A 72,089-nucleotide genomic window follows, 5' to 3' on the forward strand; every position below is an offset into this window, starting at 1 on the left:
GCCCCCAAAAATCCATATCGGTCGGGCTCTAGTTGAAATGCTGCTGTCAATTAACAATCGTGGGAGGGGCGTCCGACCGTGTGACGTGACACGGTCAGACGGCTCGAAGGAGATAAAAAAAAAACACTGGATGGATTTATATATTTACCATCATTATATGATGGTTGTGTACAGGCACTGCCAACACCCATTTCAGTACAATCAACTTGTAAAAGTGCATGTACCATTACATGACTCCTTTAAAGTGGGTGTGCCACTGCAAATGGTTTGAGCTAAATGTGGACTGAAGTCAATGGCATGATGAGAAATATGAGCATCTTTTGAGTCTACTTGATAATGCCCCTTGCATTTTCTTCAGCTGTCTTTGGAGGTCTTGGTCAGCGAGAGGTCAAAATATATTGATTTTGTTTCTGATTCACAAACTCTCGATTTTATTTTAATTTGATTTACGGTTCAATTGGATTTGAATCAGATTCACAAGCTCTCGATTTGATTCATTTCCAGTTCACTAGCTCTCGATTCGATTTGATTCCAGTTCACAAACTCGATTTGATTTTAATCTGATTTACAAGCTCCGAATTTAATTGGATTCCAATTCACAAGCTAGCTATACTAGCACTTAAGCACTTACACTTTAATCCATGGAATTGTGCTGTCCATTATGTCCCTTTTTCTTCTGTGTTTATATTTGCTTCTGTTTTTGTTGATGTGTTTTGTAATTTGTGATGTTTTGTATGATGTTTGTTTTATGAAACAACTCTGCACTGTGCCCAAGCAAAATTTCGCCTCGGGGACAATAAGGTGAACTCATAAAGTTAACTCAAGCTCTTGATTCTGATTCACAAGCTCTCTATTTGATTTGTTTCAGTTTGAATCTGGTTCACAAGTGCTCAAATTTATTTGATTTGGATATTTTATTCAGAAAGTTAATTTTGCTCTCTCTACTTATGCTCTAAATTATACAAGTCAGTGAATCAGACTGATTCAAACCGGTCTTTTTTTCAGCTCCATCAGATAAGGCATCACACCCAAGAACATTCTGTTTCCATTCATTGTCACTGTTAGGGACTATTTTTCTAGCAGAAGGATGGCATTTAATGATTTAACTTTAAATAAGTGACATATTAAAGGGATAGTTCACCCAAAAAATTAAAATTCCCTCATGTCGTTTCAAACCCGTAAGACTTTTGTTAATCTTCGGAACACAAATTAAAGCTGCCGTCGGCAACAATTTTTTTATTATATTCAGTGAAATTGACACTATAATCAGACAGAACAACATAAATAAAGTGGTTTTAGAAAAAAACCTGAGCTTCTAACTCCACCTGGAGCGTGTTATTTGTTTTTGCAAAAATCCACAGCTCCCGGTTCATCATGTCCAATCAGCGCAGGGGGGGTGTGAGATCTGACTGTCAATCACAGATCGGGCACACGCCACCCCTCTCGCGCACGTTACAATCACATGCACACGCCTGAAGTTCGCGCAGTAACGAAGAGTGATGGCGGATGTATCTCGCTTTCAAAACACTAACAAATCAAGTAAGCTCATTTAGAGTATAAATGACGTTAGCAATTGCAATCTATCGGTAGATTAGCCAGGACAGCATGCCTCCAAATAATCCATGGTGTTGATGGATGCTGATGAGACGGGCGCATTCACAGATAACCTGGTGCACACGCACTGACGAGCACAAACTCGGTGGGAGGGTATCCGTTGATAGTGGGGGAGGGGCATGAGAGTTGTAAACATTCAAAAATTTGCCTAAGTCCACTCAATCTGCCAGACTTGCCGACTGCAGCTTTAAAGGGTTAGTTCGCCCATTTAAGACATGAAGTTGTATGCAATCCTTACCAGCACTATAGTGCATACACACTGACCCACTCTGTTGTCACCTCCCTGGTCAGAGTTCTGGCCGCTGGAAGTTTTTCAATAAAGTACTCCCGGTTATTTTCCGGTGCCACAAAACTGTGCGTTTTTACGTGAAAAAATTATTTGCGTTTCAAAGCTTGATTAATTTACCACACAAAAAACACGCCGGTCAAAATTCATACCTCAGTTTTAATCGGCACTATTTTCTATCCATTTCTATCAATCCGCGCTGCTGTCAACGTCAACAGTGCGCACGTTCCGATCAGCTGTTGATAGCGCGACTCGCTGACAACATGTCTGACTGCGAAACTTCTGATGATGAAATCAATTTTAGCACAATGCCAGACGGATCAGATGATGAAAGTAATTTTAGCACAACGACAATGTTATTGATTGCAACACAAAACCTCAATTGTGTGTGTGTTCAATCAAATAGTTTTCCCAGCAAATTGTACCAATATCCCTATAGCTGTTTTTATACTAGACATCTTTTCACGTGTTTTATAATGGAGTCTAAACGTCAGCTTATTTACCGTACAGTTTAGACATGGGATCATAAAGTTAGTAAATAGAGCTTACCCGTGGTAGCCTACTGGTACAGCAAAACTCTTTAATTTTCCTTTTCCTTGATTCGGGATGTAATCGTCTTCGCTGAAGTGAGCACTACACACACGAAAATCCTTTATTTTGGATATTTTAGCTCCTGCAGAGTAGCCGATGGCAACCAGCCAAATCAACAACACGTGCTTGCACCCCCTGCTGGTGTGGTCAACTAACAGCAGATGGAGATTGGAAATTATATTCGAAACAGGAAAACGATGGAATCTGAACTTTGATCCCGGCACATCCTTGTGGTCACAGCCTGGGAATTTACAAGTTCGCACCATTGTTAATTTAATACTTTTTATGTCGTTGTCAATCGATTGTGTAAACACTATGGAACAGCTGATCGGAACGTGCGCACTGTTGACGTTGACAGCAGCGCGGATTGATAGAAATGGATAGAAAATAGTGCCGAATAAAACTGAGGTATGAATTTTGACCGGCGTGTTTTTTGTGTGGTAAATTAATCAAGCTTTGAAACGCAAATAATTTTTTCACGTAAAAACGCACAGTTTTGTGGCACCGGAAAATAACCGGGAGTACTTTATTGAAAAACTTCCAGCGGCCAGAACTCTGACCAGGGAGGTGACAACAGAGTGGGTCAGTGTGTATGCACTATAGTGCTGGTAAGGATTGCATACAACTTCATGTCTTAAATGGGCGAACTAACCCTTTAAGATATTTTTGATGAAATCTGATTGCTTTCTGTCCCTCCATTGACAGCTACGCAACTAGGCCTACCACTTTAACGCTTCAAAAGGTTCATTCAGAGATCGTAAAACTAATCCATATGAATTGAGCAGTTCAGTCCAAATTTCCTGAGGAGACTTGATCGCTTCATGATGAACAGATTTGATTTAGGCTTTTATTCACATATAAACCTTCATCAACTCACACATCAGTTGTGATAAACGGAAGCTCAAGCATGTTCGATTGACGTGCAAGAACCAATGAGGTTCATTCTCATGTTACGCAGCACGTTTGAGATTCTGCAAGAACCAATGACGTTCAGTTGAGCTTCTGTTTATGTTCGCTGATCAATATTAAATGTGAATGAAAGCCTAAATTAAATCTGTTCATCATATAAAGCGATTGTGTCTCTTCAGAAAATTTGGACTAAACCACTCATTTCATAAGGATTTAGTTTTACTAAATTCCGCTCCGTTGTGCCCCTTAACTCTGTTTTAAAAAACGCCCCTTAGCTGTTAAATTCACTGTAAACCACAGCTTAATGGGGTTTATTGCTGTATTCTATGGAAGAAAATGCAGGTTTGGAAAAACAATGCGAGTAACTGATGACAGAATTGCCATTTTTCAGTGAACTGTTACTTTTATTTATGGTTTGCAGCTGTGACAGTTATGTACAAGCCTGCCAACTACTTTCATATTATTTTTGTATTGGAAAGAAAAATATGTTTCATCTAAAAGCAGTCCTCACCCACGCACAGCATACCTTAGAGATTCTTGACTGCACGTAAGTCACTGCTTTATAAAAAAAAACCTGCCAAATACGTAATGAAAAATGAAATACTCCATAATTCTAGATCTATTTACTATACCTCATTTTTGCCTCATTTATTAGACACAGTAGCAAATTATTTTTAGAATTATAACAAAATGAAATATAACGGTAGTTAAAATGAGTCATGATCAGTGCCCTTATCTAACTCTTGTGTCTCCGTATGCAGAGTGGATTCCTGGATGGTGAATATGTACATTTGTAATACCACAAGCTGCTGTGGCATGTGTGCGGTTGCTCAACAGCAGTCAGAGGGTTAGGGCTGGGCTTCAGTGATTCAGTTCAGCCCCTTAATCCAACAACAATCATCTCCTGTCCATACAGATAAGCATTTATTGAAACGACACATTAAAAGCAGGAACTGGAATAGCATCGAAAGGGTGGTAGTCAAGTCACCTTTATTTATAGAGCTGTTTATGCAATACAGATTTTATATATGTATATAAAGCACCTTTAACACAACTCATGTTTGACCTAAAAAGCTGTAAAATACACGTAAAGTCAGATAAAATAGAAAGACAATACAAAAAATGCAGTAGATAAGTTATACCTGGTTAAAAGCTATTGAAAATAATACTTAAAACTCGGTAAAGAGGAAGCCATTCTAACAGAAATTGGTAAGTTGTTCCAGAGACTAGGACCAGCAACAGCGAAAGCTCGATCACCTGAAACCTAGTTCTGGGAATGAAGAGGAGACCAAGATTGCTAGATCTCAAGGACCTGTTTGGTTTGTGGGTGGAGATCACTTCTGAAAAATATGAAGGTGATTGATTATGTAGTGAACCGAATATTGGAATTTTAAAAACAATTCTAAATTGAATCGATAGCCTGTGTTGCAAGGTCAGAATGGGCATAAAGTCATCAAACTTTCGTCTGCCTGTCAACAACCTGGTGGTTTTGAACCATCTGGAGATGCATTAGAGAGGACTGACTTACTCCATAGTAATAAGAGTTGTAATAGTCTAGGCTAGATACAATAAATAAATAAATGACTTGTTCAAAATTTCAATGGTGATAAAGGTGATAAATTAAAGGTGATATAGATTTTTGGTCATACCGTCCAGTAGTAGCAAGGCAGCATTTGTTGTCCCGAAGAGTCCAGAATCCAAAAGAGGAGAATAAAGCCAGAGGAATGGGTGACAAAGAGAATGGACCCAGACCGTTTTGACATAATCATACTGTATGACATCATCACTGGCAAATAGATTTTTAATGCTAAAGAGATTTTTTAACTTGTATCATACAATTTTAATGTATAACATTTATAAAACCACACTCAATATTGACATCATAAAGCAAAGTCACAAAGTGGTTTGAGTCTGAGTTTGTAGCAGGAAAGTGTGTAGGAGAAGATTAAAAATCAGTATGAGGGGGATTTCGATGCACTGCATGATGTGCATGCTCTAAAGATGGAACATTAAAGGGGACATATCATGCTAAATCCATTTTTTTAGCCCTTAAATGCATTTTGTTGTATATTTGGAGTGTTTAGAAGTACAGAAAAGTTTAAATTATTCTCTTCAGGTGCTTCGTTGATATCTTTATATTCTGTTTTGGTCATATTTTTCAACCTGTTCCGATTTTTCTGTTCTCTATGACGTGTTTTGAACTATTACGTCACAGTATTTGCAGCGGAACTGCCAAATAAGGACATCGACTTCCGGCCCACCACTTAGAGCAATCCGCCATTTTTATTTCTCGCTGCAATTTTGTAGTCCAAGCTAAAGGATGCAGAACTTACGAGAGGGTAAGTTAAAATGTTCGGTTGTTGGATGTAACCCACACGCTTCATTACACCGTCTAATGTAGATGAACTGCCGTGCTTGTGTTGTGACAGGGCGCATGTTTAACTGAAAGAACGAGCAGAGAGAGAGAGAGAGAGAGAGACCCGGTCGCGCGCGCGCACTCTCTTTCTTCGGAGCCAGGCGAAAGTGTAAACAAGACTTCACCGTCTCCAAACTAGGCGCTGTCTTGCTCTCTCTCCCTCGCACATATTAATCAAAATAAATCAACACGGTGGTAAAAGGTCGGAAGACCAAAGTTTCATGTGTAAATAATACAGTAACACACCATTGCAATACATCCATATGAAGACGTTGTACTGCAGGTTCGTCGTCTTCATTTTCATCTCGCTCCGGCTCCGACTCTGGCTAGAACATGTAAGGCTGGCTGGACAAGTCTTCCGTTGTTGACATTTTGTTAATAACGTGTGAATAAAACGTTTCTGTGCCGCTAGATAATCGTATCTCTGCTATCAAACTACAAAAATGGCCGAACGGGGTGGAGTTGAACCGAGTGTCACCCTGTCTATGGTGTCACCGGGGGCGGGGTATGAAGTGTCTCAATTGTATTTAAAGAGACCGCACCAAAACGAATTGCTCTCAGATGCACATCAGAAAAGGGGTAGAAAAGGGTAGAGTTCTCAACGGGCCTGAAAATTACAACCCGACCCGACCCGGCCCGTGGCTTTTAAAGCCCGGACCCGATGTAACCCGACACATCAACATGAATTATCTGCCCGAACCCGACCCGCGGCCCGACGCCACCCTTTTGATCGGTGAGTGATGTATGTAGAATGACTGCTGCGCTTGACGCAGAGAGAGAGAGAGCCCCGGCCGCGCGCGCGCGCGCACTCTCACGTCTCACACATTCCGCCCATCCAGCTGACATAAACCACATTTCAATAAACGAAAAAAAACTATCCAGTGATTAAATGTTTTCTGTATTGACGCAAATCTTGTGCGATGTCCTAAACTGCCGAGATAATCACACGTGTCGCGCCGCCCCTGAGCAACGGTGATTTCACCTGCAGCAAGTTTACTTTTCACCAACTCCATCTTCTTCTCCGGGCTAAAGGCGTGCACGCAGCGGCGTCAGGTCTGCCCTCGCGTCGCGATGCACGTTGCACGCAGCGGAAAGACTTTCTTTACAGTGAACAGCAGCGATGAATAATAAATGTTTTTTTTTCTTTCACTGTACAATTCAAAAGATTAAGCCCGAGGTCCGACCCGACCCGAGTCATTTGCAAATATTTTCGACCCGAACCCGCGGGTTCCGTCGGGTTTGTCGGCCCGACCCGACCCGACCCGTTGAGAACTCTAGAAAAGGGGCCTGTGGAGCTATAATAATGAGGAATTCAGACCCAAGCATTGCAGTTCCGCTTTATATAGACTACAAATGTATGATTTATATGTAAAAAGGAACGATTTAAAAGCATGATATGTACCCTTTAAGACAAAACACTTCTGTAGGGTCAGTGAGTAGATTAAGTAAATTGTGTGAACAGCATAATTAAAAACCAAGACATAATCAAACACTGTGGCGGTTCTGTGTACTGTTTGTGTGTATCATAATTACATTAATGGCATTTGGGTCTTACAAAGCCATTCAGTTTGGTTTTTGTTTGAGATGGAGTTTCAGTGGGCTGACATTTTGCAGTTTTTCCCTGGCTCTTGGTTGCCCTCTGTTGGATAAAAGATATAAAATCATTTATGTCAATCACAGAATATTACTTATTAAATGTGTTTATTAAGGCAAGAATCAGTATAAGTATTGCTCAAACTATTTGACCTAGCCCCTATAACCCTAAGTATTATAATTTGGCACATAACTTTTCCTTACCGCTGGTGCTGCAGACATGACTGATACCTGCTGAAATCATGCTGCTTGTGCGATCAGAAAGATGATTTTTTTCCTGGTGAATGATAAAAAAATTCCATAGTCTTATCACACTTAGAATATCACAGGCCTGAAATACTTTTGATTTGGGTCAGTTAGCAACACCCAGAACTGCCTAGTAACCATACAGGAGCGACCACGTAACAACATGCATTAAAAAAGCCACTCAGAACACCTTAATGTCTTGAAAGCAATGTGGCTCGTTTTGCATTGCTCACAATAATTCCAAAAAACTAAACAAAAATCAATAAGAGTAGCCCACTGTTTAATAGATTGTTATTTTTTCACTTCTGACCCCTGTTTCCCTCAGGCCATACGATTCCTGCATTCCTGTCTGCCACTGCTGTCTGTCTTCCTATCTCACACACACACACACTCTCGTGCAGCCTCATCTTGTTCCCAGAAGGGAATGTGTGAGGACTCTAGGGAGTGTGCCCAGAGCCACTTAGCCCACACTTGACCGTCTGGTATCTCTCTCTCACACACACATACAGCAGTCTCTCTTTCTCCTCTGTTGTTATTCTTTTGTGAACCATTCTTCTCCAGTGTTATTCCTCCTCCTATCGTTTCACTGCTTGACTGCGCAAGAAAGTGAGATAAAGTAAATAACAGACTATTAAACGGATCTTTAAAGGGATAGTTCACCCCAAAATATACATTCTGTCATCATTTACTCACCATTTAGTTGTTCTAAACCTGTATGAGTTTCTTTCTTTTGTTGTACACAAAAGAAGATCTTTTGAAGAATGTGGCTATAACCAAACCATTTCTGGTCCCTATTGACTTACATAGTACGAAAAAAAGAGAACCCCCTAAAATATAAAAGCAGCTATATAATTTCATATTCGTTTATACCATGAGAGACAGTTTACACCTGGTCACTTTATGTGTTTTTACTGATAGGCCATTTGGCCACATAAATGTCTCCGCTAAACGAATATAAATCCGATTTTCAATTCCCATGCTATATCCAAATTTAACGGAGTTCACATCAACAAAAGCAACAGATATGAGCTGCGTGTTATTTATCATCAGCTAATTTCAAGATCAAAGACTGCATAAGAGAGAGAGCGGCATAAGCACTAAGATCATTTAGTCTCACTACTTATAATAAAGATGATTGTGTGTTGTTGAGCGTCTGCGACTTACTTTCCGGTTCATTTGCGGTAGTTTGCGCGTTGGCTTGCTGAAGAGATATTCCACTACTCATCTTTGGCGATGCGTGTTCAGTGGCGCTGTCATATCTGACTATAACATGTCATATAGCCTAAAACACACTCTCACACATTTATTTTTTAACATTGTGGGACGAGTCAAATTTACATGTGCGGTTTCAACAACCAGTAATGTAATGTAATGTAATGCGTCTCAGAACACACCCTGAAGTGATCAGATTTAAACCCGTGTCGAAAGCATTTCAGAGGGCATTTACACCGGATCTTTCCATGATCAGATATCTATCCAATCTGAGCATAAAGTGACCAAGAGCCTGATGTATAAACGTTGCGTACGCACACAAAAAGGCATTGAAATGTGCGTACGCAATTTTCCACGCACATATCGGGATTTATAAAAAAATTAACTAGGCGTAGCGTAAATATGTTCGCACCGTACGGACACTCTACACTGTTTTACCTCTGATATACACATTTAGATTAAATATGCTACTCTCATTAATGGAGTTAAGCACTGAAATTTCGTGAAATCATTATTCAGAAATTACAAAAAAAAATTATATAAATTTAAATATAAATGTTTGTAGTGGATGCGCTGCTTTTGAGCACTTTTCCTGTGGAATGCTGTGTTTTAATGTTTACCTACAGCAAAGATTGCTTGGCGCATGATAATTATGTTTTAATTTGTGTTCTAAATAGCAGATGTTCTGACTGGGCTTTATAAAGGGAAATTTGCACAGGTTCTGGTGTACTCATGGGTTTATAAATCTGAAAACCTTTGTGCATGTACACGCAAAATCTGGCTTTTGTGCATACAAACACTTTTAGGGCGAAATCTACAGAAAGTTTTATACATGAGGCCCTAGGTGTAAACAGGGTCATAGTAAGTGTAGTATTGTAAAGATAACCTTATTTTGTCATGCTGAAACTGAGGTCAATTTTCTTTCTTATTGTGACATATGGGTTATCGTAAAAAAAAAAATACCAGTGTGATGTTTGTTGTTTTCACCGCAAGGTCTAGTAGTTATGACATTTTGATTACGTAAACATGACTATTATGTCAAACAAACAAAACATGTTTAAAAATAAAATATATGGAACTATGGATCACTGGTTTACAATAAGATCTATAATATACATTTAGAAAATAGATGGGAATTTTCATTTAATGCTGACTTTAAATAATTGCCATTTGGACAGTAGTCAAAATAAATAAATAAAATATCAACTGAAAATCTAAATTTATTTGTATAGCATGTTTTAAAAATATTAAAAATATTGCTTCAAATAAATTGAAAACCTCTGCTTTAAAGGCAACATAAAATAATGCTTACAATGCATTTAACTTCTAAAATGTGACATGATATGTAAGATGGAACTTACCTTATAGTATCAGAAAGTTATTACATTTGGATTTTTTTGTATTACTATAATAATGTAGATATTTTTCTAAAGTATTTCTGTAGAACATGTAAAAACAACAGAAATTTAACAAAGTGCTTTTCAGGTAAAAATAAACATCGGTGGGAATTTCTCCCAGCACTTGAACGGATTGTGTCATTGGGAACAGGCAGCTGGACGGGTTGCTTCTACAGCTGCGAGTGTGTGTGTGTGTGTGTATGATCTATGGCGCCTTGAAGGTAAACGCACATGGTCATTTTCTCACATGTTCATGGTTGAGGAGGGGGGCGGGGGTCTGAAGACTGTACATACTCCCGCTGTTTGGAGGAGAGGAGGGGAGGGCGTACAGTGAGGAGGTGAAGTGTAGAGAAAGAGAAGCATACAGCTGAAGCCTGCGGTGGAGAGGAGCGGCTCTGGAACGGGCTCCTCTAGAAGACTGATAGAATAAATCACGCTGAATGTTCAACGGGAAACTCCGATATGGTTTTTGGATCTTACCCATGACCACAGCTGCCTGCCGATGCCTAGAGGTACCAGAAACCAACTGCATCTTCAATTTACTCTGAAGCCCAAATGGCTCATTTTTTAACTTTATGATATGCATTATGTTTTTACTATTCTGTCATGCTTAAAAAAGTTAGTTTTTTCTTTTTGCAAGTGCACAGAGGAAATGTTATTGCTCAAATCATGCTCTTTTATGTCAATTATGTTTTATTTAAGCATCGACTTTGTCTCTGATGCTGCTTATTCTAAAATCACTTGGGTTATTTTACCAGGAGCAAAATCTGATACTTAAACAAAAGTATCCATTTGCTCACCATTATGGCTGCCTAGAAGAAATAACTGGGATATTTAAGGATTTCCTTTGTGATTTTTCTGTCTTATGACTGAGTTTGAATATGGAGGACATTGTCCATACTAATGGAACTTCGGAGTCATGTTTAGTTAAACAAGAAACATCCTTATGATCCCAGTGGATGGATGTCAAATCACTTTAGCATGTGTGGGAAAATGGCATTGGTCCATAAGTATTTGTGTGTGTTAACTGAATGCTCTGATGAGCAATACAGGAACTGTCTGGAGAAACCCCATGGGAGAGGTGTGTGTGTGTGTGTGTGTGTGTGTGTGTGTGTGTGTGTGTGTGTGTGTGTGTGTGTGTGTGTGTGTGTGTGTGTGTGTGTGTGTGTGTGTTAGAAATAGCTGAGATGAAGAGTAAAAAGAGACTGCATGTTTGTGGGAGAGTTTGCATTACAAAGCTCAGAAAGGATCATAGTCTTACTTCCTTGGTGGTCTGAGAGTCAAGTACACAGAGTTTAACACACACTCATAGACAGCACATCTAGCTGCCCGTTGACACAATTGATAGTTTCCGAATCCGAACAGACTTAACTTTTGCATTTTCATCATCCTGAATGTTTAATTCAGGAATACATCACATCATGGAAGTAAAATGTGTTGCAATTCATGTTGACTGTAAATTAAATGGCATTAGAGCTTCTTTTTTACCTCTGTCTAGCCTATTCACCAGGTACATTTTTTTTAAATCTGTGTTTAGTGATTATGATTGAACATTTGTACTATGAATCCATTAAGTTTTTGTTAGTCTTGAAAGTGTTTTTCCATAGGCAGCATTGACTGATGTCTGTACTGTAGAGGTATTGTATGGGCTTCTCAGATCTCATAGCCTAATGGGAATACTGTCAGACATTTATGATTCAGATACAGCTTTGAATGTGCTGTAGCACTCTCATTCATGATAGCATAACAGCTGAACAGTATCACAAAGATTGAGATTACACACAGTCACACACATACTCTGCATGGTCTTAATAGTGTGTTGAGAATGTATGTTACAAGAGATTTCATTGGTTGGAGCAATGGGTTTGAATACTGCTTGCAACATTTCACTTGTTCATCATTCAATTTCACATTTTCATCATATTTTTTTATTTTATATATTTGTTCACTTAAATCATTCATTACTTTGAAAAAGTATCTAATGTTTTCTTAAATAAGAAATGCTTCCTTTTTTACTATTTGAAAAAAAAGCACATTTACAAAAAGTTTGATAACAATACCTAATTTAGCGTCCATATTAACACACAGTAACATTCTGTTTATTATAAGCATGTTATATATCTTATATATACACTACCGTTCAAAAGTTTGGGGTCAGTGAGAATTTTATTTTTATTTTTTGGAGGAAAGAAATCAATACTTTTATTTATCAAGGACAGTAAAGACATTTATAATGTTACAAAAGATTCTATTTCAAACAAATGCTGTTCTTTTGAACTTCCTATTCATCAAAGAATCCCAAAAAAAAAACTACGACTGACAGACCAACAACTGTTTCAACATTGATAATAATAAATGTTTCTTGAGCATCAAATCCTCATATTATACTGATTTGTGAAGGACCATTTGACACTGAAGACACTGACACTGGTGATGCTGAAAATTCAGCTTTGATCACAGGAAAAAATTACACTTTACTATATATTCACACAGAAAACAGCTGATTTACACTGGAATAATATTTAATACTATAACTGATTTTTGTTGTATTTTTAATCAAATAAGCGCAGCCATGGTTAGCAGAAGAGAATTCTTTTAAAAGTATTTAAAATCGTACCGACCCCAAACTTTTGAACGGTAGTGTGTATATATATATAGCTTAAAGGATTAGTTCACTTCAAAATGAAAATTCTGTTATCATTTACTCACCCTCAAGTTGTTTCAAACCTGTATGAATTTTGCTTTCTTCCGCTGAACACAAAATAAGATATTTTGAAGAATGTCGGTAACCAAACAGTTGATGGACCCCTTTGTGTTTAGCAGAAGAAAGAAAAATTCATACAGGTTTGAAACAACTTGAGGGTGAGTAAATTATGAGAGAATTTTCATTTTAAAGTGAACTAATCCTTTAAGCTTTTTCAAGTCGAGTGGATTCTGATTGGCTGTGGCTTGGTCAATATTTTTATTGTTCATCAGCTGAAAAATGTCATTCTGAAAGTGATTCAAATTATATTTGTGCTAATGTTTTGAGAACATTATTAAAGACCAGATAACCTTTGAACAAATTCTTAACTTGGTTCTTAACTTTGAGAGAACCTTGCCAGAATGTTAGCCAATTTACCTGGGAAAGCCGGAATAAAACCATAACTAAAGGAGTAAGTGTGGGAAGAAAAAACCCCCCAGAAAGAATGCAAAGAGCTGAGAGAGTCATTTGTGGGCCGAGGTGACTTTTAAGGACACAGGACCTGTGTTCTTATATAATCAGAGATCTTGCCTGCTCAATCAAAACAAGAATGCCTTTGATTGTGCCCTGCGGCCTGTGGCATCCAGGCTCTGCGTGGCATCCGTGCCTGCTGCTCTCTCTCATGGCGCGCTGCCTGTTGTCACGTCGAGGTGACCAGGAATGCCTGGGTCAATAGGGGCTGCGTGTCCTGGCTGCTGGGATTAGATGCCATAGCAGCGTAACATGCAGAGGTGATTGCTGTGTGTTTGTTTCTGTGACATTTTTTTTTAGCAGAACCTCTCTATGGTTTATTATGTTGAGTTGTGTGACTTTCGCTGACTCATGTTCTGTATGCTGCTTTGCTTTAGATTTATTGTTGTGGGCACCTTTTGTGTTGGTTCGGTCCTTTGGTTCATGGCGGGGGATATTAGATATTAACGGTATGTGTTAATTAAACTCTTGACTTCACAGCAGTTCTTTATTCCCACGCCGTGGACTCAGATCTACCCAAATTCCCCTCTGAGAGTCTCTTTAAAGTTCCGCAAAACAAGCCCAGTGGTTGGGCTCCGTTTGAGGGCTTCATTAGAAGTTGGTGTTACTACTGATCTGGGTTTTTTTGTTATATTGAAGGTAAGCAGGAAGTTGGGATTAACTATTTGTAAATCATTATAAAAGAGCACTTTTAGGGGTGTAACGTTATATCGATATTGCAATATTAAAATGCAACGATATCAGTGATGGGAACGACATGTACCACAGTATAGAGGTAGTTTTATCCAAGACTCAGATAAGGTATAGTTCACCCAAATATGAAAATTCTGTCGTCATGTAATCACCCTCATGTTGTTTCAAATTTGATTTATTTCCATCTTCCAAACATAATTTAAGATATTTTTTCTAAAACCTGAGAGATTTCTGGATTTCTGAAATCCCCTAAAATCTCTCTCCCATTCCACTCAAAGTGACAACACACCCCTCATTTAAATCGCCATTTCGCATGTTTATTTTTTGTAGTATGATGATTCAAAGTGTTTTAGATGGTTTCTTCTTATGTAAGTGAATTAATAGAAGGAGAGACAGGACATAGTGAGCAACGCAAGAGTCTATGCGTGCAGCTTGTGTGTGTAAGAGATCCAACGAATACCTGCATTGAAAGCGCGAAGGTACTGCGTGAGAAAAAAATGAACGTTTACTGAGTAATATAATGTATTGAATATAATGTATAATAATCCAATGGGGAAATATTTGTGGGTCCTGAAAATGCCAAATGTCTGATTTTACCAGTAAAAAAGGCATACATTATTTTAAATATATGTAGCCAGTGACCGAGTGCAAGCAAACTCTTTGTTTTGGCTTAAAGTATTGCAATGGTATCATATAGTGAGTTCAGTATCGTGAATTGTATCGAATCATGACACGAGTGAATTGTTACACCCCTACTTTTTATGCATTTCATATAATGTTTAAACATAAAATGGTTTGCAACCCATTTTACTTCTATAATTGGACATACAAGATTTAAAAGAAGTCTCTTATGCTCACCAATGCTGCATTTATTTGATTAAATATATAGTAAAATTGGGAAAAATGATTACAATTTAAAATAACTTTAAATATGTTAGAAATGTAAATTATTCCTGTTATGGCAAAGCTGAATTTTTAGCATCATTACTTCTGTCTTCAGTGTCACATGATCCTTCAGAAATCAATGTAATATGCTCATTTGGTGCTCAAGAAACATTTCTTATCTTGCCATTATTATCAATGTTGGAAACAGTTGTGCTGTGTAATAGTTTGTGGAAACCATGATACATTTTTTCCCAAATTATTTTATGAATATAAAGTTCAGCATAACATTTATTCTTATTGAATTTTAAAACAATGTAAAAGTCTTTACTGTCACTTTTGATCAATGTAATGTGTCTTTGCTAATAAAAGTATTAATTTCTTTTGAAAAACTAGCTTTAACTAACCCCAAATGTTTAAACAGTATTGTGTTTCCATGCAAAACAGTTTTTTTAGCAAGACAAAATTTTGGATAAGTGTTGATCAATCCATCAGGAATTATTTAATTGTGGAAAAGTGGGCATTATCATGTAGTTTGAGGGGAGGGGTTGAAAAATATGAAGGATTGCAGATGTCAGCTGAAAAGAAAAGTATTTTTTAGAGATGGAAAAGTTCGATTTTAATGTATGATTAAAAAAAATCCATTTGTTTGTTTAATTTTCTAAATGCAGGGACATGCTTAAGAAATTAAATCAGGTAAATTATGACTTCATGTTGACTTGATAATGTACATTCAACAGCAATATGACATCCTCTTGATTCACAATTTTCACCACACTTCAGTAGATGTTTAAGACCATCACTAACGATCATAAAAACTCATATAATAACATGTTTTATGCACGCTAATATCCATAATTACACACCATTACACTTTAAATTCCTCCGCCACTTGCATGGACCTGTCTGTTGATAATCAACTCCTTGTGTGATTTAAAATCCCAAAGCTTTTTTTTAACTCTGTCGACGTGAACAAACAAACAAACCATTAAAACGGAACAAACATCCACAGTGGTGACACGGGGGTCTTTTCCTGCCTATGACAGTATGGTTGGCTCCCCCCGCTGAGCGTTGTTTCTTGATGCCAGTGTTTGCACTCAGTAAAAGGGCCCCATCGTGTCTTTCTCTAATTGCTTCCATGTGTGAGTGTGAATCTGAGCGCTGCCGCTGAACTAGTATTGCACAAACATGTAACATACAAGGGATTAGTATGTGTAAGTTTCATTAGAGATGCTTTAAATAGTAAGTTTAATATATGTTGAAATTTATGTTCAACATATATTTATGATATATTGTTCAATAGTTGCTGAATGGTAGTTGATTCGTTACTTTATGTGGGCATGTTAATGTGCTCAAGGTTGTGATGTCATAACTATATCAATTTCTGAATGAGCAGTTTCAAGAATGAGCTCTGTGTTGCGATTGTTAGCATATATCTCCATAGCATCCTCTGTTCAAAGAGCAAAACTAAAAAATTCCATAATGTGTCCTTTTACTGCATTCTTTAGAGGAGCAGAGGAAATGACATTTATGACACACTGCTGTGAAGAGAATTTGTCTCTCAGACTTGGACTTGTGTTTGTCAGTGGTATTATTGTATATCAGTAATTCATACCCCTCAGGAGAGAGCTAACCACTGGGGATTGTGCTGTAGACCCAAGTGTGAGGAATTCCTGTCCTGCTGCCAGGAACGGGCCGAACTGTCGAATGACAATGTCAGATTGGAAACATAAGAATAAAAAAACGTCAGACAGGGATTTATGTGTCAGCATATTGTTTTTGTACAAATGTAATTGGTGACACATCCACATGCTTCAAAACCGATTTTGTGGCTAGTTTTTGTTCTCTTTGACTAAATCATATGTGATGATTAGACGTTAGCGGAACAGCTTCTGTCAGTAAATGTTGGCATTATCTGCCGGCTCGACTTAACACACACATAGAACATCTTTCATCATCTCAGCTGCCTGGTGTTTTTTTCCACGTTGTGATGAATGGAGTAACACATAGAGAGAGAATGAATAGCTTTCCAGAGCCCTTTATTGACCACTGAAAATATTTCATAGAAGTCGGGGCCATGGCGCACCATGTGCTCCAGATTTATTGAGTTGTTGTGCCTATTCCCTCCTCCCTCTCCCAATAATTTCCTATCTTTCTCCACTATATCTATAAAGTTTTTTTTAAGAAAGTGTGAGTGGTGTTTGCTCATTGCCTCCATTATGCTAGAATGTTGTGAGTGGTTGCCAGTTTGTTGCTATATGATTGCTAATGTGTTCTGGGTGCTATGCAGTTGTTAGAGTATTCAGAGTGGTTCCTGAGAGATTGAGCACATCAACCAGAGGGAGGATGTTCATAAGCGAGTGAGAGAGGACAAAAGAAAAAGTTCAGCAGGCTGCTATCTGAGACATAACTGGAACGTATGCTGACTGAACCAGATTTTGGACTTTTAGAGACCTTGGAGGAAAGGGGTGCTCAGATCTGAGGGACACATGTTTTTTCTGCATGACGAAGTGATGAGAACAACCAGTAAGTGTGTGAAATGTTAGACTTTATCTACACATGGATGGAAGGCGCCGTATGTATCAAGGGTTATGTGTTCAGTGTTGTGTTCTGAGAGAGATTTCTGCAGACTGTGAGTGGTTTCTATTCAGCTAATGTGTAATTTAGCACAAGTATGTCGAGAATCTTGTGAGAAAAAGATGTAATTGTCGGATTGTGGTGAGGTCATTTCCTGACCGGTCCATTTTGCTGGCTTATTTTGAGAGACGCTTTGTTTTTACTCTCTTATTTCATCTCTTGTGGATCATTCTCAAAAGCCAAGTTTCTTCCCAGATTTTGCGCTGTTTTGTTTTTGACAGAGTGATTGTGAAAAAAAAGTGCACAATTTGCTCTCAAGCCAGTTTCCATTCAATTGACCTTTTACCAATAAAATGGTGTGCGTAATGACGTCATCCCTAAACAATGCATTGTCGCATAAGTTTTGATGTATCGCAAAAAAATCTGCTCTTGAGACGTTTCCATAAATAATTTTGCGCACTGTATATGGCAAATTATACCGTATCTTTTGCATCTCAAATATTGTAAAAAGAGATTTTGTGAAATTTTCTAGTTTACGCCTTACTATTTTCACAAATAATATGATCAAATTAGGAAATATTAGGAAATATCAGAAGACGATGGCGAAGTCGAGCAGCTTGTCTGACAAGACTGCATTCAACAGCCTTCATTTAACCCTCATGTGGTGTTCGGGTCAATTTGACCCGGAGAAGATTTTCTTTTTCCCGAAAATACTAGTTAATGTTATCGCTTTGGACTGAAACTTAGTGACTTTGTTCCCAAACGGTTTAACTAAATCTCAGGGTTTTTTTGAAAATTTTCTTATTTTTTTGTGGGAGTTTTGTTACATTGTTACACTTGTGGTGTTCCCGGTCAAAAATGACCGGCCTATAGAAAATAGCTTATAAGTCACTCATTATACCATATTTTCACCCAATCTTGGATTCAATCTTTTTGTGAACTTGTTCTCTTTCAATTAGGACTGGTTTTATATTTCTGTTTGCATCTGATTAATCGGGGGCCTCATTTATCTGAAAGTAGGCATCTCATTTTTTGAGTAAACAACAAATAATTTATGAGTAAATTTGGAAATATGAAAAAAAAAAATGAAAAAAATGGCTACTGTTGATCACATTAGTCTACTCTAATGTTTCACCAGGAATTTTGTTTTGAAACTTTTGTTTTGTAAAAAATATGGCACATAGTCACACTTGTGGTGTTCCCGGTCAAAAATGACCGGCCTATAAAAAATAGCTTATAAATCACTCATTATACCATATTTTCACCCAATCTTGGATTCAATCTTTTTGTCAACTTGTTCTCTTTCAATTAGGACTGGTTTTATATTTCTGTTTGCATCTGATTAATCGTGGGCCTCATTTATCTGAGAGTGAGCATCTAATTTTTTTAGTAAAAAACAAATAATTTATGAGTAAATTTGGAAATATGAAAAAAAATATGAAAAAAATGGCTACTGTTAATCACACTAGTCTACTCTAATGTTTCACCGGGAATTTTGTTTTGAAACTTTTGTTTTGTAAAAAATATGGCACATAGTCACACTTGAGATGTTCCCGGTCAAAAATGACCGGCCTATAAAAAATAGCTTATAAATCACTTATAATACCATATTTTCACCCAATCTTGGATTCAATCTTTTTGTCAACTTGTTCTCTTTCAATTAGGACTGGTTTTATATTTCTGTTTGCATCTGATTAATCGTGGGCCTCATTTATCTGAGAGTAGGCATGGTCAAAAATGGTCACAATGGCCGACCATTGAAAGTGAATGGGAGAGACTGAAAATAACAGAACAATTTAGTTTTCAGGAGCATGTTCATTATTTTCATGTACACATATGAGCATGTGTGCTTGCAAACATCGAGCCTTTGGACCTGTGCATGTATCGATACATTTATACACACGCTACCCAGACACACACGTTAAAACACACAAACTTTTTTGAGTATTACACACATTCTTTTCCACAGAGAGAAATTTGATTCTACCCTAACCTGCATCTAATATACATTTATCCATCTGACATTACCACACACACACACACACACACACACACACACACGCACACACACGCACACACACACACACACACACAAACTGGCCGTGACTGCAGTGACCCGGCTTCAAAAGAATCTTTCTTTCATGGTCTTGTTTCATCACAGCTTCCAGACAAAATATTATGACATTTTGTTTTGGAACTGTGAGGTTCTCACACAGAACTAGACAATATTTACAAATATACATCATGTGATAGCACAGGCATATATAAAATGCCTCACAGCACCTTGCTTGTCATTCATTTGTGGCAGCACAATGGCAAAACAGCTCTGCACATGATGTTATTCATCAGATTTTTTACTCAGAAACTAGTGAGGAGGAGGAAATGCAGGATGCATCTTGCAGTGAAGATGTTTCTGAAGAGGAAGGCCTTCAGAAGAAAACCTGCCTTGCCTCATAGGTGGGGATGAAGGCCAGGACAAAGTTCCATCTTTTGACCAGAATGAAACGGTAACCTCAGCTGGGCCCTCATCACTGGAAGACTGCTCCTCATCAGTTGTTTCAAGCTCCGTAGCCAATTCAGTGGTGCCTTCCTCTTCAGAAACATCTTCACTGCAAGATGCATCCTGAATTTCCTCCTCCTCACTAGTTTCTGAGTCAAAAATCTGATCACGGCCTGTGTGTGTGTGTGTGTGGTAATGTCAGATGGATAAATGTATATTAGATGCAGGTTAGGGTAGGATCAAATTTCTCTCTGTGGAAAAGAATGTGTGTAATATTTAAAAAAGTTTGTGTGTTTTAACGTGTGTGTGTCTGGATAGCGTGTGTATAAATGTATCGATACATGCACAGGTCCAAGGGCTCGATGTTTGCAAGCACACATGCTCATATGTGTACATGAAAATAATGAACATGCTCCTGAAAACTAAATTGTTCTGTTATTTTCAGTCTCTCCCATTCACTTTCAATGGTCGGCCATTGTGACCATTTTTGACCATGCCTACTCTCAGATAAATGAGGCCCACGATTAATCAGATGCAAACAGAAATATAAAACCAGTCCTAATTGAAAGAGAACAAGTTGACAAAAAGATTGAATCCAAGATTGGGTGAAAATAAGGTATAATGAGTGACTTATAAGCTATTTTTTATAGGCCGGTCATTTTTGACCGGGAACACCACAAGTGTGACTATGAGCCATATTTTTTACAAAACAAAAGTTTCAAAACAAAATTCCTGGTGAAACATTAGAGTAGACTAGTGTGATCAACAGTAGCCATTTTTTTTTTTTTTTTTTTTTAATATTTCCAAATTTACTCATAAATTATTTGTTTTTTACTCAAAAAATGAGATGCCTACTCTCAGACAAATGAGGCCCCCGATTAATCAGATGCAAACAGAAATATAAAACCAGTCCTAATTGAAAGAGAACAAGTTGACAAAAAGATTGAATCCAAGATTGGGTGAAAATATGGTATAATGAGTGACTTATAAGCTATTTTTTATAGGCCGGTCATTTTTGACCGGGAACACCACAAGTGTGACTATGAGCCATATTTTTTACAAAACAAAAGTTTCAAAACAAAATTCCTGGTGAAACATTAGAGTAGACTAGTGTGATCAACAGTAGCCATTTTTTTCATTTTTTTTTTTCATATTTCCAAATTTACTCATAAATTATTTGTTTTTTACTCAAAAAATGAGATGCCTACTCTCAGACAAATGAGGCCCCCGATTAATCAGATGCAAACAGAAATATAAAACCAGTCCTAATTGAAAGAGAACAAGTTGACAAAAAGATTGAATCCAAGATTGGGTGAAAATATGGTATAATGAGTGACTTATAAGCTATTTTTTATAGGCCGGTCATTTTTGACCGGGAACACCACAAGTGTGACTATGTGCCATATTTTTTACAAAACAAAAGTATCAAAACAAAATTCCTGGTGAAAATGTTAAGTTGACTAGTGTGATCAACAGTACCAATTTTCTTCAGATTTTATTTAATATTTCCAAAATTATTCAATTTTTTTTTAAAAATTACTCAAAAAATGAAATGCCTACTCTCAAATAAATGAGGCCTATGATTATTCAGATGCAAATCAAAATATAAAACCAGTCCTAATTGAAAGAGAACATGTTGACAAAAAGATTGAATCCAAGATTGGGTGAAAATATGGTATAATGAGTGATTTATAAGGTTTTTTTTATGGCCCGGTCATTTTTGACCGGGAACACCACAGGTGTTATAGGGTTTTGAACACCACATGAGGGTTAACAGACGGCCCATTTTTATTTTTGACAAGCTGCAGAGATTTTTAAGACGCTATATTTTTCTCATTCATGAATTGGCCCAAAAAAGGTTGAGAACCACTGCGCTAAAGTGACAACTGACTTCAAGAAGTAAAGAAAATAGTTAAAGTTCATGTTTTTGCCCTTCGCAATACTATAATAGTTAAAAGACATAGCTAAAAGTGAGACTGTGTATCATGATGCTGTATTATTCTGCTAGTTAAAAGTGTGTTAACTTACTATTGCTTAACTTAACTTACTGTTACTTAATATTGCTGTGAGCTTGACAGCTTGTGATTCATGCGCAAACATGTCAGCCAGCGCGGCATCGCACGTCAAGTTCGTAGAGAGCTTTATTCAATCCATTTTAAATTCTGATTTTGGCCGCTTCTCAAATCGGTCAAACCATAGATATTACCTAAGAAGTTCAAGTAAATGCGCTAGAAATCTGTGCTCATTCAAGGATGTGCATTTATTGCATGGACGGAGAGAAAGCACTGACACCTCCAGGAATTTTCATCTGACGGTACATAAGCATCTATTCTATCTGTTCAGTGAGAGCAACGGTACCGCAGAACGAGTGTAGCCTCTATATCTATAGACGTTTTTAAATCTGAAAACTCCAAAAAAGCAACGAAATTGTCAGACATCCTCCATGAGTGCATGTTCACAGAGGAAAACAACTGAAAAACAGCGCTGGTTGTTCTCTCGATACTCGACAACGACGGAATACAAAGGCGTGGGCGAAGGTATAATGCTTGTATTAAATTGTATTAAATAACACAGAAAAAAGCAAAAACACGGCAGATATGTCAAGTTCAGCAGCTGGAATTAGCTAAGGAAGTAACGTGGCGCTAACCGCAGACAAACGGCTAGTAGTGTCAGCAGCGGCAATCCACCTGTCACTCAAGTGGTCACGCCCTTAATTATTTAGAACTTTAAGGCTTAATAACATTTAAACCGATGAGTTATAAAAAAATTCACACCCCTCACAGTTGTCATGAAGGGCAAAATTGGCTATATAGACCAAAACCACTTTTTGCACCAGGCTGTAAACATGTTTTTTTCTGCTGTAAAGTTGGTCATTTTAACATGGGGGAGATGCAGATTTGACTCACTTTTGCATCGAGTCTCAAGCAGCCAGTCGATGAATTGCAGTTTAACTCACTTCCCTGTTGGTTTCAGGAGAGAGAAGGGGAGGTTGCCACTTTATCCAGAAACAAAAAAAACACACAAGGATTCTTCATGCTCTTTACTTGTGTATTTTCTTCTTTTGTTTTCTTATTGATGCTAGTTGTACTGCTTATGAATATATACTACGTTTTAATGTCATTAAAATAGTTAAATATAGATAATAATAGATAAATACATCATAAAAATATACTTTTTAATGTTTAATTAGATATATCAATATAGTGTGTCCATGAGCATGTGTGTGAGATCAGGTTGAAAGATAAACTGCTGAAGAATTGTATCATTGTTTCTTTTCAGAAATCGAGGCAAAGGAAGCATGTGACTGGCTGAGGGCGGCGGGATTCCCACAGTATGCCCAACTTTATGAGGGTAAGAAATGGGATTAATATCTATAAACATAGACACAGATGTCAAAGAATTGCTCGTTGATTCGGTGGCCTCAACAAATGTCTGCAGTGTGGTTGCAGCTGTGAGGTTAAGTGACGGTAAAAATCAGGAATGCAGTGAGAGAGAGAGAGTTGCTTTGAGTTTGAGATCACACCTATCCCATCCCACCTCAGCTGGGCGGACAGAAGCCAAGCAGTGATCACAAGCTGAATTATTCTTGATTTTCCGCTTCAGACATATGGAATAAAAACTGCATTTATACAGCTGTGTGCTCCATTTGTCAGCACATTTTTCTTCTTCCCTCTTTATCTTTTCTGGTAATTTTCAGGCCACGGCGAGCTATTTGCAGACTAGAGTTTCTATCCAAAGGGAGGAAGAGGTCATGGGAAAAAGTCTTCATTATCACTGCCGGGAAAATACAGGCCTTTGCCTCAGTCTTCCACATAGGCCAACAAAGGGGTCAAGAGGATACTGTTCTCTCTGCCGCTCTCTCTCTCTCTCTCTGTTCCCCTGACTCCTCCTTATGATGCTTTACGTCAATGAGCGATAAAATGTCAACAATTCTATATTTAATGCCGTGTAAATTCATGGCTTGGCTCTCATGAGAAAATGGAAAAAGCTCTCTTTGGCCTTTATGACATACGGTAAATGAACTCCCAGATTCCACTGGGAAAATACCTTAGTGTTCATCTTGATCTGTCTCTCCTCCTTTTTGCTAATTGTCTAAATTTTTTTGAGTCATTTCGAGTGAGCGATAACCCATGGTTCAGTTTCAGAGCTGGTCTGGGTAACACTTTACAAAAACCTCAAAAGCTTACAATGACTTCAGTCAAAGTCCTTTTAGGCAAGTCATGCCACTCGGCCGCCATCTTGGCAACGCCTCCGGGCAGCTATTTCGGACTAACAAGACCAGGCTCCTATCTAAATGAATGGGGAGAGAGTCAGAACTGAACTGGTCACCAGGACATAAAAACCGCTTGTATAGAAACAGCAGTTAAAATATGATAAAAATCGCTGAAAAAGTTTGATGACTTTGCCCCAATATAAGGTTTAAAAGGCCTTTTTCTCCACAGGTTATACGTTTACTACGCATGCGCAAGGGTTCTTGTCTCCGCTGTCGCAAACCTCAACTGTGCGCATGCGTCAGTGGAACCAGACGATAGGCTTACATGTTTCCCGGCTTGACTGTTAAAAGCAGACGATTGGCTTTCCAGCGGGAGGGGCGGGGCATGTGCATACAACCGCCATCTTTGGCGTTACGGGTTTTCCCTATATAGTTGTATTGAGGAAGTGGCATGTCTCTATACAAATTGTCTCTGCTTCAGTCATTACTAGAGAGTTATCATGCTTTTCACTTTAGAATACTGTCCCAAAGAAGTAGTTATTCCTTCTGAATGATTTGGTAATACTTGAATCATTACTAGTGGGTTACCACGATTTTCACTTTAGAATGAATTATACATTATGCATTATTCACATTAACTATGAACATAGTTCTTAGTAGTCCTCTGGGAAGTATGGAAAAAAAGGGTTTCACTTTATTTTGATGGTCCCTTTAACACATTCTGTTGACTATAAGTAACCTTGCACCTACATGTCTACTAACTCTCATTAGAGTGTTATTAGAGTATTAGCAGACTGGTAGGTTTAGGGTTAGAATAAGTTGACATATACTTATAAAGTTAACTTAATTATAGAATGTCTGTTGGAGGACCATCACAATAAAAAGATAGCAGATATTAGAAGAGTCTACTAATACTCTAATGAGAGTTAGTTGAGACATAGGTGCAACTTTACTTATAGTCAACAGAATGTTCAAAAGGGACCATCAATAATAGTTATTGATTAGCTAATAGTGAACTACCTCATTCAATTTAGTGTTATTATTACCTAATTAGATAACCAGAGTTTCTTGATAATAGCAGTTACTAGAATGCATTACTCATTTGTTCCTGTGTAGTTATTCATCAATGACGGAACCGTATTCTAAAGTGTTACCCTGGTCTGCTGTGTACAGTATAATGTAATCAGTGAAGGAGCGTCTGCCAGAGATAGCGCTTGCTTTATAAGAATTACACCACAGCTGCTGTGGATCTGTGATCCTCTGCAGAACCTCCACAGATGTCTGGCTGGATGAACTAGAAACATTGTATCCACTTATCTCTCTTATTTGTTTATTTCTCCCTTTCTAGTTTAATTCATGATTGCGATTCGCTTCATATGTCTTGAAAATATCATTAAATAACATGCACATAATCCATATGTGAACTTTTGAAGATGTTGGTTACATTAAACCTCTTGAACAGGACAGAAAAGTGATCTGCTTCCTGTCTCTGCCTACAGATTCCCAGTTTCCCATTGAAATATCCGCAGTCAAGAGGGACCATGACTTTCTCGACAAAGACCTTGTGGAACCTCTTTGCCGGTAGGTTTCTAAATGTCTAGATTATCTCAATGTTTTGAGATTGAGAGTCTTGCAGTCTACAGGATGGAATCTGATACACCGTCTTTACTTAAAATGACAGCTGTGAAAATCAAAGACCTTACTGTCAATCACTCGAGCTCTGATGGCTATGTTGTTCTGGCCATTTATATTGCTCAGTGTTTAGCAATGTGGCACAATAAGGACAACATGAAATTAAAATTGTTCACATTTACTTTCTTATTTAATGTTGCTGGTCTTATTGTGCACAATGATGTAGTAGCTTTCTCTGCCACTGAAACAACTCTTCTTTTTTATAAGCAAACGTGTTTTTATGTTATTGGTTTCATAAAAACGCACTACACCTTTTTCCCAAAAGTCCTTTTTATGACCAAACGTGTTTGAAGAAACTTCAGCAGTTCTTTTTAAGACCAGTACCCAACCAGACGAAACACTATTGTTGCCCCCCATTCTGCATGTACAAGTACGAGAAAGCTTGGCGGTGCTGGCCCGGTGGCGACCTCACCTCTGTAGCTGTCTGACCCATGTCCTCCATAAAGTCTGTCCCCTTCCCCGTCGCTTTGATCCCTAATGCAGCCCCCATGGAGTCCGCTCTGATGTCCCTCTCAAAGGCCTGAGGGAGAGCATGGGGGTGTAGAGGGATAGGCTACTAACAGATGGTTGTGTGTGTTTTCGTGAAACGAGGCCCGGGGTTTGAGTCGTTGAGGGTTTCTAGCAGGTTGTGTCTAATGCCACTAATGACAGCGTTAGGGAGATCTGACAGCTTTACTGTCAGAGAATACACACACCACTCTTAAGGACGGTGTCTGCTGGAATGATAATGGCGTTTCATTATCACGCCACAGACACGATATTTACGCATATTTATGTGGCCATCTGGGCCTGGATGCTTAATTAGGGAATCTTGATTGAAAAGTGGAGCAGATTGTTTCGGCAGACAGCTGATTAACAGCGCTGATGTCATGACGGAACATTTTAGCGTGTCAAAAACAACAAGTCTGGTTTTATAGGTAAAATAATAGCTAGTTTGTGTCTGGAATGGATATAAAGTGAGGGGTCTGCAGTCTTTTGTAGAGTGAAGAGGATTGTGTCTGTGTGTGTAAAAAGGGGTGGAGGAAAACTCTTCAGGGGTGAAGATCAGTCAGATGAGAACGTTAAAGGGCGCTTTAGGGTTAGATCAAAGAGGAGGTGGACGAGAAGGTGGATTGCCCACTCTCTCCCTCTTTATCCTTCTGTTTTTCCTTCTGCAGCCCCATCAGAGTCTCATTCATTCATGGCCATGTCTTGAAAGAGATTAGAACCTACGGCTGCCAAGCTGTCCCGTCACTCTTTCCGGCAGCCAATCAGGACACAGATAGTGAGAGTTTCTTGAAATCTATACCTGCACGTAGAGAGGCAAACAGAGGTTAGACGAGTGTAGGATCTACAGTGGATTGTCTCTCTCTCTCTCTCTCTGTGGCTGTATGGTTTCTTTGTGGTGGAGATGAGAGTGACGGATGCACCAGTGACTGTGTCTTCTCTCTTCCAGTCGACTCAACACTCTGAACAAGTGTGCCTCCATGAAACTGGACGTGAGCCTCCCCAAGAAGAAAGTAAGTGGCTGTTTAATCGATTCTTTTTTACTTTAATTTTTTTTTTATCCTAAATGTGATTTGGGTAAATCTGTCAAGAAATATCTGTCATATTTACAAACAATGAAGATGTATTATTGAAAGTATAAAGTACAGTGTGTATGTATATTGTGATATACGTCTACACTGCCATTCAAAGATTTTTGGGTCAGTAAGATTTTTAACGTCTCACCAAGGCTGTTTATTTGATTGAAATACAATAAAACAGCAATATTGTGAAATATTACTACAATTTAAAAGCACTGTTTTGATATATTTTAAAATGTAATTTATAAAAAAAAAAACTGAATATTCAGCGTCATTACGCCAGTCTTCGGTGTCACATGATCTTTCAGAAATCAACTAATATGTTTATTTGCAGCTCAATAAACATGTCTTATTATTATCAATGCAGAAAACAGTTTTTGAGGACACTGTGATACATTTTGTCAGGATTCTTTGATGAACAGAAAGTTTATTTGACAGTAATTATTTTAGCTAAAAATCTTCTGTAGCAAATGTAGCCTATTTACTGTCACTTTTGGTGAATTTAATGCATCCTTGCTGCATAAGTATTTTTTTTTAATTTCTGTAAAATTTCTTTTGAATGGTATTGTATAAATATCGTGAGTTGAAGTTATGAAGATTTTAATCATTACTGTATAACATTATATAATATTATGTCATTACTGTATTACATTATATGGAATACATCAGATTTTTGTGCATTACAGTAATGAGAATTTTGGGGGTAATGTCCTTCATTGTCATGAAAGTAATTTCATAGTGTCTATTCAAAATACATTTTCAAATAATGAAAAAACATTTCTTCATGATATTCACCCTTTTATTTTAGAGACAAATGAAATATCTGTTCTATTACATAATCTATATAAATGCAACATTCTTACTATTACTATAATGGCTTTGGTTTATGGTGCAGGTATGCATGCAAAATAAAAATCTCTTTAGAGTAAATCTGTCTGTCTAGGTTTTTAAAATGGATTATTTGGCTTGTGAACAGCTTATAACAAAGAAGATTATATAAAAAGAGCAGCCGTTCGCAGTCAATAGAATTGATGATGGTTTTAAAGCACAGAAGTGTCAGTTTAATCTTCATTTAAGACTCTTTGACTGTTTACTCAGGGGTCGTATTTCAGACTAATTATGATTGTAAGCTGTGGATCTCATTCAGTAGGTCATTTCTGACGCTTCTGCTTGTACTGACGTCTCAGGCATGTGAAAGGGGTCTTTGGGTGTTGCTGTCTTTAACACAACCAGATGGTGATTTGATACCTGTTATGTTCATGTCCTCTTGTTTGGATGATATTTGAGAATTCCCCTAACCAGCTAGTATGACTTAGGGGATGTTTTTGAAATAGTCTCCTGACATTTTTCAAATACCATGAGCCTCTTTTGACATCATCACTATTATTCAATTTAAATGTATGAGGTCTGTGATATTTTAAATAGGAAATGGGATGTGAAAGTATATACAATGCTAAGAGGGTGTCAGAGCCATTCACAGCTCTTTCCTGTACTGTGAGCTCACATGTCTGGACTTTACTATCTATAAAACATATTCACACTTTAAAAAAAATTTAATAACTGAATAAATTACAACTATAAATAAATTAGTCATTTGACTGCAATAAAAATAATTGTCAGGAGTTTTTTTTTTTCTGTTTTAGAAAGAAAGACAACAGCTGTGGAAAAAAATATTAAATTCCAAATAAAAATGAAAAAGAAATGATACTTTTGCATTAAAAATATAAAATTAAGACTCATTTTAAAAACATTTGCAAAATAATTTATGAGCATATTTAAATCCCCAAACATAATTGTTGGTAGCTTAATGCAAGGAAAAAAATAACAAATTCTCATTCCTGTAATGCAAAAAAGAGACATTTTTTAAAGTACAGTATGTTTCATAATATTTTCTTTTATTCAATTGTTATGCGTTTTTTTTTTTTTTACTATATATTATTTTATATAATTATACTAAGGTGTTCTGGGTGGTTGCTAGAGCCTTGGTAAGCTAGTTAGTTGCATACTGGCCTTAGTCAAAAGAGCCCATCTCCAAGTCTTAATGTTTTTTTGTTTTTTTTTGTGGCAGGGGTGTCCAATCCTGCTCCTGGAGGGCCACTGTCCTGCAGAGTTATGCTCCAACCGCAATTAAGCACACCTGAACCAGCTAATCAAGCTCTTACTAGGCATACTAGAACAGGCAGGAGTGTTGAGGCAAGTTGGAGCTAAACTCTGCAGGATAGTGGTCCTCCGGGACCGAGTTCTGATACCGTCCAGCGACACTGTGAGATCTTTTGCCTATTTTATCGTCCACTGAATGAGAATTGCAAGTCAGTTTTTAGCTATACCACAGAATAATGACTAAATACTTTAGTTAAGGAGCTGAAAAATGTACTCAAAAATATGTCAAACTAAGTCTATTCCTGTTCTTTCTTGTGCCCGCAGAGTGAGGATTCTGATGAGGAGGACCTGCTGGCCATCAGCAATAGATGGACATTTGAGTGGAACAGTCGGCGCTGGTCACGTATGCAAGACATCGATTACCTCTTGGGTAGAGAAGAGGAGCGGAGCCCCTCGGAGGTGGGTGAGCATCTGCGGACCACTGTGAGCAGTGAGAGCATTCTGACAGACCTCAGTGAGCCGGAGATCTGCTCCCTGCACAGTGAAGACTCATTGGCTGCCATGCCTGACTCCGCCTCGCTCACCCCACTGCACTTACCCAGAGAGCTGCCTCATTACAATTCACTTCCTGCTAAGAGCAGGCGACGTGGACGCACACGCGCCAAAGACTTTCTGAGGAGGATGGAGACGCTGGGTCGGACGTGGGGGCCATCGATGGGTCGTTCAGAGCGACGCTCTTTGGTTATTAGCGGCCCAGTTCTCCAAAGCGAGCCAGAGGCGTTAAAGACTCTACAATGTGTTCAGATTTTTAACGATGGGCCTCTAAACTCTGAAAACATGCCATCTGCCAAAAACTGCCCAAATTCGTTGGCCGGCAGTGAGGCCAGTAGCCAGTCGGAGACCAGCGGTAGTACCGGAAGCACGCCGAACATGAAGGGACGTGTCTCAAACTTGTATCCTCCTGGTAAACGTGCAGGTGTCTACCTCGAAGACATTGATGTTCTCGCCGGCGCCCCCCAGAGGAGGAGACCGGTTGAAAAGAGCCGCAAAAATGATTTCCGCTCCTATGATGAGCTATTGGTGCATATCCCAAAAGATCACAAACCTGGTACCTTCCCTAAAGCGCTGTCAATCGAGAGTCTGACACCAGCAAGTAAGGGACAAAGAAACTGGAAGGTTCTGGATTCAGAGCCACAGTTGTATAAGTGCAGGAAAGTTGGCGGAAGGGAATTCCGGCCCGTGGCGCGCTGCTGTCCGCGGGGAAGCAGAATCAGCGTGTACGATAACGTACCCGGCTCACACCTGTATGCAAGCACGGGGGACTTATTGGACCTTGAAAAGGAGGATATATTCCCACATTTAGATGACATATTGCAGCATGTGAATGGCTTACAGCAGATCGTGGACCATTGGTCCAAAAACGTCTTGCCGGAGAGTGAAGGGGAGGGGGAGGGCAGCAGGGGGCGGGACCAGAGGATTGTTGACGGCCAATCTTCCAGTCAGATCACACTGGACTTTGAGGGGACCTCGGTCGAAGGCCTGACCACTCCGTGTGATGGCAACAGGGACGGGGTTTCGTTAAATGGCACGGACACCTCCAGCACCAGAGAGAGGAGGGACTCGGGGGTGGGAGCTTCTCTCACACGACCACAGTAAGACTTCAGGATGGATATACTGAGAGACGCTCATTCAAATATCGAGAAAGTGATTTGTGTTCAAAGTGCGATCACACTAGCTTGTAAGCTTTAGATATCCATACAGCTTCTCTTATATAAATATATATCTGCAGGCAGATATATATGAAAAATTGCTTGAATACTGATAATTGAAATGCATGATACAAAATCTTGTGTGACTGCCCCTTAACAAATTTTTGTTTGTTTGGGATTTGGTGTGTAAGAACACAAAACATTTTTTATTGCAGTAGTTTTTTTATATTTATACTTTAAAGAGCAGAATTAAATGATCTTTACATGATCAAATGTTCATGAATATTTATGTTTTTGTTGTATTTCTAGCCTTAGATGGCCAAGCTTCAGGATGTCAAACCTCCTCAGCCAATCAGGAATCTCGCTTCAGATATCTAGCCAATCAGTTGGCCAGCTTAGCTTGCTGCAGAAATTCTCTTTATTGCGTCTCACTGCAGTCATGGAAAAATACTCCATGTCCAACAAGCACGGGTGGACTTGGTGAGTTGCCTACAAACAAATTTGGGACTGATCATTAGGATAATAAAAAAAAAAAAATTACCAATGGAGTACAAAGGAGTAAGAATGTGACATCAAGTATTCAGCATTATAGCGTACACTACCATTTATGGCATCCTGGCCAAATTTGCCCATTGGCCCCTGTCCATCATGGCCTCCTAATCATCCACATACATACTAATTGGCTTCATCACTCTGTCTCCTCTCCACCAATAAGCTGGTGTGTGGTGGGCGTTCTGACGCAATATGGCTGCCGTCGCATCATCCAGGTGGATGCTGCACATTGGTGGTGGTTGAGGAGATTCCCCCCTTCTATGTACCCAGAGTACCCAGAAAAGCGCTATATAAATGTAACAAATTATTATTATTTAAAAGTTTTCTGATAAAAATAATTTATTTGATCAGAAATAAAGTAAAAACAGTAATATTGTGAAATTATGAAAAATTTTAAATAACTGTTTTCTATTGTAATATATTTTCAAATGTATTTTATTCCTGTGATGGCAAAGCTGTATTTTCAGCATCATTACTCCAGTGTCACATGATCCTTCAGAAATCATTCTAATATGTTGATTTGGTGCTCAAGAAACATTTCTTAGTACTATCAATGCTGAAAACAGTTGTTCTGTTTAATATTTTTGTGGAAACTGATGCATTTTTCAGGATTTTTTCTTTGATTAATAGAAAGTTCAAAAGAAAAAAAAGAAGAAATCATTTGTTACATACATTGTCTGTACTGTCACTAATCCTTGCTGAATACAAGTATTAAGTTCTTTAAAAAAAATTACTGACCCCAAACTTTTGAATGGAAGTGTACATACACAAGTCAAGGGTCTTTTAAAGCAACAAGATGAGTCAGTCTTGGAAAGTCCCTGTGGGTGTAGTTGGGGTTTACTTATCAGTTATTAGCTCTTATTGAATGACACACTGATCAAAGTGTTTCCTCAGTCAAGTGAGTCATATGTTAAAACTCCAGAGCTTGTGGAACGGTCTTATCCAGTAAATCACAGTTCTGCCCTCCAACTCTGCACTCTTCCATTCGCACTCCTTCCTACATTATATATCAAGACTCTTATTGCAGATCCTATACACACAGACAGACTGTACATTTATATACATACATATGGACATAAACTGATCTCCTCTTCTTAATACTGTGCATATATTATATGTTTTTAGGTCAGTGCCAAAATTTATGAAGAGAATGAAGGGACCAGACTACAAGGATAAGGTGGTTTTCGGCGTTCCTCTGATTGTCCACGTCCAGCGGTACGGACACCCTTTGCCCTTAAGCTTACAGCTCGCCCTGCGCTATTTAAGGAGCCAGTGTTTGGACCAGGTACACGGTTTCATTCATATTTGCAAGATTGATTATAAGGTTCAGTCTAATTTAGGTCACAGTCAAAGGCTACATTCAGACTGTCAGTCCAAATCCGATTTTTGTGTATTTAAGATTGAAATCCGATCAGATTTAGCAAGTGTGAACGGCCAAAAATCACATGAAATTTTGAAAAGTTTCGAGCTACATTCATATGTGGTTTGAAATCATATTTAAATCTCAATTCGGGAAATCCGTCTCAGTTTGACTGCTCTGATCGGATTTAACATCAGACGTTGTTATAGGAAACATGTTAAAAATCGCTGCACAAACAAGGTTGTGGTGTTGTCGGACGAGCAGGAAATGACAATAGCCTAAAATGGAAACCGATGGAGACAACAGGACAGAATAAAGCCGCTCATACCAGCCTCTTACGGTTCTGCCGCTGCCTCAGTAGTCCAGCGCGGAGGCTACATATTGTCATGTTGTAAATATGGCAACATCTGTATTGCAAACCCCTCCATGTTGCGGTTGTTGTTGGTGTATGCATACCAACGCAATATCATTGCCATAGAAACCAATGCAGATATTACGGAAAATTAAAGAGCGGCATGGACACACAAATCAGATCTGAACAGTTGCGATACACCATGTGGACATCAATAATTTTAAGATCTGATTCCAATCGCATACACAAATAATTGGATTTGGACTGACAGTGTGAACGTAGCCTAAAATATTGCAAACTCAGAAAAAATCTTGATGGTCTAGTCCAGTCACTGCTGTGTTTCTAAAGATAGAAAAGCCAAAGTTTACAAACCAAAGTCTTTGTTTTTCTTCCCTGTATGTTAATGTCTTAGTAATTCGAGATCAAATGAGATGTATTCGCTTCATTATTATGAAATCATTATTACTATCGCTCATATTTTGGGTTAGGTTTTGAACAAACGTTTTTGCAACAGTCATGAACAATACCTCAAATTGAGCGGTTTGTTGATATTTCTTTTCCAAATAATCAGACATACGATTTTCATCTGGTGGACGAAAAAAATACCATAAATTTACATAGACTTTGGTTCAGTAAACCCTTTCCCTTCTAAAACCCCTGATCGCTTGGATTCCTCTTGAAATGAGTGGATTTTGCCAGCAAAATTTCACCAAGCAATGTTAATGCCACTCCTTTGTCAGCCACCCAAAAAACCCAACCACTTAGCGGCACCCAGGGAAGCACCCACAACACCCTAGCCTTGCAAGCACCCCTCACATTTTCTTTATAAAAAGTAAAATTATTTGCTTTTCTTGTTGTGCTTCAGGTGGGACTTTTCCGCAAATCTGGAGTGAAGTCTCGTATTCAGGCTCTCAGGCAAATGTGTGAAAACTCCCCAGAAAATGTGAACTACGAGGATCAGTCCGCGTATGACGTGGCGGACATGGTCAAACAGTTCTTCAGAGACCTGCCTGAGCCTCTCCTCACAAGCAAAATGGGCGAGACCATCCTCCACATATACCAGTGTAAGCATTTCCTGTCTGTTACCAGCTCATGTGCACAAATGCTACATACAGTACTTTCAAATCCCTAACACTCTCTTTGTACTTTCATTCTACCCAGATGTCCCTAAAGAACAACGCTTACAGGCTGTGCAGGCAGCTATCATGCTAATGGCCGACGAAAACCGTGATGTCCTGCAGACACTGCTGTGCTTCCTAAATGATGTCACTTCCTCTGTTGAGGAGAACCAGATGACCCCCATGAACCTGGCAGTGTGCCTCGCTCCTTCTCTCTTCCACCTCAACATCATGAAGAATGATAACCTGTCGCCTAGGTAGTTCCGTTTTCAGTGCATTCCAACACATGTGCTCTACTTAGAAAGGGTGAAACTTGGGTTTCATTATTGTATAGGAGCTATAGGATGATATGTGTGCTTTGTCATTAGGAGTCCATGGCCCTGAGGTATCGTGAGAAGGCGTGAAGGGTTTTATTAACTCAATGTACAAACAACTCCCACATCATTGTGTCGAGTAATGCTCCCTAATAAACACAGAGCAGACACACTTCCCTGAGGGCCAGAGACAGGAGGAGGTGTGGAGGGCGTTTTAAAAGAGACGGCTAGTTTAGCTTTACCTCAGACTTACCCAGACTGGGCGAAGGGGGATGGGGGTATTAGGAGACTTCTTCATAATGTATAAAGTGTACCATGAGAGATGTTTAGGTAAAATTTTATTTAAATGTCCTTGTTACACGTTACATTTACTATAGTAATAACTATAAATTAGACATAATTACATGCTTTTACAACTACCCCCAAACCAAACCCTAAGCCTACACTGACCCTTTAGTAAGTACATGTAGTTCATTAATATTACTCAGTGCTTAAATGTATAATTACACTGTAACAGGGACACATCAAAATAACCGTGTAACCGATGTTTTTCATTGGTTTAATCGTTTGTTTTATATGCTTACAGCCACAAATATTGTGAAAATATAATGGATCACATGGAAGCTCAAGCACATGATGTCTTTTATTGCATTCAGGTCTATTCAGAGGAAGTATGCCACTGGGCGGCCAGACCAGAAGGACTTGAATGAGAACCTTGCGGCCACTCAGGGGCTTTCGCACATGATTGCTGAGTGCAATCAGCTGTTTGAGGTACGAGATACATGTTCTGTCATGTTTGCAATGAGAAGTTGTACAGTACGTAAAATTATGTGCAGAACAAGTACAAAATGTTTAGCTGATCATTTTAATCTTTTCAGTATGGGAATACATTACCGCTTATAAGTTTGGGATCAATACGATGTTTTTTTTGTTGTTGTTTTTTTAAAGAAATTAATACTTTTATTCAAGGATGCATTAAATTTGTTTAAAATTGACAGTAAAAACTTTTACATTGTTTTTAAATAAAGGCTGTTCTTTTGAACTTTCTTTTCATCGAATCTTGAAAAAAGCTGAAAATTCAGCTTTGTCATCACAGAAATAAATTACATTTTAAAATAGATTAAAATAGAAAACAGTTATTTTAAATTGTAATAATATTTCAAGATTTTCTACTGTATTTCTGATCAAATAAATGCAGCCTTGGTGAGTATAAGAGACTTTCAAAAACATTTAAAAAAAAATACTGACCTCTATTTAAAAGAAATGTCAGTGTTGGAGGACAAAAGGAGACTTCGTTTGAAAATGTTTTTTTCTTTTAATGTGGTTTGTGCAGATTCCTCAGGAGATGCTCTCTCAGTCCAGGAACTCGTACATGGAAGCTGAGCTGCTGGCGCCCTCTTTGGACGAGCTCTGTAAAAAACAGTCACAACAGGACGAGGAAGAGGAAGAGGAGGAAGAAAGTACATATCACTCTTATCTGGAGAGCCTGATACAGAATTTGATGAAAGAGGCCAAAGACAAGACCAAAGGCTGGGTGACCAGATCAAACATTGACAATGCCGAGCTATCATTCAAAAAGGTAAGAACTAATTGTATTCATTCATTCATGTTGCATAGACTGTTTTTAATATTTACATTTGTAATAATACCCTGTAATACTTCCATAAAAATACTATAAATTAAAACATTTATTTATTTGTTGTTTTGTTTTTTATTTAAATGTATTTATTAAATTCTCTCTTTAACATATTGATTACATTTTAGTGAATTATGAATGTCGGATCAAATTTATTTGGACAAATAATGTGAATACTGAAATTATAGACCGATGCATGACATGGGAACATGAAGTAGTTCATGTTCTACCCTATCCAATAAAAAAAACAAAATCCTATAACATAGTTAAAAGTCTGAGGGAAGTGTGTTGTCTCGCGCAGGTGGGAGACGGGACCCCGTTGAGACGCTGGCGTGTTTCTGTAGAGGTGGAGGCTCCTCCATCAGTGGTGCTGAACCGTATACTGCGAGAGCGCCACCTGTGGGACAGTAACCTGCTGCAGTGGAAGGTTCTGGAAACTCTGGACAAGCAGACAGAAGTGTACCAGTATGAGCTGAACAGCATGGCCCCTCACCCCAGCAGAGACTTTGTGGTGCTCAGGTGAGTACAAAAACATCATCTGATCCTGCGTGTGTGATGTAAATCCTCATTTTTTTTATGTATGTACATTTATAGCAGTAGCACTATACTTTGTATTATAGTATACCCTATTCTGACTGCCGTTATCAATCTCTCTCTATTTTTTCCCTCTTTTTGAAAGGTGTGAAAACACTATCGTGGAGTTTTTCTTTTGTTATTTGAGCAAATGGGAACACAAAAAAAATATATATTTCATGTAATATCTCATTCACCGCTATAGAAGTTTACCCAACTATGACGACTTCCGCTTCTGAGAAACCCGGAAATGTGAAAAGGGTTGTTTACTCTTGGATCCGTGTGCTCATTTTTGATCGCATTATCAAATATCTGAATACGAATTACTGATTACACCATTAAAGCTGTAATAAAGGCATGTGCTTCATTTGAGCATCTGCAGCGAGAGCTTTTTGTGCGTCATTCGGTGCTTGTGATTCTCAGAACGCTGAGGTCGTAAAAAGATCTAGCATTGCCCTGCTGAACAGCTGGGCATTCATGGAGTATTACTGAAAGAGACTCACAGAGCACACTTCTGTTGCTTCAACATAAAATGCTTTGAACTAAGCAAATTAGACCACCCAGGTCATGCCCTGAATATCACTGTAAGATTACAGTTTAACATCATTTGCCAAATACGCAGCTGTGAGGTGCAAACAGTAATCTGATCGAAGCAATATATTGCATGTTATTTGATAATTAATTAAATTTGCACTTGGCAGATTGACACCTACATCTCTTGTGTCAGGAATCTCACTATCAAGAGTGTTTGCTGTGATTTATATTGGTGTTGTTTTCTTTTCTGTTTAGGACGTGGAGGACAGATATGCCAAAAGGGGTGTGTGTACTGGTGTCATTGTCGATCGACCATGAGGAAAGCCCACAGCTGGCCGGAGTGAGAGGGGTCGTTCTGGAATCACAGTATCTGCTAGAACCATGTGGCTCTGGCAAGTCCAGACTCACACATATATGCAGAGTTGATCTGAAGTAAGTGCTTTGAAGACACTACCACCGTTCATATGTTTGGGGTCAGAAAGATGAATGGATAGATTTATTCATATTTTATAATGTAATAAAATATCAAATAAATGCTGTTCTTTTGAACTTTCTATTCATCAAAGAATCTTTCAAAAATGTATCTGGGTTTCCACAAAATATTATTCAAAAATGTTAACTGTTTTCAACATTGATAATAATAACAAATGTCCTAATGAGCATATTACATTGATTTCTGAAGGATCATGTGACACTGAAGACTGGAGTAATGATGCTGAAAATCCAGCTTTGCCATAGCAGGAATAAATTACATTTTAAAATATATTGAAATGGAACTTTTTTTTTGGAATATAATAATATTTCACTATATATATATATATATATATATATATATATATATATATATATATATATATATATATATATATATATATATATATATATATATTAATATATTAGTGAAAGGCTGCAACATAAAACATTTAAATGATATGTATAATAAAATGATATATATAAATATAATAAAAAATATATATATATTATATATCACATGTGATTTGTTCTTTAATAACACAGACATGGTTGTAATTGTCTTTAAATTGTTTTATTTGAACAGAATTATTCCTCAGGTTCATTAGAAATTCCTTGTTGTGAAGTCCTTTCTCAAAGCATGTGTAAAGAATGCTGTACATCTCTTAATTGTCCTAAAAATGACACCTGAGTACACTAAATGCTGTATATTTGCTTGCTGTTCCAGAGGAAAGTCTCCAGAGTGGTACAACAAAGCTTTTGGCCATCTCTGTGCTAGCGAGACCGCTCGCATCCGCAACTCCTTCCAGGCTTTGGATCCCGAGGGTCCAGAGACCAAAATCTGAGCCGGGCTACGTGGAGTCAGGCATGAGGGAACTGGGATGTAGTTCAACGTCAGGGCAAATAGTCACAGAGAACGAACTTAGAGAGATTCACGACGGAAGCCCCCCCTAAACAACAACAAACTGCCATGTCCTGTTGGTTTAATAGACTGTGGATCATTGGGATTCGTTTTTAGAGTGTTTTACCCCTTATAGGGCATTTAATTTAGTCCGTTTATTTCATATAAATGTATGCAGCTGTTCAAAACTGCCACTTTTGAAATGGCATTTGTTGTGTGTTTTGGGGCATGTGATTAGAGAAGAGAAAAGATGGACAGAGAAAGTGACAGAGACAGACTCCAGTGTAGCCATAAAGCCATGCCTATAAAAAAAAGTCATAATGCTGCTTCCTGTTGTCCAGTCTTTACCACAGCAGACAGCTTTAACTAGCACCTTCAGAGCTTCGCTTACAACAAACAGATGTGGATGACAAGCCACCTCATGCTAATCAAAACACAGCAGGTCTGGTTTAGTTTTTACCAAGCACTTCAAATTTAGGTACCTTATTGTCTAAACATTATTTAAAACTCTGTATTTAGGTGTTTTATCCTCATTTGAATGAAGCTAGTGTTACAGTGACTATATTTTTACACTAAGATTGTACCCTGGTGACGTATTGTTGTGAAGTATTTACTGACAAGCCCATATTATTTCTAAGTTCTGTTGAAATATGTTGTTTATCGTTACATTAGTCTTTGATTTCATTCACTGTTAAGCAATAATGCATTATCATGATAAATGCACCAGTACTGTGCTCTTCTGACAATGCAATATGATTTAAGAGGAAAAATCAAACAAAGTTGTAAATAATATAGGCAATGCTAATAATTGTTGCAATTACGGTATGGATTATTATTATTATTATTGCTGTCATATTTTGTTATATGTTGCTGTGTCACACTCTACAATGTCTGGGACATGAATTCATTTCACTGCTTCTGAGAAGCATGTCTATTTTATTCACAAAGCTGTACATTTGTGTGTGTTTGTGTATAAATGTGTAGATACAATTCTGGTTGTAAATTTTGTACAAAAATGAGGCTTATTGGCAGGTTTATCTGCATTTATGCTCAGTTATTTTCCTCATCATATCAATATTTTGCTTGAAATATCATTCCAAGCTGGTTTAATCAGCTGGCTTGTTCAGTGATGTTTTGATGGGAACTGTGTATTAGGGTTTGACTTGAGCTCAGTGACAGGAGGAGGGTGATATGTTGTGGCTCCAAAGGTAGTTTTTGAACAGTTAACAGGGTGGTTGAAGTTCCAATCATTTGGAAATGTGAAAAATAAAACCTCAATGCGATAATGTTTTACTGTTTTCAGTATTTGTTGTGTTTGGGACATATTTTGTTTGAACATGTTTTTTTTTTTTTTTGTATTCACTGAATTTGTTCTGCCTTGTTGGTCAGTCCAATAGTCGAGTCCTAAATATAGCGTAACTTTCTCAAAACATTGTAATGTATATCAACAATGGGATCTAACTAAATCACTTCCAAAGAATCGCACAGGCTGAATAATAAGGCTAACCACCAGAGGGCAGTGTGGATGCACCACAGTAGCATTGGATGCTTGGCGTCGTGTGTGCAGGTACGTTTGGAGTAATACTAACAAACTTAGAAATGTAGAGGTCAAAGAACTATTCAATTGCTTGTGAACAACATTGCCAGTAAATAGCTGTGATTGTGTTTTCTCCTGGGTCTGCAGAACCCGAGAGAGTCTCAAGGGAACTATTGATCCACGCCATTTGAATAACGCGTCTATACACAGAAGTATGAAAGGCAGAGGACACTCACTGCGGGCCATGCATCATCATTAGGGAGCAAAAAAGTATTGGCGTGTCTTTATACCAAAGAAGGTCAGATTTCATAAACATTGTCGACCACAAGCTATTCCTTCAGAAGTGATATCAGAAGGTCCGTATTTATTTAGCTATTTATCAAGTTTCGCACTCTAAGTTGATTGGACAACGAACTGAAAGTTTTATGCGTAGGCTACTTGTCTACTACGTAGTAAAATCAGTAGGCTACGTTAAATAAGTAGATTGTCCGAGTACGCAGTTTTTTATGAAATTCTTCAAGACACTGTAGCTGAGGTAAAGCTTAAAAAATAGAAAACGACACAACTGTGAGAATAACTTGTTGTTCCTCGTGTTGTACTTTTTAACAATATCTGTATACACATTATCATGCCCCCCCCCCCCCCCCCCCCCCCATTTGTTTGTACGTCATCGTCAAGCAACACTTTAAAAAAAATCTTTTTTAATAAAAGAAATTAATACTTTTATTCAGCCCGTTAAACTGATAAAAATGTGAAAGTAAAGGCATTTACAATATATATATATATATATATATATATATATATATATATATATATATATATATATATATAGTGATCCTTTCAAAGGACACACTTTTCTAATATTTTGAGTGAAATTTGATTAAATATTTTATCAAATGTCCATTAAATTAAAGCATTTTTGTGAAAGTCGCGCTTGTCATCATCAATTTGTATAATATCAGGCATCCCCCACCCTGCTTTCCATGTCTGCATTTGCATCGGCCATTGAAAATCCCATATGAATCAACCGCTGGCGCTGCTGCAGGCATGATACAGCACTGACGTGGTGACCATATCATCATTTTATGACACCTTCATGCTGTCCAGACTTGTTTTGTTTTTTTCAGTTGACATCTGACTAAATCTTTCACTCTGTTTCAAAGATTCAGTGCAGATATGCACACAGCCTCAGAGGAAGCCTGGCAGATTGAATTCCAAAAAAAACAAAAAGCAATCACTTTCTATAGCTCGGACAAATCCTAGCACAGCAATAAGGTCATTAATAAATAAAATATCAAATACGTGAATTATTTATGTTTGTGTCTGAGTGTGTGTGTGAGAGAGAGAGAAAGAGAGATGCGTGTTTTTGCTCTTTGGAGAGGATAATGTCTGGTTTGGCCTTTCAACAAAGCAAAACGTGCAAAACATTCCATAAACAGATCTATAGCTTCAATCAGACGGCTTGATTAGACATAATTCTTCTGGGAACAATTCAGGCCAGCAATTAACAATATGGAGCTACAACCTTCAGCTAATTACTGTCTTTCTTTTAGACTCCTTTGGAGGGGGATTTTTTTTTTTAAAGTGAGAGAGAATCTTCCAGAGACATGCAGCATGACCTCACTTCCCCTCCTGTCCTGTTTATTTCTGCTTCTCATGCCTTTAGAGTTGACAGAGTGTCAATTTGGTGGCTGGATATGGTCCTAATGTAGATGTATATATGCAGAGAGCGAGAGAGAGAGAGAGAATCAAAGATGCATACAGAGAAAAAAATACATGAGTTGCATACAGCCCCAGAGAGACAGAAAGACGGAAAAAAGAGAAATTCAGTTGCCTTGGCTACCATTTTGTTCATGTCACTGACTTCCTCACTATCTCCTGGCCCCTCTAGCACTCTCGTCTATCGTCGTTTCTTCTTTTCTTTTGTTTCTCCTTCCATTTCCCACACAATACACTGGCTATCTGGATGACAGGATTGCAGGGGAGCTCAGCGTCTTTTTTCTCATCAGTCGGATAAAAACCACTGAATCATTTTTTCTTTATCACTCTATTGTTATCGTTTTCTCTTCCAATCCTAAACCACACAACCTTCTCTTGTTTAGTTGTTCTTATATACTACTATATGATTTACTGTTTTATATATCTTATAGGATGCTTTGTTTTTCAGGTATTCATCATTTTAATATAATATCAAATTAGGTCTGAGAAAGTCAATTCAATCTGTATTGTTCTTCCACAACCAGCAACAGTGCCAGTCTACCTTTTTTTGTGGCCTATTTTAGTATTTTTCACTTTTATTTTTCCAATAGTTTTTTTTTTTTTTTTTTAAGTCTTGGAAATAATTATAAGCCATGAACCAAACCAACCAGCTACGAGGTGAATCACAACATTACAAACAAAAAAAGTAGCAAAAAGGTATTTGAAAATCAGACAAAAAGGCAAAGGTATAAGCAGTGCTGAGTAATAACTGATGGATTATCTAATCAGATTACAAAAATTAAATACTTGTAATTAGATTATATTGCTTTTTAAAATGCTCAAAATCTGAATACTGTTACTTTTTATTGATTACATGATTACTTAATAATCACAAAACTCCCTAGTTGTTCTTTTTTATCTTTAAAATGTTCCTTTCTCAAAAGTTTTATGGAATTGCACACAGTCATGTGTCATGTGTCTATAATTACATGGAAAACTGAGAGGCCACACAGCATAAACAAGTAAAATATTTAATCTTTTTTTTTTTTTGTTAGTGTTGTATTTTGATTATTTTTAAATTATTTATTTATTATAACCCTACATAGGGAAACCCTGATGTAATGTTTATTAATGCATGTTTATTCATGTTGCTAAAACAAAATGGAATCATTTTTCTTTCTCTTTGTATTTTTTTATCAATATGGTAGAAGATTATACTATTCAAATCAATGTGCTAAATGAGTTAGGTCAAAAGTAATCAAAAAGTAGTCTGATTATATTACCTAAAATGTGTAATGTCATAGATTACGTTACTACTTACTAATTTTATCATTCAGTAATGGACTACAATTTGTGAATATCTACCCGCACTGTGTACTTAAAGGGATAGTTCACCCAAAAATGAAAATTCATTCGTGTAAGAAAAATATCCATATTTAAAACTTTTTCGACTAAAATAACTAGCTTCTGGCAGACGCATCGATTTACGGCGAAAGACTAACCCTTGAACTTGACACACAACGTAATCCCTTACTATCCCTTTAACGGCTTCAATGAGGGGAAAAACTACAATACCATGAAGCATTGCTAATCACAATCGAATTAAAGATGTGATTCTATTGCATATTGCAACATTTTTGCTTTCAGGTACCTTTTGCGATGATATGATTAAATTAAGCCCTCAAGTTTCTGTTGGTTAGTTGCTTCTACTCAACAGTATCCAGTTTTCACAGTCTGGCCATTGTGTTGCTTCTCATTAGCATAAAGTAATACTCATTTTTTTAGCTTGTTGCTTGAAATCGTCTAATTGAAAATGAATGAGTTTGCAATTTCAAAAGTGTGAACGCATCTACATTGTGAACCGAGAAAATACATGTTGAGACCAGGGGGCTGTTCCATAAACCAAGATTAGAGTATAAGCCAGGTTTATTTCGGTTAGTCAGGCTTATTTTTGGTAGATTCGGTTTCATAAATCAAACTTTAAAAAGTTCAAACTCAGTTACCCTGGCAACTTATGCTGGGAAACTAGCGTGGTCCAGGGCAGGCTAACTGTCAGGCTAAGCCTCAGTTGTTACACAGATCCTCAACACTGACCGACAAGAACACAATGATATTACCACTGACAGTCTCTAATACCATTATTGGACTTTATAAATACACAGTATACAGAAAATCAACTTAAATAAGGCTACAATATAGACAATCACATATATAAGGCGTTTTAAAGTTGTCCGTTTAGGACATGTCATTTTTGTAATAAAGACATTTTAATTAAGGAATGCCTCGGTTATCAGAGAATTCTTTCTCTACACTGACTCATATATATATATATATATTTTTTTTTTATGTACTTTATTATGTCTTTCAATTCAAACACATTTAACACAATTATACAAATGGACAGTTCATTTAAAGACATCATATTTTCCCCCAATAAATATTCCTTATTTTTCCTTCTACTTTTTTTTTCTTTTGCGATAATACCAACACATACATATAAATAAAACAATAAATAAATATTAATAAAAATATAACATTCACATATATCAAACTCTTATAATGAATGACACATAATTCCTAATAGTTATTCAAGTAATATTATTTAAATATCAAATATTAAATAAGTAAATAAATAAAATAACTAGAAATAAAAGGGATGGTTACATAAAAATGTAGTTAATGTAGGCCAATATATATTCCTTTATTTTATGGAATATTCTTTGATTTTAGAGTTGCACATATCTTTTCAAAATGTATACATTTGTTCTTAATTTAATGTTATCCTCTCCATAATGTTCTTTAGAAACTAAATCTAACCACTCATTTAAAACTGGGGATTCTTGCTTTCTCAAAAAAATGATTGCATTAAAAGCTGTAATTCTCAGCATTCTAAATAAGTATATATCATCTTTATAAAGTAGCATAGGTCCTATACCCAAAACTATATTTTGTATCTTTATATATTTAGTTTCTATAAAAAAATCTTCCCTGAATTAGGCTACTGTTCAATTTCTTTTTTTTATTAGAAGTATAACATATATGAGTGTAGGCCTAATGAGCTAGAAGTTCACTGCAACTTATCCAACATCCTAAAGAGAGATTATTATAATTAGAAGATATTTCTAGTGTTATAAAATATCGCATATTAATTTTCCAAGCAAAATGTATATTTTAGTCAGAATTATTGCGCTCCTATTTGGCGCGCATGCGCGCAACAGCGCTCGTTCAATATGAAGATTAGCAGCAAAATGGATACATTTGCACGACTTTCTAACATTTACAGATGGAGAATATAACTGTAAAATGTAATTTTTGCACTGAGGGGGGAAAAAAAACATGTCACAAACGCATAAAAATATACGCTGTTTGATGGTGGATCGATTTGATCCACGATCGACCTCTATGGCTGCTTCAGAAACGCGTGCACACGCAATTATCTAGACTAGATAAACCTGGATCAAACTAGTGAGATTGCGTGAACTTCAATTACCTTTTATGGAACCACTTTAGCCCCAACTTATTTGTTAGGCTCATTCAAGTCCGGTTTTGGAGTTTAATCCCCGCTTTTCTAAGCTTCATTTATGGAACAGCCCCCAGGTGAGTCTCACCTGTTTAGGATGCACGATTGTGGGCCAATGAGATTCAGGTGTGGGCGGGGCTATTCCAACATGGCATGCAAGAAATACAAACCAAGCATTGTGATTTTATTGAATTCAGGATTAATCTCATCTGCTGGCCCATGACTCATTGTCCTGTCTTCGTTTCTCCAACTGATGGCTTTTGTTCAATAGACGCTCACATTTAGCTTGCGTGCGTATGTGTGAACACACTTTTCTCTCTCTCATAAAAACAGTCACGCTGTCTCTCACACTGTGGCTGTATGCTGTCAATGACGCAAGTAGCATATTCAATCATTTTCTAGGAAATGTAAAGCTATTTGCTGATTGTAATACAAGCCTTAAAGCTGGCATGTGCCTTTATGGGAGAAGCGATTTAAAATAATTTTTAAAAAGCTTTACAGCATATAAAAATCCTATTTTACATGGACAGTGAGATCTGGAGATATGAATCTAGAATCGAAATTCTTATTGCAATAGTGTGTCATGCAAAGCTTTCAGTTTTGGGATAATAGAAAATGCATTCTTGGAATCACAAGTATCTTTCATCTTCTGCCTGGTTTCTCTGATGACTGCCTTTCTCTCGGGCACACGCGCACATCCTGTGATTCACATCCACTCCAGGATGTGACCAATTACTTGGACCTCTCATCAGCAGAACCTTTTACAGATGAGCCTCATCTGTGAGTTCCTGTGATAGCAGGTACTTTAGTCCGCAGGGATGTGTGTGTTTCTGTGCGTGTGACATTCACTGGGTTTACAGTCTCTATTGTGTGAGGATATATGCAGCTGTCATGACTGCTCAGAGAATGTGCTTGTTATATCCCTCATAAACAAAAAAACACCTTGGCGTGTGTACAGTGATGGGATCCAAAGGGTGCTGACTGACTCCCATATACATATAGGGGCATAGGGCCTACCGTGGTATTTACTTGGTACTCCTAAGATTACCTTGGTATTTACCATGCGACATTTTTTGATATTGAGACCTGAACCCTTTTCAACCCTTACTAGAGAATAACATTGAATATGCCATTACAAATCCATATGACTATCTTTCTTCTGTGGAACGCAGCTGAGTTTTTGAAGAACACTGTGGCTGTTCCATATAATAACAGTAGGACTGCTGCTGTCAAGCTCTAAAATGTAAAAAAAAAAAAAACATTATAAAAGTAATTAACTTGTGAGCTATAATACTTCTGAAGTCATACGGTAGCTTTGTGTGAGGAACGTATTACAAACAATAAAAGTCAGTGCGATGTCCTCAGAAATGAAGTGACACAAATCTGTGTGTGTGTGTGTTTGTGTGTTGTATTTGTACTTGTAAAACTATCTTTGTGAGGACCGGTTTCAGTTTTAGACCATCTGAGTGAGGAAAAAGACAGTAAAATAAATATATTTTGGTCGGTCCTCACTTTCTGAGACAAGAGTGTGTCTGTGTGTGTCTGGTTTAGGTAAACCAGGGGTCATGGGGTCAAAATAACCCCACAAAGAAGGCAATATCCGATTCCGAAATCCTTGTCCTTGTGGGGACATTTTTAGTCCATGAGGAAAACAGCTTATTAATCATACTAAGTGATGTTTGTTGAAAATGTAAAAATGCAGAGTTTTTTGTGATGCTATGGGTTAGGGGGTAGAATATACAGTTTGTACAGTATAAAAATCATGTCTACAGAAAGTCCCCATAAAACATGGAAACCCAACGTGTGTGTGGTGGATGTCACTTTAGTTTAACATGCCTGTTCATTTCTCCTGCCAGTGTCAAGCATTTCACATATATGGACAGGGTGAAACGGCAAAGTGACAGCGCTCCGTCCTCTCCCTCTCTCTACTCTTCCTTGTGTTGTCGTTCGTCCTTTTTCTCTCTCTCTCTCTCTCTCTCTCTCTCTCTCTCTCTCTCTCTCTCTCTCTCTCTCTCTCTCTCTCTCTCTCTCTCTCTCTCTCTCTCTCTCTCTCTCTCTCTCTCTCTCTCCGCCCCTGTCTGTCTGCACCTCTTTCTCCTCTAGGAAAAGAACATCTCCTTGGTCATGGTGCATTTTCTCATCTGTTTTCTCTCTCCTTTTAGAGGTGAGGTGTATGATGCTGACAGGCTGTTAGCGTTGAAGGAAGTTGCTTCTATTTAAAAGTTCTTTATGAACTTCTCTCCAAACCTGCAGATTCCATCTTATTGCCATAATGCAGCATACAAAACAAATATATGATGTACGTCTGTGTCCGCACAAGCCAATTCATTTCCCATTCACATACGAAATGGAAACGTACAATGGCAGCTGGGACCCTTCTGTTTACATGCTGTTTAAAACAGACACACACACACACATTAGTTCTTTGCCCACTGGGACATTGCTGACCAATGATAACCAACAGCTGTTCATGATACCAAAACAAACATTTTGGTGATAGATAAATAAATTAAAAAAATAAAATAAAAACATTTTGTTGCCTTACTGTGTAGGATATGCCGGGATTCATTTTATAACAAATAAATGAATAAACATGCACATAAAATGATTTCCCCTAATTATGCACGTTATGTGTTCAAATGACTTCATTAGCAGATCCGATTCTGATCTTCATTAAGAATTTGCTCTTGAGATGCTGTTTACATTTGCTTAGTGGTTAATTTGTATTTGGAAATAAATTTGGCCAGGTTAAAAGCCCCTGATGCTTATATTTCTTGTTTTACAGCCTCTGGGCATTTACCCGATACATTATACAAGGATGTGTTGAACTCTGGGCCTAATTAAAATAACACCAAAAGATGCCCTGATGATTCATTCGACTACTAAATTGCACCACAGATATATTATCAGCATTTGCTTTGCAATATGCAAGGGAAACATTATCATGACTGGAGGTGGGATCTTTTGTCTATAGGGCCAATAAACAACCATCTAGAACCACAGCAATACCTGCCTTCTGACGGACAGGCACCGCTCGCTTTTTCGTCAGAAAACGTAAAAAAGTTCATTATATTTTCTGGTACACTGAAATGGTGAGAAAGTGTTAGCCAAAAAACAATGTAAAAATTTGAATGTGTAAGTCATGGACTTTAGCAGCTTTTGTGTTTTCTCCTGTTGTTTTGCTCTCGAGTCCAGTGAAGAACAGACCTGTCTGTCAAACCCACGCGCTCTACGGGAACAGGGAGATGTGGGCGAGTGGTGAACGGTGCAGCTATTTTAAACGTAAAGGCTCCCTCCTCCTTTCTGAAGCGCTCTTTCATCCCTGATATGGACATAAAGGGGCTTTTCCTCTCCTGTGACAGAAGATGAGGAGCAGAATAGCGCTATGTTTATGACATTCCCTCTGCCAACCAGTGAGAGGCCAAGTATCAAACTTTCCCTGAACAGAACAGGAAAGCAGCTCTGCCTCACTCTTTAGAGTCTTAAAGGGATAGTGTCATCATTTACTCACTCTCATGAAGTTCCCAACCTGTGTGACTTTCTGTCATTCGTCGAACACAAAAGGCAGAACTTTAGAGACTGACAGACAGTTACCATTTACTTTCATTCTACTTTTTTCTTCCATAAATATCTTACTTCTCAACCCCTCCTTGTCAGTCACCTGGCTTCATTCTGGTATGTAGCCCAACAGCCATTCACAATCTGGGATGTAACGGCCACTATATTCACAATCAGTTGACTGGATGCATAAAGTCCATTGTTTCACGTTTCATTCAGAAAAGAGTCAAATTGATTAACAGTGCTTCATATTAACTTGAATGACTTTTCTGGTTTAAACAATCCCTCCAAGTGATGGCAGATATTCTTGTGCAGGAAACCTGTTTGGAATCACAAGCTATACTCTGTTTATTAAATTATAAAAGTTTATTAAAGGGTTAGTTCACCCAAAAATGAAAATTATGTCACACCCTCATGTCGTTCCAAGCCCGTAAGACCTCCGTTCATCTTCGGAACACAGTTTAAGATATTTTAGATTTAGTCCGAGTGCTTTCTGTCCCTCCATTGAAAATGTATGTACGTTATACTGTCCTTGTCCAGAAAGGAAATAAAGGCATCATCAAAGTTGTCCATGTGACATCAGTGGGTTGGTTAGAATTTTTTTAAGCATCGAAAATACATTTTGGTCCAAAAATAACAAAAACTATGACTTTATTCAGCATTGTATTGTCTTCCGGTTCTGTTGTCAATCCGCGTTCACGAGTCCGCAGTGATGCTGATGACGTAAGACGCTGCTGACTTGTATCTGGTGTGTCCGTGTATTCGGGTTCAAATAAATATGGCTGGGCAAAAAAATGCAAGTCTTCCTCTGTGTCGAAATCCTTAGACATGTTTGCGAAGATTGTTTTGTTTACAGCGTGCATTTCCTTCAGACTGTAAACAAAGCTCGGGCGCACTGCAGCGTCACTGAACACGGCTCGACAACAGAACCGGAAGACAATACAATGCTGAATAAAGTTTTAATTATTTTTGGACCAAAATGTATTTTCGATGCTTCAAAACATTCTAACTAACCCCCTGATGTCACATGGACTACTTTGATGATGTCTTTATTTCCTTTCTGGACAAGGACAGTATACCGTACATACATTTTCAATGGAGGGACAGAAAGCTCTCGGACTAAATCTAAAATAGTCATTAATGACATAATTTTCATTTTTGGGTGAACTAACCCTTTAAATAAATTACACAATACTTTTCCAAATAAATGTTTGACTAAAATATTGATGTTTTGTTGTCTTATTGTCTTGCGCTGTTTTTTAGAGTTTAATAGCTTTAATTGTTTTTTTAAAGGAAAATAATAATTTTATTAATCAAAAACTCATTAAATTGATAAAAACTGACATTGTTACAAAAAAAAATTTGTTGCTTTTCTTTTGAACACTATTCATCAAAGAATCCTGAAAAAAATATCACGGTCTCCACAAAAATATGAAGCAGTGCTACTGTTTTCAACATTGATATAATTGCCTTATATTTTTTAGTACAATCAACTTGGATGTTGAAGTCATTTCAACTTACATTGCATTAAACTGACTTAAAAAGAGTTGAATCTTGTATAACTAATAAAAAAAGTTGAAAATTGCTTAACTTATTTTGATGAGTTAAAGCAATGTAAAAACACATGTTGATCATATCATTTTTAACAGTGTATTAGATTAATTTCTGAAGGATCATGTGACACTATAGAGTAATGGCTGCTGACACTACATTACATTATAAAAAATATAGCCTATTTAAAATAAAACCTTGAAATTTTAATATGAGCATAAGAGAAACATAAAAAAAAAATCTTAACGACCCCAATTAAAAATACACACAACATATATTTAACAGATGCTGTATGTGTTCTGCATCGGTGTGTCTGAGCTTTACAGGTTTCCAGCCTGGTGACGGGACGTAAAGCTCTGAATGCAGACTCAGCCTCCTGTCAGCCATTGTATTGGCCGAAGACTCTTCTTCACTATCCAGCTGCCGGTCCCTTCTGTTCCCCTCCTCCTCTGAGCAGAGCCCATCCCCCTCGCCACCCCTCCTCCTCTCCTTCTCTCCATATATTCATCTCCCCACCACTAAAAAAGGAATTATGTCTCTCTCTACCTTTTTTTTTTATCCTACTTGGGATGAGATTGCTTGTAAAGGGACTTTTTGGAAATAAGGAAATTACTCTACCTCTTACCTCTAGAACATCTTAAACTGCTTTATACCTATTTGCAAATCCAGTTTTTTAAAGTGTTGTTAAGATAATAAGAAGCAGTATGGAAAGTGTGATCTCTAGCAAGGATTATCTTAGTTTTGCTGTTTTAGGATTGGTCTGTGGCAGAATTTTGAATGTCAGCAATAGCTTTTATCTTTTGTTAAAGATCCTTTCTATTTTGAGAGAACAGGATGCAAGCAAATGAGAGTGAGAGAGGAAGAGACATAGGGAGAAAAGAGAAATAAAGAAAGAGGAGAAGAGAAGAAAGGGGCTGGGGAGATGAAGAGAGGGCTTAGGAAAAGCTCACTTTCATTCAGACAGACAGACTTTAAACCGCTAGCCGGGCTTGTGCCAAAATGAGGCATGCAGGGCTGAAGCAGAGCTCACGTCCCCATTCACAGCTTTCTTCTGCAGTGCTAAAATGAAAACATCACAATAGCAAGGTTCTCTGTGAAGGAAAACTGTGAGTTAGTGATTTAGGCAATTGTTTTCTGTGTAGTCTTTAACTCATATTTTTTTATTACCAATGCTGATTGAGCATGGTGCCTGATATTTAATACAAGCAAATTTGATGTACACAAAACTGCCATTGGTTTTTCTTTTTACATGTAGATAGTCTTTAAAGTTGAATGTTCTCTGTGAAAGAGTGACAGAGAACGTCACATTATGATTACATCACTGCGCTAAAGCATTATTTACAATTGTTCAACGGTCCAAAATAATCCCACTCTAATAGTGATAGTCAACATAACATTAATCTGATTTGCCTATTGCTGAGAGACCTATTAATGGGACTCGCGCACGTGCTCCTGCTTGGCTACCACCTTTTGATTGACAGCCGGGCAGCAGCACGCAGGCGTGGTGAGCGCTCCCGCAGACAGGGGGCGTCAATATGGCGTCCTGAGAAAGACAACACAGCCCGACACCGCACCGATCTTCGGCTGACATCGGGATTCGGGAGGAGAGAGGGGCAGTTTCGCCAAATATTAGACGTGATTTCGTTCTGCGCATCCCTCTGAACGGGTTTGGATGTGCACATCTCGGAGGAGGAGAAGGAGGAGGACAGCCTTGTGACACCTGATCGAGAATTTTCCTTTTTCATCTGTATTTGATGCTGCTGCTCAGTGCTCGGTGATACAAAAGCAGGTGAGACCGAGGCGACCGCTCCTTTTTGGGATTCTGGTCGGAAATGTCGAGCGAGAAACCGGTTTTAGCACCGGGTTCCGCCTCGCTCACGGACCGAGAAGCCCCCCCACCACCAGCAGCACAACCGGGTTCGGGGCAGCAAGTCGTAACGGGCTCCGTTACTGGGGACATGATGGTGTCTGGATCGGGCGCCGTGGTTCTACCGGCCGGGGTGATAAACCCTTCGGTTCCGATCCGGAATATCAAGATGAAATTCGCCGTGCTCATCGGTTTGATCCAGGTCGGGGAGGTTAGCAACAGAGATATCGTGGAGACAGTTTTAAATCTGGTAAGCATCTGCATACAGTCGGTTGAACGCATGTTTTATTTAGCGCGCATGGTGTTTTTAAAGATGATGTCAGATGAGAATTTATTTCTTGATCAAATGCACTAAAGCCAAAAATATTCCCCGGAGGAATGTCACCCTGTCTTTTGTTGACATCCCATTCAGATTCATTACTACCTGCTTTGCTTTAGGGTGACAAAATATCATACACATAACGTCATGATTCATTTTCCCTGCGTAGCCTACTATCACAGAGTGATCGCTGCGTTTGTTTGATGTGCAAAATTGACAGTGTATCAACACGCCGGCCTGCAACAATGACTCGCCAAATAAGGGAATGCATTTTTCGTGGAATATGCTGTTAGATGAATAATTCTCGCCTAGACGACATATTTAACTCGTATGTTCATCTCAAACGAATATGGGTTCCGTTCTTTATATGTAAATATGACTGGTGGGTAGTTACGCGACGCAGGAATTCATGGATTAGTTCTCATGTACAGCAGTGTGGGTGTAATTAATATTCAGGGCGCGTTAACGTGTCGTCTGCTCGTTATTTTTAAGCTGTAATAGTGGGCTGTGTTTGGCACCTGTTATATCCTCATGTGTCTGGCTATATGTTCGATACGGCTGCTGTTTTTTCTCTTGGAGGCCACAGGCTGGTAAGCGAGGTGGATTAAAGCGGGCTTTAACTGAATTCTTGTTATGAAACGGCTTAGAAAACGCATTAACACAGATTCAGTAATGCCTGCTGCATGGGATGCTGGGAGGATCTTTGTTTTGAAGGAAGGGATGGAGATTTCTTTACCGACGTCCTTATCAATAATGACAATTTGCCGATCGAGCCAGGCCTCCTTAAAGTTGTATGAAACGTTTTTAAATGCAACAACGTTGCAGTCAGGTAACGTTACCGGTTTTTTTTAAAGTCGTAGAAGACCTCAGATAAAATAAAGGCCTAATGTGCTATGAAAACAAACCAAAATGAAACTCAGTGAACGTTATTTGTCAACGATTTTATTTTATTAAAACAAGCAGTTTATAAACTGGCTTAGTTCAATGGCAAATACGTGTCAACTTCACAAATTACAAACATTTCACCTAGGTAAATTGCTAGTTCATCTTTATTGAATGGAAGAGGATGTTTGAATGGGCGAAAAAGACGTTAAAGATATTTGAGCGGCGCGCGCAGAGAGAGTTTGATAGGACAGGTTTTCTGAGGCAAGACACTTTTACCTCAGGACAAATTATATTCACTTCCAAAAAGTTTTGAAAATACATCATGAGAGTAATGTCTTGAGGATTTTTTTGGTGTAGGTTATAGTTTAGAAGGTAGGCCTATATTAAAGCTAGTAGCCTATCAGTTCCTAAAACGGCGTGCTAGCAACCTCAACAATGTTTCTGCAACGTTGTGAAAACTGATTTATCACGTTATCCATCTCGACATCTGTTCAAAAATGTTATCGAAACCATTCCACGACATAGCTAAACGGCTTGCGGGGTAATTATATGCACTATAGAGACCGTAAGCGTTCGATTTATTGTCACAATTGGTGTTTACTCTTTAATAGGAGGCGTCGGTCATGGTGTTTCCGTCGGGTCATTAATTTAGAGTGCTGGATGTTTAGAAACATGTCAGTGGTGATTCCAGTGAGGGGATGCTGCAGCAGTTGCTCTATGCGCAGGGATGCAGAGTTCCTGTAGCCGTGCATGTGGAAGCAGGTGGTGGAGGAGGAGGAGGGTGGGGGTTGCTGCAGTGGTGATGTGCTCTGAAACCTCGAGCCAACGCGCGATTTAAAACGAAGAGAGTAGCGCAGCACCACAGAGGCAGTTCGATCTCTCTCCTGGCTGGAGCTACTGGCGGGCCATGTGACTCCACAGAGTTCACTCTTTCAGATCGGTATGAAATTATAGCAATGTACATGTATGCTGTGCTTTGGATAATACAAAGCGGACGATGAACGTTTTAAACAACAAGTCACTTGCCATCCTGTCAGCTCTTACCCCTTCTATTGTTTTTTTTTGGTTAAATTTTGACCCACAAGTATATAGCCTAGTAGTTTTTGTCATGAGAACCTTTGTAGACTCTGTAACATTGTCAAGAACACCTTAACAAGTGCAACTAGTAGCACATTTTCAGTGTTATATATGAAATAGTTTTTTATTTATTATCTGATCTTTTTTGGATCCATATTTGGAACAAATTCTGACGTTTTACGATTGGCCCTTTAGCAGCTGTAGATAGTTTTAAAAAAATAAAATAAAATCTATTAATCAAATTGGAACTGATCTATTAATCATATTTGAAATGATGTGCATTGTGGGCCAATCTGCTTCCTTCCCAATGGATATTTATTTGTGAAATGCACATTAAATGATTTCAGAATACCATGCAGTTACTAAGATTATTGTATTATTGCAAGTCACCACAATCCATCAGTCATTAATAAAAGCGTTTTACACTACAGCGAAACCATGTTTTAATACATTTTATTTTTTGCAATAGTAACAATAACTGTAGCAATTATGGTATTTTGGCAGAAATTATGGTTTCCATTGTTTTTTAATGGAGAACGCTGCTGGTCAAAGAACATAGCAGTAACATTGTGCACTAGGGAAAGAGAGAAGCATTGCATGGTCTTTGGCACAATGCCGATACACAACTGTAGGTGGGGTAGACCTTATGTATTATTCAGCTTTGTCTGAAACCGCTGCTTGTGCCTGAGTACAGCCAGTATTGATGGATGGTAAATGCCATTTAGCAGAGCAGATGTACCGATCACCTTAATTAATTGGCGATTCCGCAGGGCTTGGGAGAAGTCTATGCGTTTCAGGAAAAAAAGATACTCCGTTTGGTTTGGTCTGGTCGTTCTACTTTTGAAGGCGTTGTGAAGAAGTTTGAATATGATGGACTGTTTCTGTAGGGCTCGTCTTTTGCCAGTTCGTGGCAGTTTCTGAGGGCTGAGTTCTAATTTGGTCAGTGTGCTATATTCAAAACCCCATTTGATTTTTCTCCAGTGTCTCCCTACTTGCTATTGAAATTCAGACCAGAGAACACATGTTGTGAAGCACTGCTGTTAGACCCTGAATGTAATTAGACTCGTCCTCAACCTCGTGGCCTTACAGTGGTATGCCAGACATCCCTGCCACCCAGCTTCTGGACAAATGACACACGCAGGAGGTGTTGAGAGGGCTTGATCTGGCAGAGGGATGAACGGGTGTCCTGTGGCCCTCTTCATGAGGGCAGTTCCTTATGATGTGCCAGACAACATGCAAGCATGCAAATGTTCTATAAAACACACATGCTGTAGTTCATTATGAACGACGAGCAGCCTAGCTACCAGATGTATTTCTGTAATCCTACCTCTGGCTCTGGTCTATTTTCAAATCATTTCGGTTTATGTGGAGAGGGTCACAGTGTCTTTTTATTTAGTGTGGATCACAGGGAGACTTCCCTGACTGTATGCAGGGCTCACAGCTCCCTCCCTGTGGATCTGACATAGTTACTATTGTAGTCGTAGCTGCAGTCTTGCTGAGTTCACCCTCAGATAAATCAGGAAACGGGCTTCGTCTTTTTAGTCGCTGTACTGTATTACATTAATCCTGAACTGGAAATATGTAGGCTGCAATTATAATATTAGTGGCAATTTGGGTGCGTGGCGAGGGAGATGCAATGTTGTTCATGATACAGTAATTTTATTTGCCTTTTTTTTGATGCGTGGTCGTCCTTTACCTCCCGCCATTCAGTTTCTTCTGTGAGAGGCACACTGAGCCAATCTGCTCACTGTCTGTCGTTTCCCTCTCTCTCTTTTCTCTACCCACACACACACACGCACACACATGCACAGACTGCCACCGAGGGCCTGACGTTTAGACTCCCCTGCCATTAGCAAAGCATCATAGTTGCCATGGAAACGGCACCATGGGATTGTGCTGCTTGCTTCCCACCATACCAACTGTTGTCATCTCTTCCCGGCCAACTGGATCAGCTTTGCGATCTGGACAGGAGGATATACAAAGTAGTTTATTTGACACTAAATCGACTGGCGTGTAAAAGTAGTAAACATTTTAAACCAACCAAGTAAACAAGTTTATTAAATTTCATCTTAAAACCGTATCCTAATCAGTGACATGCATTTTGTCTGTCCACAATGGAAATGAAAATACGGCGTAATGCAAACCAATTTGGAACATATCTTTTGTTTAATATACAGTTACACTTCCATTCAGAAGTTTGGGGTTGGGTAAATATTGTATATTTTTGAAATAATTATTTTATTATTCTCACCAAGACTGCATTTATTTGCTAAAATAGTCAAAAACTTTTCAAAAATAAATTTTTTAAATAAGAAATAATTTTCATCATCATTACTCCAGTCTTCAGTGTCACATGATCCTTCAGAAATCATTCTATGCTGATTTGGAGCTCAAGAAGCATTTCTTATTATTATCATCACAGTTGTGTTACTTAATATTTTTTGTGGCAACCCTAACACATTTTTTCAGGATTCTATGATGAATAGAACATTCTAAATAACAGCATTTATTTGAAATACATATTCATGAAGCTATTATAGACTTTAAACATGTCTTTACTGTCACTTTTGATAAATTTAAGGCATCCTTGCGTAATAAAAATATTCATTTCTTTAAAAAAAAATCAGAATGACCCTAAACTTGTGCGTGTGGTGAAGCTCTGTAGTGCTATGCTAGCCACTTTATCACATCAAATCTAGTTAGAATGCATTTTAATATTGTAATGTGTGTGTACATATATGTGATATGTGTATATATATATATATATATATATGTGCTTTTTTTTAACATGCAAAATATAATGATTGTGACCCTGCTTTGAGGTGTCTGTTTGTATCTTAAATACACATTAGGAACATCTTTCGTTTTTCACTCTCTTGTGGCTGAGCGGTTGTTGTCTGTCCAAAGGGATCATCTCATTATTCACATCCACTCTGCAGAATCACCAAGGTCAGGATGCTCTGCACAGTCAGCACAAACAGTCCTTGTTGGCCACAGAGACAGCAGCACAGCTCTATATCGCTCATTCAGGACGTAGCCATGCATAGAACGGTATGAGACCGCTCAGCGTAACACAAAGTACATGCAAATCTTCCTAACACAGGATCCGTAATCTCTAAGGTCAAAAGAGCACAGGGGAGCGTGAAATGGCACAGCGCATGTAACCTATAGGATCAATTTGTTTGCCTGCAGAACTAAACAACAATAGAGAAGCGGATATGAAATCAGGCCCTCGCAATCAGATAAGCTGCATAATCAATTAATTAATTGTTTACCGTACATTTACATTTCAGGGATCCAGCAGATGTGACAGTAGCTAATGAGTATGAGAACAAAGCCACGGTAATCTTCTTTACCCTCCTACTGTAAGACTGATCTCTTGCTTTAATGAAAGTGCTTGCATTAACCTGTGACAGTGCTGCGTCATCGTTCAATGCTGAAAGCTTTCAGAGAGAAGGAGAAGTGTGCTCTCTGCCTCTGCCACAGTAGAGTTAAACACCCTGGGAAATGGAAATTGGTGTTTGAGGTCATGTGTATGCTAATATTCATGATGAAACTTAGAAAAAATGCACTTTTAGCTAATGTACACTATACAGTTTAAAAGTTTGAGGTCAGTAAGAAATTAAGGTATTTGGAAGAAGTCTCATTCTCACCAAGGCTGTATTTATTTATTTGTATATTCTATTTATTAAATCCCTTATATTATAAAATATCATTACAATTTAAAACAACTATTGTCTATTTTTATATATTTTCAATGTAATTTATTCATGCAAATCTCAGCACCATTCCAGTCTTCAGTGTCACATGATACTTCAGGAATCACTCTATAACATGCTGATTTGCTGCTCAAGAAATATTTCATATCATTATCAAAGTTGAAAATGGATGTGCTCAGTGCTGCTTAAAGCTGCTGTCCGTAACTTTTTTCAAGTTAAAAATAATCCAAAATAATTATTTAAAAAAAAACATATTCAGCCAGTGTTCAAAACTATCTGCTTGCCGTAGCTCGATTCAAAACGGTTAGCTTGTAATAATGATTTTATTTCCAGTGGTACTGGTGGATTTCCGCGGGAAATTCGAGCATGTCTTTGCGTCATTACGTCACATCCGTACACATAAAGAAGGAGTTTCGGCCAGCTATACTGCGCGTGAGGATGTTGACGTTGGGGAGAGTAGAGATCCCTTTTCTCGCAGCACTTTACATAATTGAACTTATGGCGGATCCAGAAAGATCCAAACGACAATCATCAGTGTCAACTGGAGATTCACCAGTTATAAAACCCAAAAGACTTCGTACTTCGGATTTAAAGTGGCTAGAGAAAGACAGCAACCGTCTCATGTGAACACAAGGAACATAGGCAGGGCGTTTGGTGCGTGAACTCCGTGTTTTGAAGGGGTTCAAAACGGAAGAAGAGACGCTTTTTTCTGCTGGACAAGTAAGACATTTCAATAGTTCAATCGTGTAACAGTACCAAAATTGTTTATGGAGTTTCCTTTGTTGTGCCTTTCTCGTTTAGCTATTATGGAGAATATGAATTCTGAACTACAGGTAACCATAAAACACATTAAATGTAGTCACGCAAAGCTGATGTTGTTAACATTAACAATTTGAGAACAAAGTATAATTTGCACGGTTCGACATCATGAGCGATCGTTAGATTTAATCAGCGCGATTTACTGCAGTGCAATCAATGCATTTTCCCCGTAGTTGATCTGAACAAAAGTGAATGTTACTTACTTGTTCAGAGGACATTTTCCGGTGAAAATTCTTATGTTGGTCATCCTGTACTTCCAAAAAGTAGAACGTGTGATTCTAAATGCCAGTATCCACACCGGCGCTGTGACCGACAGCCGCGACGCGCACTCTCCTCACAACATTGTGTTCATCCGCGCTGTTTCATGCCGATGTACAACACACGTAAAATTAATAATTCCGCGAATGACTGCAATTGCAGACTTCAAACAGAGATGGCGGCAAAGAGGAAAAGCTACGGACTGCAGCTTTAATATTCTTGTGGAAACCGCAATAGTTTTTTTCCAGTGTTTTTTTTGTTTGTTGATAAATTGATTCAAAATACATAGGCCTAAATGTACTGCATCCTCCTTGCTGAATAAAAGTATAAATGTCTTAAAAAACTAAAACAAATTACTTACCCAAAGTTCTGCGCATGAGTGTCATTAGAGGCCACTGGATCTAACAAAAAGATTTGTCCTTCCTCCAATATGACCAAACTTCCTGTTTCAATGTAAATTGTTTGAGCTTGAACGGTAACATCTGTCTTTGTGAAGACCTTGAGACAGGAATTTCATTAAACCTGGCGGTTTCATTAGAGACCAAGTGCATACAGGCAGGGTGCAGCTCCTAACATTCGTCATTATTGACTGCACTCATTAGTTATGTAGATGGAAGTGATTCGTACACTTGTCTGACACGGAGAATGCTTTGTGAGCTATGTATCGTGATAGATTAATTCATAACAAGGTAGAAGGGCCACTTTTTTCTTCAAAAGTGCTTTATGAGTCATATTCAGGCATACAATTCTTTACTTGGCAGTTCTGGTAAATATTTTATGTAGTAAGTCAGATAATCAGTTGTACTGTGAGTTTTTGTGTAAAAATGATCATTCCGAATACAAACAGAAAGATTACTTTTTTTATCAGCAGTATATTAGATATAAAATGATTTGGGATGTCCTACATGAACATCAGGGCTCAACATGTCTGAATTGTGTGGTGTCCCTTAGGTAATGGTTCTGATGTGTTATGTTTGACCAAAAAAAAACAAAGAAAAAAAAAATCAGAAACAACTAGATGACATTTAGTATGCTTTAATATGCATTTACAAAATGCTTATGTTGATGTACACACACAAAGTCATCCAGTAAAGAACTGCATAACATCACTCAGTATGTGTCTGATTTGTTGGGAAGGACGAAGCTGAACATCTGCGGGTCTCACAGCTTGCTGTGTCCATATTTTATCCTCGGGCAGATGGACATAAAGCAAGGACACAGGCATTGATTAAAATCTTGTTAAAGGCAAGCACATGACTATGCTTGATGTGCAATTTACTACAATATTCTTTACCTTGAGCTATAATGCTTTTATTGATGGAATTCAAGACAACCTTGTAGTACTTCCCTCATTTCCCTTTTCACTTGTATATAATAGGTTCTTTTTCTCCTGTGACAGAGTGGTGTGTTTTCCCCTCATAACCTTATCATCTTCATGCTTATTCTTCATGTAAGCTGCCCGTGGCGAGCACGACTGTGGGCTTTTAGCACTTCCACTCTTCATGTCCACACCATGACCACTGACATTTGCATCCAATGTTTTCTCAAAAACTATTAGTGGACTGTAATGTTTTTGCCCAAAGTGAGCCCAACTTCCCTGTGGCTTGTTTCTTGTCGCTGTCCCATATTAATATGGAAGTGGAACAGGTAGGATTTATAGGTTTTGTCACATTGTGCCTGGTTATGATGTGTTAAGGACCATTCACACCAAGGATGATAACTATAATGTTTTAGTAATCATTCTGTTTCTCTCAGAATAGGGAAGTCCACACTACAACTGTAATAATATCATTGGAATGACTTTCACAATATTTTTTTCTAGCTGATGAACAATAAACATTGATAGCAGCAAATCCGAATCCATCTGACTATAAAGATCTTGAGCATGTAAAGTGTTAGAGAAAATTACTGCAGCACTCGCTTTAATAAAATGCTAATGGTCTTGTCCACTCCAATGATGTATGCTAAGCTATGCTAAAAGTGGTACCGCCAGAACCGGAGATCGGCTGAATGGATTCAAAAACGGTAAAACTGAACAGTTTAACTCTGGGGGAGTTGTAAAATGAGCCTATTTCCAAAAAAAGTGGAGTATCCCTTTAAGGAAAAAACTGTAGCATAATTCTAGATCAGTCCAGTGTTCCTGCCAATTTTGGAGCCAGTGCCCCGTCGTGACGTATTTCCAGCAGTGCTTCACTGTCCAGGGCCTTCTTTACAAAGCTTCATGAGCACGACTCTTATCTCTGCTAATGAGAGTCTCTATACATGTAATCTCTATGCTATTGCAGAGCCATTTTAAAACAGATAAGTTGGTATTGTCTATCATCAAGCTTCTGCACTCTGGGAACGATTCTCTCCTGTATCCCTGATCTTTCTGGATGAGAGCCCAGAATCTGACACTGAAGTTAGAATTTTGAGTCGGAGACAATCATAAATTTGCTTGCGTTTGACGGCAGCAGAATTCTAACCTCAGCGTAAGTGAAACATGTACCATATGGAGTGTATTTTAACTGAATCATTCCACACTTGTTTGACGCTGTCAGCTGTCCAATGGGAAATAAAGTTAGTAAAGTGCTTCGCAGCCATTAATGTTATACTGTTATAGTTATTTTGCCTTGCTTTACTGGTTTTGTGAAGTGTAACATTTTGCAGAGGTTTAGCACACAAATAAAGGGTGAATAGAGCCTTCTAGGGCTATTAAAAATATATATTTCTCATGTCTCTTGTAATCGCTCAATCAGGGTTTCAACAGTGGGAAGTGTTTGCTGAGTGTTTGCTGCAAGGTCAGAACAGATTCATTGCTGTCAGAGGCCACACAATGTGATTATAATGGACAGACCTTTTCATAGAACTGTTCGTAGTTAAACCACTCTTTTCCTATAGGCAGTGTAATGGGTTGTACACATTCTGCATACCACCTGGCTCCCAATTTCTCTGAATAATCTGAACCACGTTTGGCTAGACGTGAGGCTTGGAGTAAGCGTTAAGAAAACAATCATAAAATAAAATGATAAATGAATTGAATGGAAAGATTCTGACTCTCGAGTAGACCGTCTTTGTCACGCCATCTGATAACAAAGCTCCTGCTTCTGCTGAAATGATTGAATTTGAAAATTGATTTGATGGTTTTCAGCTGCAAACAACTTTGGGAACAATAATAGGAAAAACAAATACTTGCTTATAATGTGTTCATTGCTACATATTCATGTTTTAATTTTTGAATTAACTGCCGTTGCGCTGCGAATGAAACGTAACAGGGTTCAGTTGTTTTGCAAGTAGTTATTTTCCAGGTTGAATTTGGGAATGTGAAACTGCAATGTCACAATCAAATCTCCAGATAAGTTGGATAAAACTCTTTCTCGTTCCCAATAGTGAACAAAGTTGTCACTTTTTAGTTCAGACATCCAGTGCTGGCAGGAATGTCATGTACTTCCAGGCATTACAAGCCTCTTGGACGCTGTGATCGGCAGGTATGAGTCGGATAAGCCGTTCTGCATCAAATGAGATGTTCTTGAGAAGAAAATCAGGGCTCAAAATACGCTTATAGCTGTAAACAACTTTCCAAATTGCAGCTTCATGGGATATTTAAGAGCACACTTAGCAAGAAAGGACCATTGGTGTTATCATTTTGGGTATTTGAGGATCTGTCGAAATATCATACTGCACTACAGAATATCATGGTACCTATATTCGGCATAGATTTAACATTAACCTGAAGCCAAACCAGTCAAGCATCACTGCTGTGTTGATACACATGACATTTACCAATTTGATTTTGATTCACACACTTTTTTCATTAAATTTTAATTTGATTCAATTCAATTTATTTTTATTCTGAATTTCTGATTCACTGCCATTCAAAAGATTGGGGTTGGTAAGATTTTATTTATGTTTTTGAAAGAATTCTCTTGCGTTCCCCAAGGCTGCAATCAAAAAAACAGTCAAAAACAGTAATATTGTGAAATATTATTAGAAATTAAAAATGTAATGTATTCGTGTGATGGAAAATCTGAATTTTCAGCATCATTACTCCAGTCTTCAGTGTCACATGATCCTTCAGAAATCATTCTAATTTGCTGATTTGGAGTCCAAGAAACGTTTCTTATTATTATCAAATACTGTTTTGCTGCTTAATACTTAATTTTTTTCAGGATTATTTGATGAAAAGATATAAATTGAAATCTTTTTAACAATGTACACGTCTATAGTGCCACTTTTGATCATCCTTGCCGAATAGAAGTATTAATTTATTTTAAAACATTATGATGTCCTTTTGTTTGTGCATAAAATGAATTCTCTCAAATATTGGTGTCAATTATACAGATATCCTATGAAATTAACATATGAATTCAATGAGTAAGGAAGGATTCATCTGACTGATTCAAATGGTCTTTGTTTGAGATTGAGTCTTTTTGAAGGATTCCATTAAAAGGACAGAATCAAAAAAGTAATTTGTTCATGAATGAGACTATAGTTGTGCTGTATATTTTTGATTCACTAAAAAGAACTGGTCCATAAGAGTCATTTGTCCGTGAATTGGACTACACTGGTCACGATTCATGTCACAGTGAACATCTTTTGAGGGCAATGCAAGGAAAGATGTGTCTTGTATTTATTGGTATATGCCTTCACATACCATCACATTCAATTCAGACCGGATTTTATTTATCAATATTGAGAATGTTCAAATGAAAATTACAATCAATCTGAAAATGTATATTTTGACCCAACTGTAATCTTAATGTTTGTCGAATAGCTGGAAAACGTAGCCGGAAAAAGCAAACCGCACCCTCCTTTTCAGACACCCCACCCAAACAACAAACGCCTCTCCTTTCTCTTCTTTAGATTACACACATCTACCTCTCTTACTGCAGTAACACAAAGGCATTTGATGCACATTGGCTTGTTTTCTATCTCTTGTGAGTGTGTGTGCGCTGTTTGTGTAATATCTAACACATCAGTGCATGCACGACTAGATGTCCATCTCCTCAAAAGAATTGCTAAAAGGTCATATTTCTTTAATTCAGTGCTTTTCAGAAAAGAGGTTCATTTCTCCATGAGCATGTTCCAGACAGCGACGGATCTATTATAGAAAAGGGCAGCAGGGAGAAAATATGCTTTTAAGTCCCACTGTCGAACTGTTCAAGGAGAAGTACTCGCATTTACTTGCACGTGTCTGTAGACTCTCTGCTGCTGGTGGAGGGATTTTTGTTTTTCACATCTAACCAGAGGCACATTTACACAATAAATGACAAGTGTGTGTGTAGGGAGATGATGTCGGATTGAGTAACCAGGGGCTCGGATTCATTTTGAGCTCTGCACAGGTATGTAGAGGCTATGTGTCTTTGTTTTGTGAACGAGACCAGGGTCTCACAAGCTCTGTCTTTCTGCTGCAAAGAGTTTCGCTGATACTAGAGTCTGGGTCACACACACACACACACACACACACACACACATTTTTTGTGGTGCAGACAGCCAATTGCATTCTCCACCACACTGCATATGATGCTGGATTTGCTGATTTTTCGCTCCACCCGCCCCCACCACACACACACACACACATCTTTCTTGTACTTGGTGAGAGTCATATGAAATTCATGTTGGCCTAGTTTTTTGCCTGCCCGCTGTCTGCACCCGCTAAAACAGCATGGTATGCGTTGTGGACAGAATTAAACAGGCTCCGATGATGCTTCACCCCAGCTGGTATTTTTGTTTTATCTAAAGATTCTGCTGAAGGGGGGTCCATGTGACTCTATAAGCCTGACAACTTATCGTTAAGTTATTACAAATATAAATGCAGATGGAATTTATCTGTTTTATATTATTTATTTAAGTAGTGCAGTATGAGTGTAGTGTATTATCTAGGTCATTCAAACCTGAGATAAATAGTCATTCTATTAGTCTAACCCTATAAATACATTACAATGTAGCTTTGTTCATCGCTGAGGAGCAATTTAGTGTACCTTGCAATAATTTAACCCACAACAGTTTTGGTAAATATTTAGGATAATGAACTATATTGACAGGATGTGGCAATTGCAGGTATTTTTTTTTGTTTTACCTCCTAAAAAAATGATTGTTAAAGACTGTTTAAGAACTTTTTAGGACTGATATCATGGCACAAGTGCAGTTAGCATGCCAGTTGACTCATTTGAATTTCAGATCTTCTCAATATTTGTAACGATTCAAGATGGTACCAACAATTAACTTCCTACTAGCAGAAAGGAATTTTTGAAATGGACTAAATTAATTGGGCTGCTGCTTTTTTGTGACCATTGTGTTACTATGATGTGATGTCATCACTGTAGCACCCTGTTGTTGTGGGTTTAGAGTTTGTATTTAAGTCTTTCTCTTTTCTTTCACCCTTTTTGGTCACATGCTGTGTTTCTAATTTAGTCCCCCCCCCCCCCCTTTAGTTAAGGGAAGTTTTGACCAACCCTCTGAATTCCTCTTCAGAGTTCCCCCAAACTCCCTCTAACCGCCACAAGGTCTCGCAGTGGACTCAAACTCAGTCTGGCCCCGTGAAATCTTGTCCTGTCCTCCAACATGCCCTCTGGCGTACTCGCCGCTCTGACTCACTCTTCGTCTGGCGTTAGACTGGAAGAGGGAGGGCGGTAGAGAGAGTCACAGAAAGGGGAGGGTTCGAAGAACAAGAGTGAGGCAGCCGTGGAGAGGAGAAGCTTTCCGACTCTTGTTTCCAGCACTGCAGGGCCATTGTGTTGCATGCTGGGGGAAAAAAACAGCTCAAGAGGGTTATTTAGGACCCACATTATGTTGGTTCTGGTGCGGAGAGCACAGGCCTGCGGGTTGGAAGGGAAAGATAAGCCGGACAAGAGGATTTGAGTCGGCTTTGTGGGACTGGAATGCTGATCTTTGACTCATTATCACCTGGTGCATTTGAGGTGTCGCTACATTTGCTGGCGATAGCCTGTGGAGAGCTCACAAAAAGGGGGTTTGTTGATGTTGAGTCAGATCAGTAGAGCTAGATTTGAACTACTGTTGCTTGCATGAGCACTTTTGCACAATATGTAAGAGCACACTATTAACCCTTAGACCTGTTATATATGAGAATGAAATGCTTTTGACATTAACGCAAGAGTTTTCAGTCTGAATTATTCACTGTCAACATCTACGAATGTCCTTAAAAATGTAGATTTTTATCGGTCATGTTCCTTGATTCACCTCAATTTGTTCTGTCCTCCCTTCCCCACTCGGTACAAACCAGCCAACCATTTAATTCCACATCGATTAAGGGTAGAAAGTGTTGTTGCAGTCTGTATTTTCATTGAGGTCCTGACTGCCTATGGGCATCTGATCTATAGTTATGGGTAAACATAGTACAGAAAAATGTTACGTTCAGCTTGTTTTCTTGTTCAGAAAGATGTTGGGCCCACATCGAGCCCATATTGCAGATCTTCAAACACTCTATTTTGACTCCCAAAAAGGACGATTCCTGGCATACACATTTGGTGGAAGTACAATATCTCACTTTCCGTCTCTTTGTGTGTAGTCTTTTGTTCCAAGATTAGTATGTAAAACACAAAGATATGCCTGGCTATCTGGCCTATAGTGTCAAAGCCTCGGTTGATGGGATTTCTTTTAATTAGCTTTTTATTTTTAACATGCAAATTTAATCTCAAGTTCACATGTACGCAGTGTTGTTATTGTATAAACAAATTATTAAAAACGGTTTCTTTTTTTTTTTTTTTTATAAAGGTGAAATAAAAAAAAGTATAACATAAAAAATGTTAAAAAACAAATCTGGACAATTCTGGATAAATTGAGAATCACGATTTTTTTCTCCCACGACAGACAAGATGCAACTGAAGAAAATAACATGAAGTTTACTAGAGGTTCTGACAAAATTTCAATAGCTGCAGTCTTATTTAAAATGGTAAATTATTTAAAATGAATTGTTTTTTAAAAATCGGTTTAAATGAATGATTCAATGACTCCCCCATAAATACTTTACTTGTTTCATTACTGGATGAATCAGTGTTTTGAACTAAACGAATCTCTCGAAAAATTTGCTGCGTCCCAATTTGCTGCCTTATAATACGCCCTAAAAGTATGCACTCTTTTTGTGAAGAAAAAGTACATACTTTTGAGTGTGTAGCAGAAGAGTAGGCAAGCTTTGGGCATAGACTGTAAAAAAATATGGACAAAGCGTCTGTGACGTCACCCATAGACTTTCTGAAGAACGGTTTTGAGGCTGTTTATGGGGGGGGGTATGGGCGGTGCCATCTTGGAAAATCTTACGATATTTCAAATACAAATGTTCAGAAAGGATACAGAGGTGGTATGATGTGTTGTGTCAGATCATGGCCGAGACGTCAAATTTCAGTAATTCCACTCGGCGCAGCCCGTTATCAGCTGTCAATCACGCGCTTATTTGTCATACATTTTATATCTAAATACGATCTTAACTACCGATTTAGAAAAAAATGCACCCCCCTCACAGTTGTCAGGCACTCGGAACCTATCGAAAAATACAATAAAAGTCCATGGGACCAACCTGTAAAAACATGAATTTATGCTGTGAAAACTGACATTTTAACATGCGGGTCTATGGAGATTTGCTCCCTTTTGGGACCTCCCTCTAGCGGATTTTCGATGTATTGCAGTTTTTCGCACTTCCGGGTAGGCTTCATTTTTCAGATTAGAATGTTGCCGCTTGGCTTTGGGTCATATTACGTCATAATTGCGTTATTTAACGGACAGCTCTGTCGTTTAGTTACGTGCATCCTGTCACCGTTTAAACTACACCATCAATCAATTTGTCACAGTTAAAATCTTCCACATTCAATTTAATTTAATTTTCCACCGTTTCGGAGAGATATGTTGTAGCATGTTGATCTGCCAGTCGTGGGTTTTTTATGAGGAGAACTTTCCTCGTGTGTTTGCAATTTGCATAATGATACATTTTAAAAGTTAATGATATCTTTACAAAAGTTCACAATGTTGCCAGGGCTTAAAGTATTACTTGAAAATAAATGGTGCCATTGAAGATAAGTCCGTCTGTACCCCAGCACCCCGTCCCCCCCCCCCCCCCACCCCCCCAAAAAAGTTCAGGCTCAGGAATTTTTTTTTCCACTTCAACACCTGTGTTGTTGCAGATGAAATATAATGTGGATAACAATGAATAAATATCTTTTCGGCAAGTTAAATACTGATAATTACTCAAACCCCTTTATCTAAACCTCTCTCCTTAACCATCGGACTCGCACATTCGCCATGTTTGTAGTTTTTAAACTCTTTTTAATCTGTTTATAGTTAATTGAATCATCGTCCAATGCGCAATGGGTTGTGGGCAATATTAGCCGTTAGAGTGTGATTGTAGTTTATAAACTATAATGACTGGCTTCCGGTAACGCGCCCGTACGCGAGTCTAGTTCCGGTGGAAGAGTGACCTCTGACCCGGCGTATGACGTATTGACGAATGCGGAAGCGCAGAGGATAGAGCAAAACAAAACACCGGTCTCGAATTAGAAGTTTAAAATGAAAATATTTAAAGAGAAATGTCGAAGCTTGAGTTTGTTGCCCAGAACTATTTGTTTGAACCGCGAGAGGTGTCTTCTCTCAACTAAGCTTGCGCTACTCCTACATACTACGTCGTGTGTTAGGTCAGAGGTCACTCTTCCGCCGGAACTAGACTCGCGTACAGACGTTACCGTAAGCCAGTGATTATAGATTAACCCCCTGGAGCTGTATGGATTACTTTTATAATGGATGTATGGATGTGGTTTTTTTGGGCTTCAAAATGTAAGTTACAATTCACTCCGATTATAAAGCTTAGAAGAGCCAGGATATTTTTAAATAAAACTCTGGTTTTGTTTGGCTGAAAGAAGAAAATCATACACCTAGGTTGGCTTGAGGCTGAGTAAATTATAGGGTCATTTTCATTGGGTGAACTATCCCTTTAATGGTATTTATGAGAGAGAACCGTTTCTCAAACGGCGGTTTGTGACCTAAAGACATTTCCTATATGTTGTTGATGTTAATGCTAAAGGTCTTGAGTTTTTTTTTTTTTTTTTTTTTAAGTATTATCAATGTTTTGTCTACAATTAAATATGGTGTCTACCCTGGCAGTGGCTAAGGTCGATAAGACAAAGTTGTGTGTGAGAACTTTTTCGAGCCTTCAACAAGAGTCCTTTTAAAGTTGTGTTAGGGCTGTTGTGTGGCAGTTACTGGTGTCTGACATTATTTGATGGTTAATGCAGTGAGCACAGCGTGACCCAGCTCACCTCATTAGTGGTAGCTAATGGCCTTTCTGTCATTAATATTATTATATTGTTCTTTCATTTGTGTTCAATATTTCACAAGGTCATATGTATTAATATATTGTTGTAATATATATTATTGTTTTTTTTCTCTTTGTGTGTCATCATGAATATAGACATCATTCAAGACAAGTATATATTTAAGTAGATATGCTGACATTTAAGTTGACTTGAGTGATTCTGAAGGTTTGGTTTTCTGAACGGGTTATGGCTTGCGGGGTGCAGGACCCAGGGTCAAAGGTCAAACCCTTGCCTCATTCAGCCTTACCAACAAGCTCAGTTCCAGAGTGGTCTTGTGATGCTGGATTACTCCAGCTTACCCGATTGTTGTTTTTCTCCGTAACACAAGTGGCTATTGTTCAGCAGGCCATGTGTTGAAGTCACAATGCTGGGGAACGGAAGTTAGATGAAAAGAAATAAAAGGTCAGGAAGGTAGAAGAGACTTGAGTCGACTATGTAACTAACATGGACTATGCAAATTGATTTTCTTTTGTGGCTTTGCCTGCTGTAAGCACCAATGACAGATACTTTCCTACCGAATCCCTCCCCTACATTTCACCTATACGTTAAGTCAGAATGCGTGATAATTGCTGGTGTGCCGGTGTGGATTTCGTGACTTTGAGGTGTTGAGAGATGATTGTGTGTGCTGTCATCTGCATCCAAGTGTGGCAGTATTTCAATTCTTATTGGTATATTTGGTTCTTGTTAGAGTAATGCATCCCTCCGGGTGAGTTTCCAGTAAAGCACTATAAGAAACATGGTCATTTATCAGACTGTATCAGCGTGTCCCTGCGACCTCTAACAGGTCATTTGCAGCAACTGTTTATCTGAATAAGAATATATATATACATTTATAAATAGTATTTAATATATACAAACAAAGCCTAAGACACCTTTTGAAAAATCTAATTGTATTACTAAAACATAATTCAAAAATATCAAATATATTTAATATTAGTAATTTAAATAATTTATTGACATTTTAAAATGTTGATGGTTTTATTAATACATAATTTTATTATTATTATTATTACTAATATAAATATATATTTTTAAATAAAGGTGTTGGTTGTTAATTTTAAACCGTTTTTGGTCATTTTAATTTGTGAATAAAATAATAAATACATTTCTCATGCATACTGGTTATTTTCCACTTCTATTTTAGTTTAAATAATCGGCTAACATTTGTTTTAAAGGGGTCATATAATGCCATTTTTGTACAAGCTAATATGATTCTTTAGGGTCTAAATTAAAAGTTTGTAATATACTTTAATTAAAAATTCTCATTAGTATTGTAAGAAAACACTTATTTTACCTGGTCAAAAACAGCTCTGTTTTCAGCACGCCGTTTCAGTGCATATGCCTTTAAATGATCATGAGCTTTGCTCACCCCGCCCCTCTGTTCTGTGCGTACACCATTTGTAACACAATAACACAATAACTAACGCGTTGTTCAGTATAAACGTGGAATTATGAATTATATTGAGAACGTCATACATAGAAAACATGCCGTAATGTACCCTGAGTGTAAACCTTAGACGCATTCATTGTGAAGCGTGCAGCTAGCGATTTGCAAAGATTAATATATTAATATAAAGTTTAATAAAACGTTTCACTCACTTCCGTTCTTCTGGAGGTTCAGCAGGAACACGAATATCTGGTACCGATCCTTTTTAGCAAAGCTTCTTAGCAAATCCAGCTTTATACTGACCCTCGTTTATAAAGCAGTCTGGTGTGTGAAATGATTCGCGCAAACATGAAAGCATTGACGTTGCTCGTGTGGA

General features: G+C 38.1%; 2 protein-coding genes across 10 annotated transcripts in view; both read left to right on the forward strand.

Annotated features, from left to right (window-relative positions):
- Positions 1-10,681: 10,681 nt before the first annotated feature.
- Positions 10,682-39,186, forward strand: stard13a (StAR-related lipid transfer (START) domain containing 13a). The gene is made up of 14 exons (XM_056239654.1): positions 10,682-10,776; positions 23,410-23,481; positions 25,843-25,924; positions 27,471-27,534; positions 30,025-31,352; positions 31,719-31,889; positions 33,087-33,246; positions 34,539-34,737; positions 34,835-35,048; positions 35,762-35,876; positions 36,439-36,684; positions 37,043-37,260; positions 38,104-38,280; positions 39,047-39,186. Exons 1-14 carry the CDS (start codon positions 10,767-10,769, stop codon positions 39,162-39,164), a joined length of 3,174 nt encoding a protein of 1,057 aa, XP_056095629.1. The 5' UTR covers positions 10,682-10,766; the 3' UTR covers positions 39,165-39,186.
- A 13,432-nt stretch (positions 39,187-52,618) lies between these two features.
- Positions 52,619-72,089, forward strand: part of nbeaa (neurobeachin a) — a 130,572-nt gene continuing 111,101 nt past the window's right edge. For all 9 annotated transcript variants that reach the window (XM_056239651.1, XM_056239645.1, XM_056239647.1 and 6 more), the window contains exon 1: positions 52,619-53,201. In XM_056239651.1, the coding sequence (XP_056095626.1) occupies positions 52,917-53,201 (285 nt within the window). In that variant the 5' untranslated portion in view covers positions 52,619-52,916. The remainder of the gene's footprint in view (positions 53,202-72,089) is intronic.

This window comes from Rhinichthys klamathensis, unplaced genomic scaffold, assembly GCF_029890125.1.
Source record: "Rhinichthys klamathensis goyatoka isolate OS25496 unplaced genomic scaffold, OSU_Roscu_1.1 h1tg000569l_1, whole genome shotgun sequence".
Taxonomy (NCBI): Eukaryota; Metazoa; Chordata; class Actinopteri; order Cypriniformes; family Leuciscidae; genus Rhinichthys; species Rhinichthys klamathensis.

Bases quoted from the DNA above. Each gene is read 5' to 3' on its own strand.
- stard13a (XM_056239654.1), top strand. The intron at 31,353-31,718 runs GTAAGACTTCAG...TTGTATTTCTAG, and splicing joins GCTTCTCTCACACGACCACA to CCTTAGATGGCCAAGCTTCA. The intron at 38,281-39,046 runs GTAAGTGCTTTG...TTGCTGTTCCAG, and splicing joins ATATGCAGAGTTGATCTGAA to AGGAAAGTCTCCAGAGTGGT.